This window comes from Pelmatolapia mariae, linkage group LG14 (assembly GCF_036321145.2).
Source record: "Pelmatolapia mariae isolate MD_Pm_ZW linkage group LG14, Pm_UMD_F_2, whole genome shotgun sequence".
In the NCBI taxonomy this organism is placed as follows: Eukaryota; Metazoa; Chordata; class Actinopteri; order Cichliformes; family Cichlidae; genus Pelmatolapia; species Pelmatolapia mariae.
The window spans coordinates 3,734,082-3,806,170 of record NC_086239.1 but is presented as its reverse complement, the minus strand read 5'-3'; the positions used below and the strand labels follow the sequence as shown (position 1 = coordinate 3,806,170).

Sequence of the window (72,089 nt, the reverse complement as noted above, 5' to 3'; positions counted from 1 at the left end):
TGCTATATACAACTGAGTAAAAATACAACGATGCCTATTTACAGAACAATCAGCTGTTCTGCATCAAATTTGATGCCACACAAATTATTTGTGCCACTCCAAAAAATAATTTCTGTCCACTATGAGATAAAGGAGAACAACAGCTCGAACAAAAACAAGCAGGTGAGATGTTAGAATGCTTTTATTTCTATTCTAGTGGACACTCAATACTATAGACAGCTGCTGGAGTTTCTTTAACCTGAGTAGTGAGAAGTCCGCGAGCAGGGGGGGGGGGGGGTGAAAACGATGTGCCGGGAGTCCGCTGTTGAGTTTTGGATGAAATGCATTCTGGGATATATAGCTGTCCCAAGTCCACACCGATGCATGCTCGATAAAACGGGTGGATCGAGAACACATCCGGGACTTTTTCGCGCTCTCGGCTTGATGCGTACTTCGAATTGGAACAGTACTTGGTCTCCGACTGATGACGTATCACGAGTACACGAGAACGCAAGTACGCACAAGTACGCATATTGAGAAACGCCCACAATGTCAATGCCAAGCATGATGAGACTCGACCCCGGAAATGTTTGTTATGCCATTTGTCAGTAATGGTTAGAGCGCCACCTAGTGGAATGACTATAATCATGATTGAACGAGATGAGATGTTAGTTGGTGGTTAAATGAATGAATTCCATCAATGTGACATCAGATCGTACGCACTGGTTTTAGGTGTTGGGCTTGGCTCGATGTGCTGGGGTGCGAGGGCCCTATTGTATCTGCTCCGTTTCTTCTTCTTCTTATTATTATTAGGGCCCGAGCACTGAGAGTGCGAAGGCCCTATTGTATCTGCTCCGTTTATCATTATTATTAGGGCCCGAGTACAAAAGTGCGAAGGCCCTATTGTATCTGCTCTGTTTATTATTAGGGCCCGAGCACAAAAGTGCGAAGGCCCTATTGTATCTGCTCCGTTTCTTCTTCTTCTTCTTATTATTATTATTATTATTAGGGCCCGAGCACCGAGAGTGCGAAGGCCCTATTGTATCTGCTCCGTTTCTTCTTCTTATTATTATTCAGGCAAAACAAGGGCCTTTTTGAGGGCCTAAACATGCTCAAAAACTCATGAAATTTTGCACACATGCCAGGTCTGGTGAAAAATTTTGTATTTTAATGGTTTTACACATGAGCACTGGGAAATGGCTCTGTAGCGCCACCTATGTGTTGTTAAATGCAGCCCTACGAACACATCGTTGGAGCTACATATATGAAATTTGGCACACATGTGTATCATGCCAAGACGAACAAAAAAGCCTGTGGGCCCATTGACGCAAACCCAACAGGAAGTCCGCCATTTTGGATTGAAGGTGACATTTTGGCTCTAAATTTGCCATTTCCATGCCTCGAACTTTTTGGAACTCCTCTTTGGGATTTGGTCGTATAAGCTTCATATTTGGTCAGTGTCAACTACACACCTCGGTCATGTTAAATTGCGGAGCTTTTGAGTTTTCGCGATACGGTGAGGCCGTGGCCCCACGGCGAATTTCGATGACTCGCCATGAAAATCTTATTGCCTCTCATTCTGTCATACATGGTCTGACGTGGACCAAAGAGCACACATATGATAAGGCTCCACCCCTGAACATATTTCAACTGCCACATTTGACCTCAGGGACAGCGCCACCTAGTGGGAAGAGGAAATGTCATGTTTTACACTTTGGGGTACAGTATTGTGATCGGTGACATCTGCAGCCTCAAATTTCTCCAGGAAAGCCTTAAGGAGTTGGTCTTGGGTTACAGTGAAAACTGTGAGTTTTTGCGAAAGGGGGTAACCCGAGCAGCATGGCGAACTTTGATGTCTCGGCATGAAGAAACAAATTAGTGTAACTCAATGAAATCCAATCTGATCAGAACCAGACTTTACAGGCATGATGTCAGACCCGCCCTGAACAGATTGATGTGCCCATTGTCAGGAATACGTAGAGCGCCACCTAGTGGCACCAGGAAATGTCATGTCTTTCATTTTGTTGTACTGATTTTCACAGGTTCATCGTGGCTACTTCAAAAGCGGTGAATATCACCATCAGCCCCTTGTGATGCTTCAGTGAGAAAATTGTGACTTTAAACTGAACGGCGCACCCTGGTGGCAACGCAGTTCACCATGAACAATGAAGTGGCTTTTGAGGGGCTTGGAAAGTTTAAAAAGTCCTGAAATTTGGCGTACACCTCCAATGTGATGAGCGCTTTCAGGTTCTCTCATCACGTTCATTTAATAGCGCAAAATGGCTCCACAGCGCCCCCTACAATATTTCAAAACATCAGCCCTCGCTCTGTGTTTCATCTATGAGTCTGAAACCTGGTAAGCTTATGGAAGATATCAAGATGTACAAAAAAGTCTCTTGGAGCAATATCCCAAATCCAACAGGAAGTCAGCCATTTTAAAATGAATGTGTAATTTTGGCGACATTTTCACCTCTTTTAAGGCACCGTTCTTTGACGAACTCCTCCAAGGGATTTCATCATATTGCCGCAATCTCAAGTGCGTGTAATCTAAAGACCTTTGTGATGTTAAATTGCGAAGCTTTTTACGTTCAGGGAAACGGTGTGGTCATGGCGGCACGTGGAGTTTCAATCACTTGCCAAAAAGCAGTAATCTGCTGTCACTCAAAAATACAATGTCCAATCTCTCCCATAGGTCGCAGGCATGATGAGACTCGAGCTCGGAAATGTTTGTTATACCATTTGTCATTAATGACTACCGCGCCACCTAGTGGGACGACTATAATCATGATTGAATGAGATGAAATGTTAGCTGGTGGTTAAATGCATGAATTCCATCAATGTGACATCAGATCGGACGTGCTGGTTTTAGGTGTTGGCCGTGGCTCGACGCGCTGGGGTGCGAGGGCCCTCATAACGCTGCTTGCAGCTTTAATTAGGGCCCGAGCACCGAGAGTGCGAAGGCCCTATTGTATCTGCTCCGTTTCTTCTTCTTCTTATTATTATTCAGGCAAAACAAGGGCCTTTTTGAGGGCCTAAACATGCTCAAAAACTCATGAAACTTTGCACACATGCCAGGTCTGGTGAAAAATTTTATATTTTAATGGTTTTACACATGAGCACTTGGAAATGGCTCTGTAGCGCCACCTATGCGTTGGTAAATGCAGCCCTACGAACACACGGTTTGAGCTACATGTATGAAATTTGGCACACATGTGTATCATGCCAAGACGAACAAAAAAGTCTGTGGGACCATTGACGCAAACCCAACAGGAAGTCCGCAATTTAGAGATGAAGGTGACATTTTGGCTCTAATTTTGCCATTTCCATGCCTCGAACTTTTTCGAACTCCTCCTTGGGATTTGGTTGTATAGGCTTCATATTTGGTCAGTGTCAACTACACACCTGGGCCATGTTAAATTGCGGAGCTTTTGAGTTTTCGCGATACGGTGAAGACGTGGCGCCACGGCGAATTTCGATGACTCGCCATGAAAATCTTATTGCCTCTCATTCTGTCATACATGGTCCGACCTGGACCAAAGAGCACACATATGATAAGGCTCCACCCCTGAACACATTTCAACTGCCATATTTGACACCAGGGACAGCGCCACCTAGTGGGAACAGGAAATGTCATGTTTTACACTTTGGTGTACAGTATTGTAATGGGTGACATCTGCGGCCTCAAATTTCTCCAGGAAAGCCTTAAGGAGTTGGTCTTGGGTTACAGTGAAAACTGTGAGTTTTCATCAGAGGGTGTGACCCCTGCACCATCGCGAACATTGATGTCTCGCCATGAAGAAACAAATTAGTGTAACTCAATGAAATCCAATCTGATCCGTACCAGACTTTAAAGGCATGATGTCAGACCCGCCCTGAACAGATTGATGTGCCCATTCTCAGGAATACGTAGAGCGCCACCTAGTGGGAACAGGAAATGTAATGTCTTATATTTTGTTGCACTGATTTTCACAGGTTCATCGTGGCCACTTCAAAAGCGGTGAATATCACCATCAGTCCCTCATGATGCTTCAGTGAGAAAATTGTGACTTTAAACTGAACGGCGCACCCTGGTGGCAACGCAGTTCACCATGAACAATGAAGTGCCTTTTGAGGGGCTTGGAAAGTTTAAAATGTCTTGAAATTTGGCGCACACCTCCAATGTGATGAGCGCTTTCTTGTTATTTTACCATTTTCATTGAATAGCGCAAAATGGCTCCACAGCGCCCCCTACAAAATTTCAAAACAACAGCCCCTGCTCTGTGTTTTATCTATGAGTCTGAAACCAGGTAGGCTTATGGAAGATATCAAGATGTACAAAAAAGTCTCTTGGAACAATATCCCAAATCCAACAGGAAGTCAGCCATTTTGAAATTAATGTGTAATTTTGGCGACAATTTCGCTACTTTTCAGGTACCGTTCTTTGACGAACTCCTCCAAGGGATTTCATCAGATTGATGCGATCTCCTGTGTGTGGAATCCAAAGACCTTTGTGATGTTAAATTGCGAAGCTTTTTACGTTCAGGGAAACGGGGTGGTCATGGCGGCACGTGGAGTTTCAATCCCTCGCCAAAAAGCAGTAATCTGCTGTCACTCCAAAACAAAATGTCCAATCTCTCCCAAAGATGGCAGGTGTGATGAGACTCGAGCTCGGAAATGTTTATTATGCCATTTGTCAGTAATGGTTAGAGCGCCACCTAGTGGGATGACTATAATAATAGTTGAATTAGATAAAATTTAAGCTGGTGGATAAATGCATGAAATCCATCAATGTGACATCAGATCTGAAGCGCTGGTTTTTAGATGTTGGGCTTGGCTCGACATGCTGGGGTGCGAGGGCCCTCATATCGCTGCTTGCAGCTTTAATTAGGGCCCGAGCACCGAGAGTGCGAAGGCCCTATTGTATCTGCTCCGTTTCTTATTATTATTAGGGCCCGAGCACCGAGAGTGCGAAGGCCCTATTGTATCTGCTCCGTTTCTTCTTCTTCTTCTTCTTATTATTATTATTACGGCAAATGAATCGGCCTTTTGAGGGCCTAAACATGCTCAAAAACTCATGAAATTTTGCACGCACGTCAGGTCTGGTGAAAATTTACGTATTTTAATGTCCTCAGAAATATCAAGGGAAAATTGGCTCAGTAGCGCCACCTAGAAAAATGAAAAACCCAAGCCCCCAATGTGGGTATGACCTACATGTATGAAACTCGGAACACATATCTAACGTTCGGAGACGCACAAAAAAGTCTGTTATGGCCATGTCCTAAACCCAACAGGAAGTCCGCCATTTTGACGTGAATGTGACATTTTGACCCTAATTTTGCCATTTCCATACCTCGAACTTTTGCGAACTCCTCCTTGGGATTTGGTCGTATAAGCTTCATATTTGGTCAGTGTCAACTACACACCTGGGCGATGTTAAATTGCGGAGCTTTTGAGTTTTCACAATTTCGTGAGGCCGTGGCGCCATGGCGAATTTCGATGACTCGCCATGAAAATCTTATTGTCACTCATTCTGTCATACATGGTCCGACGTGAACCAAAGAGCACACATATGATAAGGCTCCACCCCTGAACATATTTCAACTGCCATATTTGACACCAGGGAGAGCGCCACCTAGTGGGAACAGGAAATGTCATGTTTTACACTTTGGTGTACAGTATTGTTATGGGTGACATTTGCACCCTCAAATTTCTCCAGGAAAGCCTTAAGGAGTTGGTCTTGGGGTACAGTGAAAACTGTGAGTTTTCACGAGAGGGTGTGACCCCAGCAGCATGGCGAACATTGATGTCTCGCCATGAAGAAACAAATTAGTATAACTCAATGAAATCAAGTCTGATCAGTACCAGACATTACAGGGCCGATGTCAGACCCGCCCTGAACAGATTGATGTGCCCATTGTCAGGAATACGTAGAGCGCCACCTAGTGGGAACAGGAAATGTCATGTCTTATATTTTGTTGTACTGATTTTCACAGGTTCATCGTGGCCACTTCAAAAGCGGTGAATATCACCAACAGTCGCTCATGATGCTTCAGTGAGAAAATTGTGACTTTAAACTGAACGGCGCACCCTGGTGGCAACGCAGTTCACCATGAACAATGAAGTGCCTTTGAGGGGCTTGGAAAGTTTAAAATGTCTTGAAATTTGGCGCACACCTCCAATGTGATGAGCGCTTTCTTGTTATTTTACCATTTTCATTGAATAGCCCAAAATGGCTCCACAGCGCCCCCTACAAAATTTCAAAACAACAGCCCCTGCTCTGTGTTTTATCTATGAGTCTGAAACCTGGTAGGCTTATGGAAGATATCAAGATGTACAAAAAAGTCTCTTGGAGCAATATCCCAAATCCAACAGGAAGTCAGCCATTTTGAAATTAATGTGTAATTTTGGCGACAATTTCGCTACTTTTCAGGCACCGTTCTTTGACGAACTCCTCCAAGGGATTTCATCATATTGACCCAATCTCCAGTGTGTTGAATCTAAAGACCTTTGTGATGTTAAATTGCGAAGCTTTTTACGTTCAGGGAAACGGGGTGGTCATGGCGGCACGTGGAGTTTCAATCCCTCGCCAAAAAGCTGTATTCTGCTGTCACTCCAAAACAAAATGTCCAATCTCTCCCAAAGATGGCAGGTGTAATGAGACTCGAGCTCGGAAATGTTTATTATGCCATTTGTCAGTAATGGTTAGAGCGCCACCTAGTGGGATGACTATAATAATAGTTGAATGACATAAAATTTAAGCTGGTGGATAAATGCATGAATTCCATCAATGTGACATCAGATCTGAAGCGCTGGTTTTTAGATGTTGGGCTTGGCTCGACATGCTGGGGTGCGAGGGCCCTCATATCGCTGCTTGCAGCTTTAATTATTATTATTAGGGCCCGAGCACCGAGAGTGCGAAGGCCCTATTGTATCTGCTCTGTTTCTTATTATTATTATTATTATTATTATTATTATTATTAGGGCCCGAGCACCGAGAGTGCGAAGGCCCTATTGTATCTGCTCCGTTTCTTATTATTATTATTATTATTATTATTATTATTATTATTATTATTATTCAGGCAAAACAAGGGCCTTTTTGAGGGCCTAAACATGCTCAAAAACTCATGAAATTTTGCACACATGCCAGGTCTGGTGAAAAATTTTGTATTTTAATGGTTTTACACATGAGCACTGGGAAATGGCTCTGTAGCGCCACCTATGCCTTGTTAAATGCAGCCCTACGAACACATCGTTTGAGCTACATGTATGAAATTTGGCACACATGTGTATCATGCCAAGACGAGCAAAAAAGTCAGTGGGCCCATTGACGCAAACCCAACAGGAAGTCCGCAATTTAGAGATGAAGGTGACATTTTGACTCTAATTTTGCCATTTCCATGCCTCGATCTTTTTCGAACTCCTCCTTGGGATTTGGATGTATAAGCTTCATATTTGGTCAGTGTCAACTACACACCTGGGCCATGTTAAATTGCGGAGCTTTTGAGTTTTCGTGATACGGTGAGCCCGTGGCGCCATGGCGAATTTCGATGACTTGCCATGAAAATCTTATTGCCTCTCAAACTGTCATACATGGTCCGACCTGGACCAAAGAGCAGATATATGATAAGGCTCCACCCCTGAACATATTTTAACTGCCATATTTGACACCAGGGACAGCGCCACCTAGTGGCAACAGGAAATGTCATGTTTTACACTTTGGTGTACAGTATTGTTATGGGTGACATCTGAAGCCTGAAAATTCTCCAGGAAAGCCTTAAGGAGTTGGTCTTGGGTTACAGTGAAAACTGTGAGTTTTCGCGAAAGGGTATGACCCCAGCAGCATGGCGATTATTGATGTCTCGCCATGAAGAAACAAATTAGTGTAACTCAATGAAATCCAATCTGATCCGTACCAGACTTTACAGGCATGATGTCAGACCCGCCCTGAACAGATTGATGTGCGCATTGTCAGGAATACGTAGAGCGCCACCTAGTGGCAACAGGAAATGTCATGTCTTACATTTTGTTGTACTGATTGTCACAGGTTCATCGTGGCCACCTCAAAAGCGGTGAATATCACCATCAGTCCCTCGTGATGCTTCAGTGTGAAAATTGTGACTTTAAACTGAACGGCGCACCCTGGTGGCAACGCGGTTCACCATGAACAATGAAGTGCCTTTTGAGGGGCTTGGAAAGTTTAAAAAGTCTTGAAATTTGGCGCACACCTCCAATGTGATGAGGGCTATCTTGTTATGTGATCATTTTCACTGAATACCGCAAAATGGCTCCACAGCGCCCCCTACAAAATTTCAAAACAACAGCCCCTGCTCTGTGGTTTATGTATGAGTCTGAAACCTGGTAAGCTTATAGGAGATATCAAGATGTACAAAAAAGTCTCTTGGAGCAATATCCCAAATCCAACAGGAAGTCAGCGATTTTAAAATGAATGTGTAATTTTGGCGACATTTTCCCTTCTTTTCAGGCCCCGTTCTTTGACGAACTCCTCCAAGGGATTTCATCATATTGATCCAATCTCCAGTGTGTGGAATCCAAAGACCTTTGTGATGTTAAATTGCGAAGCTTTTTACGTTCAGGGAAACGGGGTGGTCATGGCGGCACGTGGAGTTTTAATCACTCGCCAAAAAGCAGTAATCTGCTGCCACTCAAAAACACAATGTCCAATCTCTCCCAAACGTTGCAGGCATGATGAGACTCAAGCTCGGAAATGTTTGATATGCCATTTGTCATTAATGGTTAGAGCGCCACCTAGTGGGACGACTATGATCACGATTGAATAAGATGAAATGTTAGCTGGTGGTTAAATTGTAGGAATTCCTTCAATGTGACATCAGATCGGACGTGCTGGTTTTAGGTGTTGGGCGTCGCTCGACCCGACGGGGGTGCGAGGGCCCTCATAACGCTGCTTGCAGCTTTAATTATTATTATTATTATTATTATTATTATTCAGGCAAAACAAGGGCCTTTTTGAGGGCCTAAACATGCTCAAAAACTCATGAAATTTTGCACACATGCCAGGTCTGGTGAAAAATTTTGTATTTTAATGGTTTTACACATGAGCACTTGGAAATGGCTCTGTAGCGCCACCTATGCCTTGTTAAATGCAGCACTACGAACACATCGTTGGAGCTACATGTATGAAATTTGGCACACATGTGTATCATGCCAAGACGAACAAAAAAGTCACTGGGCCCATTGACGCAAACCCAACAGGAAGTCCGCCATTTGCAAGTTAAGGTGACATTTTGACTCTAATTTTGCCATTTCCATGCCTCATACTTTTTCGAACTCCTCCTTGGGATTTGGTCGTATAAGCTTCATCTTTGGTCAGTGTCAACTACACACCTGGGCCATGTTAAATTGCGGAGCTTTTGAGTTTTCGTGATACGGTGAAGCGGTGGCGCCACGGCGAATTTCGATGATTCGCCATCGAAATCTTATTGCCTCTCATTCTGTCATACATGGTCTGACCTGGACCAAAGGGCACAGATATGATAAGGCTCCACCCCTGAACATATTTCAACTGCCATATTTGACACCAGGGAGAACGCCACCTAGTGGCAACAGGAAATGTCATGTTTTACACGTTGGTGTACAGTATTGTTATGGGTGACATCTGCATCCTCAAATTTCTCCAGGAAATCCTTAAGGAGTTGGTCTTGGGTTACAGTGAAAACTGTGAGTTTTCGCGGAAGGGTGTGACCCCTGCAGCATGGCGAACTTTGATGTCTCGCCATGAAGAAACAAATTAGTATAACTCAATGAAATCCAGTCTGATCAGTACCAGACTTTACAGGGATGATGTCAGACCCGTCCTGAACAAATTGATGTGCCCATTGTCAGGAATACGTAGAGCGCCACCTAGTGGCAACAGGAAATGTCATGTCTTACATTTTGTTGTACTGATTTTCACAGGTACTTCGTGGCCACCTCAAAAGCGGTGAATATCACGATCAGTCCCTCGTGATGCTTCACTGCTAAAATTGTGACTTTAAACTGAACGGCGCACCCTGGTGGCAACGCACTTCACCATTAAAGATGAAGCGGATTTTGAGGGGCTTGAAAAGTTTAAGAAGTCTTGAAATTTGGCGCACACCTCCAATGTGATGAGGGCTTTCTTGTTATGTGATTACTTTCTGTGAATAGCGCAAAATGCCTCCATAGCGCCCCCTACAATATTTCAAAACAACAGCCCCTGCTCTGTGTTTTATGTATGAGTCTGAAACTTGGAAAGGTTATGGGAGATATCAAGATGTACAAAAAAGTCTCTTGGAGCATTATTCCAAATCCAACAGGAAGTCAGCCATTTTGATATTAATGTGTAATTTTGGCGACATTTTCACCTCTTTTAAGGCACCGTTCTTTGACGAACTCCTCCAAGGGATTTCATCATATTGCCGCAATCTCCAGTATGTGGAATCTAAAGACCTTTGTGATGTTAAATTGCGAAGCTTTTTACGTTCAGGGAAACGGGGTGGTCATGGCGACACGTGGAGTTTTAATCACTCGCCAAAAAGTAGTCATCTGCTGTCACTCCAAAATATAATGTCAAATCTCTCCCAAAGGTCGCAGTTATCATGAGACACGAGTTAGGAAATGTTTGTTATGCCATTTGTCAGTGATGGTTAGAGCGCCACCTAGTGGGACGATTATAATCATGATTGAATGACATGAAATTTGAGCTGGTGGTTCTACGTATGAATTCCATCAATGTGACATCAGATCGGACGTGCTGGTTGTAGGTGTTGGGCGTGACTCGACGTGCTGGGGTGCGAGGGCCCTCATATCGCTGCTTGCAGCTTTAATTAGGGCCCGAGCACCGAGAGTGCGAAGGCCCTATTGTATCTGCTCCGTTTCTTATTATTATTATTATTATTATTATTATTATTATTATTATTATTATTCAGGCAAAACAAGGGCCTTTTTGAGGGCCTAAACATGCTCAAAAACTCATGAAATTTTGCACACATGCCAGGTCTGGTGAAAAATTTTGTATTTTAATGGTTTTACACATGAGCACTGGGAAATGGCTCTGTAGCGCCACCTATGCCTTGTTAAATGCAGCCCTACGAACACATCGTTTGAGCTACATGTATGAAATTTGGCACACATGTGTATCATGCCAAGACGAACAAAAAAGTCACTGGGCCCATTGACGCAAACCCAACAGGAAGTCCGCAATTTAGAGGTGAAGGTGACATTTTGGCTCTAATTTTGCCATTTCCATGCCTCGAACTTTTTCGAACTCCTCCTTGGGATTTGGACATATAAGCTTCATCTTTGGTCAGTGTCAACTACACACCTGGGCGATGTTAAATTGCGGAGCTTTTGAGTTTTCGCGATACGGTGAGGCCGTGGCGCCACGGCGAATTTCGATGACTCGCCATGAAAATCTTATTGTCTCTCATTTTGTCATACATGGTCCGATGTGGACCAAAGAGCACACATGTGATAAGGCTCCACCCCTGAACATATTTCAAGTGCCATATTTGACACCAGGGAGAGCGCCACCTAGTGGGAACAGGAATCGTCATGTTTTACACTTTGGTGTACAGTATTGTTATGGGTGACATTTGCAGCCTCAAATTCCTCCAGGAAAGCCTTAAGGAGTTGGTCTTGGGTTATAGTGAAAAGTGTGAGTTTTCGCGAAAGGCTGTGACCCCAGCAGCATGGCGAACATTGATGTCTCGCCATGAAGAAACAAATTAGTGTAACTCAATGAAATCCAATCTGATCCGTACTAGACTTTACAGGCATGATGTCAGACCCGCCCTGAACAGATTGATGTGCCCATTGTCAGGAATACGTAGAGCGCCACCTAGTGGCAACAGGAAATGTCATGTCTTTCATTTTGTTGTACTGATTGTCACAGGTTCATCGTGGCCACCTGAAAAGCGGTGAATATCACCATCAGTCCCTCGTGATGCTTCAGTGAGAAAATTGTGACTTTAAACTGAACGGCGCACCCTGGTGGCAACGCAGTTCACCATGACCATTGAAGTGGCTTTTGAGGGGCTTGGAAAGTTTAAAAAGTCTTGAAATTTGGCGCACACCTCCAATGTGATGAGGGCTATCTTGTTATGTGGTCATTTTCACTGAATACCGCAAAATGGCTCCACAGCGCCCCCTACAAAATTTCAAAACAACAGCCCCTGCTCTGTGGTTTATGTATGAGTCTGAAACCTGGTAAGCTTATAGGAGATATCAAGATGTACAAAAAAGTCTCTTGGAGCAATATCCCAAATCCAACAGGAAGTCAGCGATTTTAAAATGAATGTGTAATTTTGGCGACATTTTCCCTTCTTTTCAGGCCCCATACTTTGACGAACTCCTCCAAGGGATTTCATCATATTGAACCAATCTCCAGTGTGTGGAATCCAAAGACCTTTGTGATGCTAAATTGCGAAGCTTTTTACGTTCAGGGAAGCGGGGTGGTCATGGCGGCACGTGGAGTTTCAATCACTCGCCAAAAAGCAGTAACCGGCTGTCACTCAAAAACACAATGTCCAATCTCTCCCAAAGGTCGCAGGTATGATGAGACTCGAGCTCAGAAATGTTTGTTTTGCCATTTGTCAGTAATGGTTAGAGCACCACCTAGTGGGACTACTATAATAATGGTTGAATGAGATGAAATTTTAGAAGCTGGTTAAATGCATGAATTCCATCAATGTGACATCAGATCGGACGTGCTGGTTGTAGGTGTTGGGCGTGGCTCGACGCGCTGGGGGTGCGAGGGCCCTCACATCGCTGCTTGCAGCTTTAATTATTATTATTATTCAGGCAAAACAAGGGCCTTTTTGAGGGCCTAAACATGCTCAAAAACTCATGAAATTTTGCACATATGCCAGGTCTGGTGAAAAATTTTGTATTTTAATGGTTTTACACATGAGCACTTGGAAATGGCTCTGTAGCGCCACCTAGGTGTTGTTAAATGCAGCCCTACGAACACATCGTTGTAGCTGCATGTATGAAATTTGGCACACATGTGTATCATGTGAAGACGAGCAAAAAAGTCAGTGGGCCCATTGACGCAAACCCAACAGGAAGTCCGCCATTTTGGATTGAAGGTGACATTTTGGCTCTAATTTTGCCATTTCCATGCCTCGAACTTTTTCGAACTCCTCCTTGGGATTTGGTCGTATAAGCTTCATATTTGGTCAGTGTCAACTACACAGCTGGGCCATGTTAAATTGCGGAGCTTTTGAGTTTTCGCGACACGGTGTAGTGGTGGCGCCACGGCGAATTTCGATGACTCGCCATGAAAATCTTATTGCCTCTTATTCTGTCATACATGGTCCGACGTGGACCAAAGAGCACACATATGATAAGGCTCCACCCCTGAACATATTTCAACTGCCATATTTGACACCAGGGAGAGCGCCACCTAGTGGGAACAGGAAATGTCATGTTTTACACTTTGGTGTACAGTATTGTGAAGGATGACATCTGCAGCCTCAAATTTCTCCAGGAAAGCCTTAAGGAGTTGGTCTTGGGTTACAGTGAAAACTGTGAGTTTTCGCGAAAGGGTGTGACCCCAGCAGCATGGCGAACATTGATGTCTCGCCATGAAGAAACAAATTAGTATAACTCAATGAAATCCAGTCTGATCAGAATCAGACTTTACAGGGATGATGTCAGACCCGCCCTGAACAGATTGATGTGCCCATTGTCAGGAATACGCAGAGCGCCACCTAGTGGCAACAGGAAATGTCATGTCTTTCACTTTGTTGTACTGATTTTCACAGGTTCATCGTGGCCATTTCAAAAGTGGTGAATATCACCAGCAGCCCCTCTTGATGCTTCAGTGAGAAAATTGTGACTTTAAACTGAACGGCGCACCCTGGTGGCAACGCAGTTCACCATGATCATTGAAGTGGCTTTTGAGGGGCTTGGAAAGTCTGATAAGTCTTGAAATTGGGCGCACCCCTCCAATGTGATGAGCGCTGTCTTGTTATCTGATCATTTTCATTGAATAGTGCAAAATGGCTCCAGAGCGCCCCCTACAAATATTCAAAACAACAGCCCCTGCTCTGGGTTTTATGTATGAGTCTGAAACCTGGTAAGCTTATGAAAGATATCAAGATGTACAAAAAATTCTCTTGGAGCAATATCCCAAATCCAACAGGAAGTCAGCCATTTTAAAATGAATGTGTAATTTTGGCGACAATTTCCCCTCTTTTCAGGCCTCATACTTTGACGAACTCCTCCAAGGGATTTCATCATATTGAACCAATCTCCAGTGCGTAGAATCCAAAGACCTTTGTGATGTTAAATTGCGAAGCTTTTTACATTCAGGGAAACGGGGTGGTCGTGTCGGCACGTGGAGTTTCAATCACTCGCCAAAAAGCAGTAATCTGCTATCACTCAAAAACACAATGTCCAATCTCTCCCAAAGTTCGCAAGCGTGATGAGACTCGAGCTCGGAAATGTTTGTTATACCATTTGTCAGTAATGGTTAGAGCGCCACCTAGTGGGACGACTATAATCATGATTGAATGAGATGAAATTTTAGCTGGTGGTTAAATGCATGAATTCCATCAATGTGACATCGTAACGGAAGCGCTGGTTTTAGGTGTTGGGCTTGGCTCGACGTGCTGGGCTGCGAGGGCCCTCATATCGCTGCTTGCAGCTTTAATTATTATTATTATTATTACGGTAAATGAATCGGCCTTTTGAGGGCCTAAACATGCTCAAAAACTCATGAAATTTTGCACACGCGTCAGGCCTGGTGAAAGTTTACGTATTTTAATGTCCGTAGACATGTCCAGGGAAAATTGGCTCAGTAGCGCCACCTAGAAAAATGAAAAACGCGAGCCCCCGAGATGGGTATGACTTGCATGTATGAAAGTTGGCACACATATCTAACGTTAGGAGACGCACAAAAAAGTCTATTATGGCCATGTCCTAAACCCAACAGGAAGTCCGCCATTTGGAAGTGAACGTGACATTTTGGCTCTAATTTTGCCATTTCCATGCCTCGAACTTTTTCGAACTCCTCCTTGGGATTTGGTCGTATAAGCTTCATCTTTGGTCAGTTTCAACTACACACCTGGGCCATGGTAATTTGCGGAGCTTTTGAGTTTTCACGATACTGTGAGGCCGTGGCGCCACGGCGAATTTCGATGACTCGCCATGAAAATCTTATTGCCTCTCATTCTGTCATACATTGTCTGATCTGGACCAAAGAGCACACATATGATAAGGCTCCATCCCTGAACATATTTCAACTGCCATATTTGACACCAAGGAGAGCGCCACCTAGTGGGAACAGGAAATGTCATGTTTTACACTTTGGGGTACAGTATTGTGATGGGTGAGATTTGCAGCCTCAAATTTCTCCTAGAAAGCCTTAAGGAGTTGGTCTTGGGTTATGGTGAAAACTGTGACTTTTCGCGAAAGGGTGTGACCCCAGCAGCATGGCGAACATTGATGTCTCGCCATGAAGAAACAAATTAGTATAACTCAATGAAATCCAGTCTGATCAGAACCAGACTTTACAAGGATGATGTCAGACCCACCCTGAACAGATTGATGTGCCCATTGTCAGGAATACGTAGAGCGCCACCTAGTGGCAACAGGAAATGTCATGTCTTTCACTTTGTTGTACTGATTTTCACAGGCTCATCGTGGCCACTTCAAAAGCGGTGAATATCACCATCAGCCCCTCTTGATGCTTCAGCGAGAAAATTGTGACTTTAAACTGAACGGCGCACCCTGGTGGCAACGCGGTTCACCATGAACAATGAAGTGCCTTTTGAGGGGCTTGGAAAGTTTAAGAAGTCTTGAAATTTGGCATACCCCTCCAATGTGATGAGCGCTTTCTTGTTATTTTACCATTTTCATTGAATAGCGCAAAATGGCTCCACAGCGCCCCCTACAAAATTTCAAAACAACAGCCCCTGCTCTGTGTTTTATGTATGAGTCTGAAACCTGGTAAGCTTATAGGAGATGTCAAGATGTACAAAAAAGTCTCTTGGAGCAATATCCCAAATCCAACAGGAAGTCAGCCATTTTAAAATTAATGTGTAATTTTGGCAACATTTTCCCCTCTTTTCAGGCCTCATACTTTGACGAACTCCTCTAAGGAATTTCATCAGATTGACCCGATCTCAAGCACGTGTTATCTAAAGACCTTTGTGATGTTAAATTGCGAAGCTTTTTACGTTCAGGGAAACGGGGTGGTCATGGCGGCAGGTGGAGTTTCAATCACTCGCCAAAAAGCAGTAATCTGCTGTCACTCAAAAACACAATGTTCAATCTCTCCCAAAGGTCGCAGGCGTGATGAGACTCGAGCTCGGAAATGTTTGTTATGCCATTTTTCAGTAATAGCTAGAGCGCCACCTAGTGGGACGACTACAATAATGGTTGAATGAGATGAAATGTTAGCTGGTGGTTAAATGCATGAATTCCATCAATGTGACATCAGATCAGACGCACTGGTTTTAGGTGTTGGGCGTGGCTCGACACGATGGGGTGCGAGGGCCCTCGTATCGCTGCTTGCAGCTTTAATTATTATTATTATTCAGGCAAAACAAGGGCCTGTTTGAGGGCCTAAACATGCTCAAAAACTCATGAAATTTTGCACATATGCCAGGTCTGGTGAAAAATTTTGTATTTTAATGGTTTTACACATGAGCACTTGGAAATGGCTCTGTAGCGCCACCTATGCCTTGTTAAATGCAGCCCTACGAACACATCGTTGTAGCTGCATGTATGAAATTTGGCACACATGTGTATCATGCGAAGACGAACAAAAAAGCCTGTGGGCCCATTGACGCAAACCCAACAGGAAGTCCGCCATTTTGGATTGAAGGTGACATTTTGGCTCTAATTTTGCCATTTCCATGCCTCGAACTTTTTCGAACTCCTCCTTGGGATTTGGTCGTATAAGCTTCATATTTGGTCAGTGTCAACTACACAGCTGGGCCATGTTAAATTGCGGAGCTTTTGAGTTTTCGCGACACGGTGTAGCGGTGGCGCCACGGCGAATTTCAATGACTCGCCATGAAAATCTTATTGCATCTCATTCTGTCATACATGGTCCGACCTGGACCAAAGAGCACACATATGATAAGGCTCCACCCCTGAACATATTTCAACTGCCATATGTGAAAATAAGGACTGCGCCACCTAGTGGGAACAGGAAATGTCATGTTTTACACTTTGGGGTACAGTATTGTGATCGATGTCATCTGCGGCCTCAAATTTCTCCAGGAAAGCCTTAAGGAGTTGGTCTTGGGTTACCGTGAAAACTGTGACTTTTCATCAGAGGGTGTGACCCCTGCAGAATGGCGAACATTGATGTCTCGCCATGAAGAAACAAATTAGTATAACTCAATGAAATCCAGTCTGATCAGTACCAGACTTTACAGGCATGATGTCAGACCCGCCCTGAACAGATTGATGTGCCTATTGTCAGGAATACGTAGAGCGCCACCTAGTGGGAAGAGGAAATGTCATGTCTTACATTTTGTTGTACTGATTTTCACAGGTACATCGTAGCCACCTCAAAAGCGGTGAATATCACGATCAGTCCCTCGTGATGCTTCAGTGAGAAAATTGTGACTTTAAACTGAACGGCGCACCCTGGTGGCAACACAGTTCACCATGAAAGATGAAACGGATTTTGAGGGGCTTGGAAAGTTTAAAAAGTCTTGAAATTTGGTGTACACCTCCAATGTGATGAGGGCTATCTTGTTATGTGATCACTTTCCGTGAATAGCGCAAAATGGCTCCATAGCGCCCCCTACAAAATTTCAAAACAACAGCCCCTGCTCTGTGTTTTATGTATGAGTCTGAAACTTGGTAAGATTATGGAAGATATCATGATGTACAAAAAAGTCTCTTGGAGCAATATTCCAAATCCAACAGGAAGTCAGCCATTTTGAAATTAATGTGTAATTTTGGCGACATTTTCACCTCTTTTAAGGTACCGTTCTTTGACAAACTCCTCCAAGGGATTTCATCATATTGCCGTGATCTCCTGTGTGTGGAATCCAAAGACCTTTGTGATGTTAAATTGCGAAGCTTTTTACGTTCAGGGAAACGGGGTGGTCATGGCGGCACGTGGAGTTTCAATCACTCACCAAAAAGCAGTAATCTGCTGTCACTCAAAAACACAATGTCCAATCTCTCCCAAAGGTCGCAGGCGTTATGAGACTCGAGCTCTGAAATGTTTGTTATGCCATTTGTCAGTAATGGTTGAAGCACCACCTAGTGGGACGACTATAATCATGATTGAATGAGATGAAATGTTAGCTGGTGGTTAAATGCACGAATTCCATCAATTTGACATCAGATCGGACGTGCTGGTTTTAGGTGTTGGGCGTGGCTAGACGCGATGGGGTGCGAGGGCCCTCATAACGCTGCTTGCAGCTTTAATTGGTTTTGTTTTTGCTCACAGGTGGAGAGTGCTTTAGAGCGTTTTCCTTATAAAACGCCGTTTTTACCGTTTCTTCCCGCAGTAAATATAAACAACGATAGTATATTCAGGAAGAAAACCAAACATTGCATATATTTATCATAACGCTGGTTTTACGCGGCCTATCAACACAATTTAAAAACTGGTATAAAGTCCACACTTTTTCCATCAATTGTTCCGTTTGTCCTGCTCACATCTCCAATGGTTGTACACGTTGTCATTAACGTGGCTTCACTCCACATCAAAACACCGGTGTCGGCACATAAGGACGCTGTCATAGCCTGTCAACAACGTTGATTAGCTGCGTATATACGAATGTGAATCGCATTATTGGCTGGACTATGGGATAAGGTGGCATCGTTCTAATCCCATACTGGAGCAGCCAGTCACTTACTGACTAACACTGCAAAACAGAATTGTTAAAGTATTAATTTTAATTTTAATTCAGGTTTGATATTATTTGTTTTTTGTGCGGGACGCAGATTTTCTGTGCGCAGAGACCGTGCCAGCAGTGCGCAATTGCGCACGCGCGCAGCTTAGAGGGAACATTGCTGTGATGGCAGTCAGACACACACCAAGTCCTGAGTGTGACATGTAATGAATCATCTAATATTTTCATGTTTTTAACTGGTAGTATATTTGTTTGAAACATGTGTATACTTACTCCATTTTTGTATACTTACTATTTTAATGATATATAATGCATATTGCAGAATCTAACAGCCACATATGTGTTAAAAAAAAGACTTTGATTTTGCCACCTCATTTGATCTCCATGCCACCCTCATACCACCCTAAGATTTCTCTAGATCCACCCCTGAGTACTGAGTATGTAAAAGTTCTTCCAGAAGTAACAAAGGGAAATGAAGTGCAAGGGAAGTAAGTTCACACCACAGTGTGTGGCTGTCTTCTTTTGAGTAGGGTGTTGTTCAACTTTGCAACCACTAGAGTGCAGGATGCCTCAATCTGCTTATTACTGAATGAGACCGATAGTGTAACTGTGCTGCGACCCAGTGGTTTGGGAAAAGTACTTGATACGAGTTAGAGGGCTGAGGAAAACATGTAGGACTTTAATGATCAATTGAAGACCATGTCAAGTCTTACATTTAACATTAAGCTTCATTCAGCTTTAAATTTTCAGATTTTCTTTGTTCACAATGGCAGTCATCTCAAAACCTTATTTAACGAGTTAATGACCCTAAAGTACAGAGAGAGAACCCCCCAAATCAGACCATCCACTATGACCAGCACTTGGTGATGTAGGGGAGGATTGGAAATGGATCAGGATCTGAATCATACCTTAACTATACTTGCACAGGCTCATGCTCCTTGGGGACATCTCATGATGAACTAAGCAGCCCCTCTCTTTCACCATCCATGTATTTATATGCTACTGTGGCATGTCAGTTACCATATCTTCTTTGTTTGTGTTTGTTTCTTTTCTGTCTCTTTCACAATACCTTTCTGTAAATATCGCTGAGAAACACTACAAGCAAATATGTCATCAGTACAATCAATAAATAAATTACTGAATCTGATTAGGAAGCTAAAGAGTCATTAATACTGTGTGACTGATGTTGTTACTTTTGTTGTTTTCAGTAGAATGGCATTCGTAATGTGTTGCCATTTTCAGCTTGTTGCCATGGACCCAAATGTAACCATGGAAACCACAGAGGGAAACAACGCAGGAGCTGGTTTTACTGATGATACTGCTATCACATCTGAATGATAGCAGAGAGCACATGCCGCAGGAATGCACTGAATCAACATCTGGTTCAAAGTGTGATTGACTTTCATGGGCCAGCTCGCTTTTTACGCCGCTAGTTAGTAAAACATTCCAAATTAATCCCATTCAGCTGTTAACATTTTACCCATTTTATGATGTTAGTTGTCCAGCGTTTAGCTATGTAGGCAGCTCAGAGGCACCTGGAAGGGGTAACTTTTCAAAAAGAGGGCCCAGATGTTCCCTGACAGTGGCAAGTGACTAAAAACAGTTTTAACCCTTAGATACATACGTTTGGTTGGCCAGTGAGGTTGTTTTCTTGCAATATCTACTTAATGAAAAGTCTTCATCATTTCATGTTCAAGCTCTTCCTCAAAAACATGCTGTTGATATCATATAATTGAAAATTTCAACTTACGTTTTACACATTTTACAAAAATTGTAGTTTTTGTATTACTACCCCAAACTTTCATAGGTGGGTCAAAAACGACCTGCATTCATTTCCGCAGTAGATTCAGAAAAACAAGATGCACCATCACCACAGTTAACTTTTTCTCCAGTCTGCCCCTTTTCTGGGGACTCTACAACTGAACAAGGCAGACATCCTTCTTCTGATCAAGGCTCCCAAGTCCAGGGAGTTTTACAGCACAGTTTGGATTCAATGGCAGCCTTACCGTGGGCAGCAAGAAAAGAAACACTGATGTACTCCTGAGCATGATGTGATACCTCTGCAAGTGTATAACACAGCGGTGGCCCATGGTGCTGTGTTACAACTTGACATTACCACCCTTAATGACTTTTTAATGGTTCAACACCCTAAATTAAAGAATTGTATCAACAATGCATGACAGCTCTTCCTGACTGAGCACTCAAAGGAGCTAACCACACCGCACATGAGAAGTCGACTGGAATGTTGCCCCCAAACTCTGATCACTAAGGGTGGGAAGGTGTAGGGTGACATAAACCAGAACTCGACCACAGGGAAAAAAAACAGACAAGTTCCAACCTAAGTTAGCAAGAGTTCAGATCCAAGTAAGAAAGATGGTAAAGTCAGCAGGAAATGCAATGTACCTGTGTGCTGGGATTCCAGCCAGAAACAGGTGGTTTGTCACAACTCCGTACAGTGAGGAGACAATGTAAGAAAAGAGAGCCGACAGTTACAGACACATATTCTCTCTCAAACATGAACATACGCACAAAATGGATGTTGATATTGTTCTATTATGTGATTTTTTTCTTCAATTTTAAAAATGTATTAAAAATGTAAAAAAAGTGAAAAATATAAAATATTTCAAACATTAAATCACTCTTCTGGGGACCAAAATATAGTAAGAAATATAATGCAAATTATTATTCTAAACCAAAATGACAAAAGTAGCATAACAACACACAGATTCTAATGCAGGTCATTTTTGATCCACTCACTCATGCATCTAACGCAGGGGTTGGCAACCCTAGGCACACGTGCCACAGTTGGCACGCGAAGGGTTAACTGATGGCACGACCATAGCTGGACTGGCCATCGGGCATACCGGGCATTTGCTCGGCGGCCCGATCATTTTTTTTTTTTTTTTGTAACGGTATAAACAATGAAAGGTGGTGGATTGGCCAGATGCTGGCCGGTTTTTAAAAATAACTCAATTGTTTGGTGGTGGCTGTGGCGGAGCTTCCACAGATTCAGTAACATTAGCAAGTTGTGGAGGCCAGCAGGTGGATGAGGGAGAGGGGAGGCAGGAGAAGGAGAGACCCGAGGCAGCCACCGGTCCGAGTGTCAGGTGAACTGAACTTCAGGTATGACCTGCAGTCTATCTGGGTCAGATATAAACCAAGTTTAGGTGGAGTTTATTTTCGTTGTGCTGACTTTTTACAGTCAGTTACAATAACTCGTACTGCGTACTAGCTAGCATGACGGAGTTTCTATAGGGCTTTGGAGTTGACGTCACGCCGCAGTGCATTGTGGGATCGCGGCACCATGTCAGAAGGCCACAAATCAAAACAAACACACTGTGTTGGAAGCAGGACTGCCAGAACCACGCTTAAAATCAACGCAAAAGACAAAGGGCTGTATCGCGACCGACTGCGCCCAGACGCCAAGAAACGGTACATGGAAAAAAAATAGCGTGCATCGGTAATGTGGACCCGTATGAAATAAGGCAGTGGAGCGGAAACCCAGACAGCCTACCGCCGTTGTCCTATCCCGATATCGTCGCGTATCTTGTCTGTGGAGTCAGCGCATACACGGCGAATCATTTTCGGAATTATAAATTCCTGGAGGCGCACATCTAATTCACAAACGGTTGGGTACAAGATTTGGCCGTTTTTAAGCCTCCACGTTGTGAGTACGTTGACCATATGACCAAGATACAGCCAGAGGTTGCCATGTAAATAGTTTGCATTTCATGTGTATGTACTTGCTAAGTACATGTCAACAGATCTTGAATAAAAAAAATAAACATACTTTTCTTTTCTGTTTCATATTTCATATGCTGGTTTGCCTGCAATAATGCCAAATAATACGCTACTCCGTCACCATGACGTGGTTCTGCAGCATCACACATTAGGATGTTTTATCTAATTATCTATGACCTCAGCGCATTCAAAATAACACTAAAAGCCTATTAAGAGAGATATGAATTTATTTAGAACTCACCGGAAAGAAAATGCCGCGAGCAAACCAACAAAAAATTGGGGATGGCAGAGAACTCGATATCCGCTCGTCTGACCGCTGCAATCCAAGCCTGACATCTTCGTTTAGTAATATCGGATACATGAGATCCCTCCCGTTGCCTCCAGGAGGGGAAACGATGAAAACAGAGCCAATTTTCCAGCTTTTTGCCTTCCCTATCGTGTGATCTAACGTTACAACACAGCACGTACGAACCATAGCTGACACTTCCGTGTGCTTTCCTTGGCCTACTGTCATGGCGGGAGGGGGCGTGGCCCCGCTCCCTTGACATCACGCTCCAAAGCCCTATACAGCTGGGCGGGTGCTATGATGTTACTGATAGTGAACTTTATTTTATTCATAAGGGTAGTTAGTAGAGTTGCCAACCGTCCCTTAAAAAGACGGAATCATCCCGCATTCAGAGAAATTATTACGCGTTTCATGTTGAGCTGAGAAGGGACGCAGTTTGGCTAGGATGGAAAAAGACACAAAGGTGGATTTATTCTGTCATTACACTGCACAGCTGCCTCTTCTCTCCCCTCTCTCTCCTGTTGCCACTTTAATCATGAAACTGATCAATGATCAGCTGATCGGCCTTTCTCTCTTGTTTATTTATCGCCCACTTTGCGCCAGAAAGAGGAAACCGCCGGATGTCGCGCTAAACAACAGCAGCACTTTTAAGCTTGATCAGCTGTTGTTAGAATTTATTTAATATTACTTTCTAGTATCTGATGTTTGCTGGAGCCACAGCCGTAAAACCTGCTGGTCATGATATCGGTTTGTATATCTGGTGAGAGGGAAACATGAAGATGAAACCAGGAGATGTCCTTACTGAATCATCAGAGCTGAACAGGTGATGGAGAAACAGGTTTACCTTTTGGGTGACATGAATGAGTTAAAGGAAAGTTATGAACTGTTTCTGAGAGACAAATAACACCAGGATCCTTTTCTAAGTAGCTGACAGCTAGTAACTGTGCAGGGGCGGATCTAGCAAAGTTTTACCAGGGGGGCCAGGTGGGGCATTAACAGGGGAAGGGGGGCACAAAGAAATACTTTCTTATTCTCATTTAAAATGTCTGGCTTTTATTAAATAATTATCTGAAGCTTACAACCAAAGTTTTTATCTGATGTAAAATGTATAGAAATCATACATATACCAACAAGACAGTGTACATCACTGTCACAACAGCGTTTGTTTTCATTCAAAGGCTTTATGGCTTTAATACCTGGTGGGCCGGTCTTTAGTCAAAATGCTGGCTGAGTTAATGCCAGTTAATGCAACATCGAAGCAGCTGGAATCCACAGCTGTGCGTGTTCATGGAGCTTGCATTTTCACCTGCTGGACATCACTACCTGACAAGTTTAACTGTCTTCAGAACATTGCAGAGACCTTATTGACAGTATTTGGCTCTACATATCTGTGTGAGCAGATTTTCTCTCACATGAAGAGTGTCCTCAGGCAGCCGTCTGAATGCTGGACACTCGGAGACCTGTGTCTCTGAGTAGGAGACCAGTGATTACATTAACATGTGTGTCTCTGTATTAACAGACATGCCATATTGGCTTAATTTATTTTTCTTATCATTGTTGTGAGGAGACCATAAATAACATTTGTATTTTCTGTTGTACAGTTCATTTGCTGTTATGGAGTTCTTGTTATGGATAAAAAGTGTCTTTTTTTGTTTCAAAATAGCTGATAACTATTCGCGGATAGCTGCCAACATCTGCAAACAAATATAATTCTATAAAGTGGTTCTATATATTGTGTAACTGTTCATATAGAGCGTTATTAAATTTACTGCTAATGCAATCATATGGCACACTGACTTCTGAGGAAATTTTAAATGGCACTCGCCATCAGAAAGGTTGCCTACCCCTGATCTAACGGTTAAAGAGACAGAATCTAAGAAGCCTGTTTAGACATAGACTGAGGTCAGAGTTCACCATTATCACATAAATGAGTTGTTAGAACAATAGAACAGCTGAGTTACACTGTTATTGAGCAGTAATGCCAGTATATCAATTACTGAATGTGCTGCAGCCATAAACTGTATGTAAAAAATGTATGTAGTCATTGTGTGTCCCTCACTGGTTTAGGACGAGACAATTTGAAGACATTATTATTTGGCCAATGACTTTTTTATGGAGCCACAAGTATTTCAGCTGGAGTGCTCCATTATTAGCTAAAACCAGCAAGCTTGCTTCGTAAGCTGTGTTCATAAATATAAGGCACACAAAAACATACACCTGTTAATTACTGCAGTAACAGTCTAATAAAGAATTGGAATTTCCCTTGTGTGTCCCAGGGATCCCAGGGGCTATGTTGTCTGGGGGCATTTGCTCCCTGGTAGGGTCTCCCATGGCAAATTGGTCCTGGTGAGGGACCAGACAAAGAGCGATTCAGAAGACCCTTATGAGAAAAACATCGAGGGAACAGTTTACCCTGCCCGGGCTAGGGTTACCGGGGCCCTGCCCTGGAGCCAGGCCCGGGGAGGGTGCATTGTGTGCCGGGCGGCGGCCAGGAGCGGAGGCCCTGGCGGACTGATCCCCGGCTACCAAGACTGGCAATTGGGACATGGAATGTCACCTCTCTGGTGGGAAAGGAGCCTGAGTTTGTGCGTGAGGTTGAGAGGTACCGCCTAGATATAGTTGGGCTCACCTCTATGCATGGCTTGGGCTCTGGAACCAGTCTCCTGGAGAGGGGCTGGACTCTGTCTCAGTCTGGAGTTGCCCCTGGTGAGAGGCGGCGGGCTGGGGTGGGTATTCTAATATCCCCTCGGCTTGCTGCCGGTACGTTGGGGTTCTTCCCGGTGGAAGAGAGTGTTTGTTCCCTGCGCCTTAGGGTCGGGGAACGGGTCCTGACTGTCATCTGCGCTTATGCGCCGAGTGGCAGTTCAGGGTACCCAGCCTTCTTAGAGTCCCTGGGTGGGGTGCTGGAAGGTGCTCCACCTGGAGACTCTGTTATCCTACTGGGAGACTTCAGTGCTCATGTGGGTAACGACAGCGAGACCTGGAGGGGCGTGATTGGGAGGAATGGCCTCCTTGATCTGAACCCGAGCGGTGTTTTGTTTTTGGACTTCTGTGCAGATCACAGTTTGGCCATAACGAACACCTTGTTTGAATATAAGAGTGTCCATAAGTGCACATGGCACCAGGACGCTCTAGGCCGCAGGTCGATGATCGATTTTGTAATCTAATCACCATGTTCTGGACACTCGGGTAAAGAGAGGGGCTGAGCTGTCAACTGATCACCACCTGGTGGTGAGTTGGATCACGTGGCGGGGGAGGACGCTGGACAGACCCGGTGCACCTAAACGCGTAGTGAGGGTGTGCTGGGAACACCTAGCAGAGGCCCCAGTCCGCGAGATCTTCAACGCACACCTCCGGCAGAGCTTCAACAGCATTCCGAGGGAGACTGGGGACATTGAGTCCGAATGGACCATGTTCAGCATCTCCATTGCCGAAGCTGCTGCATTGAACTGCGGCCGCAAGGTGGTTGGTGCCTGTCATGGTGGTAATCCTCGAACCAAATGGTGGACACCAGAGGTGAAGGGAGCCACCAGGCTGAAGAAGGAGTCCTATCGGGCTTGGTTAGCCTGTGGGACTTCGGAGGCAGCTAACAGGTACCGACAGGCCAAGCGGAATGCGGCTCGGGCAGTGGCTGAAGCAAAAACTCGGGTGTGGGAGGAGTTCGGAGAGACCATGGAAAAAGACTTTCGGACTGCCTCGAAGAGATTCTGGCAAACCGTCAGGTGTCTCAGGAGGGGAAAGCGGTTCTCTACCTGCACTGTGTATAGTGCTGGCGGAGCGCTGCTGACTTCGACTCAGAAAATTGTCGGGTGGTGGAAGGAATACTTCGAGGACCTCCTTAATCCCACTGACACGTCTTCTGAGGAGGAAGCAGAGTCTGGGGATGAGGGGGATGACCCGCCAATTTCCGGGGGCGAGGTCACTGAGGCAGTTAAACAACTCCTTGGTGGGAGTCACGTGGGCGTTGCAAGCAAGATGGCAGCTGGCTAGGAGTGCTCTGTCACCGTCTGTATGGCAGACCGTGGGGGTGAGGGGAATGAGGACCCAAGATGCAGGACTTTGTGATGAAGGCAGTGCGTTTATTTACAGTGGTGTAAATAGTCACAGAATCAACCCCGTGTTTTCCCCTTGACTTCCGTGTCGTGTCTTCACCCACAAGTCCGTGCTCCGTGCTCTTCTGCTCCTGTGTGTCCCCGCACCCCGTGCCCGCTGCTCTTGTCTTCCCTACTCCTTCCTGGAGAAAATAACAAAGAGGCAACTTGTCAGGACACTCGATTACCGCAGGCATGCACTCACTGGACTATACATTAATCGACACTAACGTGGAGTTTCACACAATGATCCCACGTCGGTGGGAGCTCCAAGACTCTCTTAAGTAGCTCCCCCGACGAGGCCTGATCAGCAGCAGGTGCGTGGCTTCGGGTGTGGCCAGTCCCCTAGCAGGGCCACACCCACCAGGCCTGAAGGCGCCTATAAACGAGTGCTCAGACACACAGCCACCCACACACACACATATGTACAAGCATAGAGAAAAAGGGGGAGTAACACCAAAAATACATAAGTAGCATAAGTCTATAACTGCTCATGGACCCTGACAGTACTTCCCCTCTAAGGGTCGGCTCCCGACGACCCCAAAACAAAACAAACAAAAAAAACAGGAAAACCAACCCAGGGCGGGCGGCGGGGGGCAACAGGACGGAGGGCTGGAACCAACCCCAAATGACCAAACTGTCAATCTCAAAAGTCCCAGAGGCTCAACCGCGACTCCAGCGGAGGCACAAAATAGTTCAATAACCCCCCCCAATTACCGTGGCGGGAGCTGAACAGTTCAGGCGGCCAGTAACTATAACACCGGAGTTCAGGTGGCCTACCTCGGATGCCATGGCAGCGGCGCTGCAGCTCTGGTGGGCGGCCACGGATCCGGTGGCAGCATTGTGACAGCTCCGGTGGCCTGCCACAGGTGCCATGGTGGCGGCGTTGCAGCTCCGGCGGCCGGCCACGGGTCCGGTGGCAGCAGTGTGACAGCTCCGGTGGCCTGCCACGGGTCCAGTGGCGGCGGCGTTGCAGCTCCGGCGGCCTGCCACGGGTCCGGTGGCGGCGGCGCTGCCGCATCTCCGGTGGGCGCCAATGTAGCACAACACACAATCCACGATATGCTGGCTGTGCTGCTGGTCGCGGAGGACGTGGCGGCCGCGCTGCTGGTCGCGGAGGACGTGGTTGCCGTGCTGCTGGTCGCGGAGGACGTGGCGGCCATGCTGCTGGTCGCGGAGGACGTGGCGGCCGTGCTGCTGGTCGCGGAGGACGTGGCGGTCCCTTCGACCCACCGAAATCTTCCTCCGATGACAGTGCGGGCTCCTCCGGCTCGCCGCGCTCCTGCTCCGGCTCGCTGAGCTCCTGATCAGGCGGCGCAGGCTCTTCCGGCTCACTGAGCTCCTGATCAGGCGGCGCAGGCTCCTCCGGCTCACTGAGCTCCTGATCAGGCGGCGCAGGCGGCGCAGGCGGCGCAGGCTCCTCCGGCTCACTGAGCTCCTGATCAGGTGGCGCAGGCTCCTCCGGCGCTCTCTCCTGCTGCGGCTCGCCGAGCTCCGGCGCTCTCTCCTGCTGCGGCTCGCCGAGCTCCGGCGCTCTCTCCTGCTCGCTGAGCTGCTCCTCCGGCTGCGGCGCAGCTACAGATGGTTGATCTGGAGGTGAAGATGGTGATGCGGTAGCAGCAGGTGGTGAAGATGATGGTTGAGTTGGTGATGTGGATGGTGAAGCCGAGAGTGCTGCGGTCGCTGCAGTCTGATGAGACGCGGGTGGAGAAGTAGCTGCAGAGGGTGGGGGTGATGATGGTGTGGCAGCTACTCGTGGTAGACTGGACAGCGATGCACAAACAACAGGCGGGTGAAATGATGGCAGAGTAGGTCCAGCAGGCGTATCGACCTCCAACTGAGGACGAAGATGAGAGGCTGACTGGACTAAAGACTGAGTGACTAGCTGGGCAGCAGACTGAGTGACTAGCTGGGCAGCAGACTGAGTGACTAGCTGGGCAGCAGACTGAGTGACGTGCTGGGCAGCTGACTGAGTTACATGCTGGGCAGCTGACTGAGTTACGCGCTGGGCAGCCGACTGTGCTACGCGCTGGGCAGCCGACTGTGCTACGCGCTGGGCAGCCGACTGTGCTACGGCTACTGGCTGGGCAGCCGACTATGCTACGGCTACAGGCTGGGCAGCCGGCTGTGCTACGGCTACAGGCTGGGCAGCCGGCTGTGCTACGGCTACAGGCTGGGCAGCTGGCCGTGCTACGGCTACAGGCTGGGCAGCTGGCCGTGCTACGGCTACAGGCTGGGCAGCAGACTGTACTAGCGATAGATCAGGTGACGGCACTAGAGACTGAGCTACTGAGTGTAGTGATATTTGTTGAGGAAGTTGAGCAGGTGCTTGAGCGGCTAACTGAGCTGCAGGTGCTTGAGCGGCTAACTGAGCTGCAGGTGCTTGAGCGGCTAACTGAGCTGCAGGTGCTTGAGCGGCTGACTGAGCTGATGGTGGAGTGTAAGGTGGTACAGCAAAAGCAATCGGTTGAGCAGAGAGAGAAGTAGTCAGTAGGGTGGCAGCAGCAGACAGAGAGGCTGAGGGTGATGTGGAGACCTCAGGCAGAGGCGGTACTAATTGCAGGTGCACAGGGCGCACGGCCGGACCGGGATGCTGCGGCTTGGGCTGTGCAGTGCTGGCAGTCGGGTTGGGTAAAGGTAGCGAGATACCATCTTTAGCAACACTCTCTATCTCCTTAATCCTTTCTACCCTCTTCTTTCTTTCTTCATCCTCTATTTTCACCATCACAGGGAAAGACTTTAGCACACTAATGGAGTTCATTTTACTCCCAGCAGCATTCAGAGCTGCTGGAGCAGGTAGTGGAGTGGAGGCTGCTGTAGGTGGGGTAGATGATTGAACCGCAGACCGCTTAACTATAGACTGGATGGCTGCCTGAGTGACAGGCTTGGCGGTCTCACAGTTCCTAAGAAAACAAACAGATGGAGTGGAAAGTGAAAAATTGTCCTTATAACTCACCACAGCCGGCTGTTGTGAAGTTCGGGAATCCGGCTGCGGTGAGGAGTGCCGGCGGCGCGAGCGTTGTTTCTTTAACGATGCCGGGGCCGGCGTGTCAGGCTGCAGATCCTCAGGCTGGCCGAGTGTGGGGGCAGCCTGGATCGGAGAGTGGAGGTGAAGGGTGTTGAGCAGGAAATCCGCCACAATCGGAAAAAGATTGTCCAACACCCAGGGAAAACAAGTCAGTGTTTCCTGCAACCGCTTCTCCACAGCGCAACGTAAATCCTCCGCGTGCGCTTCCAGCCACAGGTCGCACAGACGATTTACTTTGTCTGTCACCTCCCTCCTGAACCTCTCCGAAAAGTCCGCTGGGTCCATCTGGTGGGATCATTCTGTCACGGTCTGTATGGCAGACCGTGGGGGTGAGGGGAATTAGGACCCAAGATGCAGGACTTTGTGATGAAGGCAGTGCGTTTATTTACAGTGGTGTAAATAGTCACAGAATCAACCCCGTGTTTTCCCCTTGACTTCCGTGTCGTGTCTTCACCCACAAGTCCGTGCTCCGTGCTCTTCTGCTCCTGTGTGTCCCCGCACCCCGTGCTCGCTGCTCTTGTCTTCCCTACTCCTTCCTGGAGAAAATAACAAAGAGGCAACTTGTCAGGACACTCGATTACCACAGGCATGCACTCACTGGACTATACATTAATCGACACTAACGTGGAGTTTCACACAACGATCCCACGTCGGTGGGAGCTCCAAGACTCTCTTAAGTAGCTCCCCCGACGAGGCCTGATCAGCAGCAGGTGCGTGGCTTCGGGTGTGGCCAGTCCCCTAGCAGGGCCACACCCACCAGGCCTGAAGGCGCCTATAAGCGAGTGCTCAGACACACAGCCACCCACACACACACATATGTACAAGCATAGAGAAAAAGGGGGAGTAACACCAAAAATACATAAGTAGCATAAGTCTGTAACTGCTCATGGATCCTGGGTCGCTCAGACCCAGGACCCTGACATGCTCCTTCCTCCGACATGATAATGTATTGAATATTGCAAATTCGTAGCTTATATTTTGGATCTTCTTTTTTCAACGCAAGCCGTGTAAGGTGCTGCTGTCATCTTTGTAAAGAGAAGTAGCTCGAGACAGCCATGGCTCCGAAGCAAAATAGGGAGAAACCCGGCACCCGCAGTGGCTTGCAAGATGGTGGTGAACAACAAGGCCAAGCGGAACAGCGAGGCCAGGAATCTCCATATGCAGACAATATGCTGACTGAAGTATTAAAAATTGGAAGTACGCTGCAGACTGTCGCAGCTGATATTACTTCGATTAAGACTAAACTGATGGAATTAACCACTGCAGTCACGGATGTGCAAGAACGGGTTACTGAGGCAGAGTCACGCATTTCCACTGTGGAAGATGTTACAGCACGGCTGCAGACGGAGGAAGCTAAAATGAGCAAACGGTGTGAGGTTATGTGGGATTGTATACAAGCCCTCGAAAACTATGGCAAAAGGAATAACGTAAGAATAATTGGACTAAGAGAAACTGTTGGTGCTGACGGGGTGTTGCTGAATAGCGTCCACAAGATGATGGCTGAGGGGCTTGGATTAAATATGGATGACCCCGAGTTCGAGATTGAGCGCACTCACCAGGCCCTGGCACCTATGCCGGACCTGGACAAGCCTCCGAGGCCAGTGCTCGTCCGGTTCATGCGTCAGTCAGCAAGAGATAAAGTTATTACAGCCACGAAAGTAAAATGCGGCTTTGAATGGGAAGGGAGCAGAGAATGATCACTCCAAAATGCAGGAGCACTGGTTCCAAATTATTGCTAATTTTCTCGCAAAATGACAGGAAAATTTATTAGAATAATGACATGGAATATAAATGGATGTGGTAGTCCTGCTAAAAGACGTAAAATATGGTCTTATTTAAAAACAACACAAGTGGACGTAGTATTTCTACAGGAGACACATTTAAACCATCCTCATCAGAAGAAATATTAACTTTGTACTGGTAAAGGAATTTAAAGATGCAGAGGGAAGAATAATATGTGTTCATGCACGGATTGAAGGTGTGATGATGATTCTTTGCAATATCTATGGTCCAAATAAGGGAGACCCACTTTTTTATCACAACGTTAATAAAATCGTGGCGGAGATGGAAGGACAAATAATTTTAGCTGGAGATTTTAATGAAGTTATGGATGGTGCCCTTGACAGGAGTAGTTTTGGGAGTTCTGTTGGTAATAAAACCAGAGAGGCAGTCCACATGTTAAAAGACGACATGGGGCTGACAGATGTATGGCGGTTAAGTAATCCAACTAAAAGGGAATACACCTGCTACTCTCATTCTCACAAATCGTTTTCTATATTGGATTTTTTTTCTGGTCTCAAATACTCTGCAATACAACTGTCTAACAAGTTGTGATATTAAGAGTATTGGATTAACTGATCATGTAGCAGTGGAATTGTGTATTAAATTAGGTACAGAGAACAGAGTAGGATATAGATGGAGAATGAATGTCTCCCTTTTATTGAATAAGTCTTTTCAGACCTTACTTGAGGAAGACCTCAAATATTTCTTCAAAATTAATATTGGAAGCACCAAACATATAGGAACAGTGTGGGAAGCTTCTAAGGCATACATTCGGGAGAAGCTAATAGCATATGCTTCTAAAAAGAAGAAAGAAAGTTTAAATAAAATCCAAATATTGGAAAAAGAAATCAAATATAAAGAAAACCTGCTTTCGGGGGTTTACACAGAGCAATTATATAGGGATATATGTGGATTAAAATTTCAATTGAATGAGATATACAACAAAAAAGTTGCACATTCTATGCTTTGCCTGAATACCACATTTTATGAAGGTGGTGAAAAGACAGGTAAAGTATTAGCAAGACAGGTTAAGAAACAGGATTTCTCAAACTTCATTCCAGCTATTAAACATGAAAATAATTTGGTTACATCAATTAGAGAAATAAATAGGATATTCATGAATTACTACAAACGTTTATATACATCTACTGTTTCAGGAAATCAAACAGATGAAGACCTTTTTCTGTCTAAACTGGACCTGCCCAAACTGCAAAGGGATCAAATGGAATGGCTCAAGGGTCCGATTACTGAGGCAGAAATCAGAAAGGCAATAACTTTGATGAAAACGGGGAAATCACCGGGTAGCGATGTCCTACCAGCTGAGTATTATAAAACATTTATTGACATTCTTGCTCCGGTCCTACAAAAAGTGTATAAAGAAGCTTTTGAAAATGGGCAAATCCCAGCTACATTTAATGAAGCACTGATATCACTAATAGCAAAAAAAGATAAAGACAATGCAGATCCATCAAATTACAGACCAATAAGCCTATTGAATTTGGACTGCAAAATACTTACAAAAGTTCTAGCCTTAAGGTTACAGCGGGTTCTGGGTGTCATCATACATCCAAATCAGACTGGATTTATAAAAACACGCTCTTCCTCAGATAACATTCGAATGCTACTCCATTTGATGTGGCTGAGCCAGTCTAAAGATACTCCAATAGCAGCTTTCTCCTTAGATGCGGAGAAGGCTTTTGACAAAGTTGAATGGAGCTTTCTTTTTTCAACCTTGTTGCGGTTCGGGTTTGGTCCACACTTTCTAAACTGGGTTAAAGTGCTATACAACGAACCAAAGGCTGCGGTAATACCACATGGTATTTTTTTTTTTTAGTTTGTCACGTGGAGCTCGTCAGGGCTGTTCTTTAAGCCCCCTTTTGTTCTTAATTTTTATAGAAACATTGGCAGTGAGTATCAGATCAAACAAGGAGATTAAAGGCGTCATAGGTGGGGAGCAGGAACACAAACTCCTCCTCTATGCTGATGATATTCTTGTCATTATAACAGACCCACTTTTATCAGTGCCACATTTAATGGACACCATAAAGGCGTTCTCTGAGGTGTCAGGTTATACTATTAACTGGGGAAAGTCTGAAGTAATGCCACTATCACCACTATGCTATCTGTACATGGTAGAAAAATTCAATTTTAAATGGGTACCTAGAGGAATGAAGTATCTTGGGATTAGGCTAAGCCAAGATATGGAGGACCTACCCCAACTTAATTTTGACCCAGTCCTTCTAAAAATAAAAACAAATATAGAAAAATGGGGCAAATTAAAAATCTCATTGTGGGGCAAAATAAATATTGTAAAAATGACTATAGCTCCCCAATATAACTATGTAGTAATGATGTTACCAATTGCGATACCGCCCGGTTTCTTTAAACAGTATGAAGACTTAATTAAGCAGTTTCTGTGGGATGGGAAAAGGGCAAGAATCAAGCTAAGTAAATTATATGCTCCTAGAGAGAAGGGTGGTTCAAGTTTACCCGATGCAAGATTATATTCAGTGTCATTCGAGATGGCAAAATTGGTTAATTACTGGGGAAAAAATCAAGCCGGACAGGAATGGCTAAGTATAGAGTCTGAGATTTATACTCCTTTTGATCCAAAAGGTATGTTGTCTCAAAGCTGCACTTCAACGAACCCAATTTTGTTTCATTCTAGCCAGGTTTGGCTCAATATACATAGAATTCTTAAAATATCACCTCATGTGCAGTTTTACTCATCTCTTTGGAACAATCCAGCTATTCGTATAGGGGAAAAAAAAAAGTGTTTTGGAAATTGTGGCAGTCTCATGGCATAAATGTTATTAGCGACTTATTTAAAGATGGGGAATTCATGTCCTATAGAGACCTTGTTCAAACATACAAATTGGAAGGGAAGGAAAATTTCTGGAGATATTTGCAAATTAGACATTGTGTGACGACGAAGTTCAGAAGGGGACATGAAAATCTTGTTCTAAATTTTATAAATATGCCTCAGGAGCATCACACAGCATCATGTTTTTATAGGTTGGTAAACGATAATAGAAGTGGGGAATGTTCGAACATTAAAACTTTGTGGCAGAAAGATTTAAATGCACCAATTTCAAACGAAAAATAGATGGGCATTTTGGCGGAAAATGGGATTTATGTTAAGGAGGCGAGGAGCAAATGCATACAATATAAAATTCTGCATAGATATTATCAAATCAAATCAAATCACTTTTATTGTCACATCACATGTGCAGGTACACTGGTACAGTACATGAGAGTGAAATTCTTGTGTGCGAGCTTCACAAGCAACAGAGTTGTGCAAAAAAATACAATAACGTAAACAAGCAAAATATAAGAATGACTAAATCTGAGAGTAATAAATATATGTACAATATATAAGAGTATACGCATTACTGGATGTGTATACTAAATATGTTTTTCTACGTGTGTGTGTGTGTGTGTGTATACATATTTTACAAATTAAATAGAGTAAACAATAAAATAAAATATATAAAATATACAGAGGTTGGTAGTTGACATGTGCAAAACAGTGGCATTAATGTACAGTATGGAGTGCATAATGTTGAAGCTCCAGTAGTGAGGGTGAGGTGTCTATGACGTGTTCAGCAGTCTGATGGCCTGATGGAAAAAGCTGTCTCTCAGTCTGCTGGTACGGGACCGGATGCTGCAGAACCTCCTTCCCGATGGAAGTAGTCTGAAGAGTTTATGGCTGGGGTGACTGGAGTCCTTGATGATCCTCCCCGCTTTCCTCAGGCACCGCTTCCTGTAGATGTCCTGGAGGGAGGGAAGCTCACCTCCAATTATCCTTTCAGAGCACCGCACTACTCTCTGGAGAGCTTTGTGGTTGTAAGTGGTGCTGTTGCCATACCAGGTGGTGATGCATCCAGTGAGGATGCTCTCAATGGCACAGCGATAGAAGGTCCTGAGGATGCGGGGGCTCATGCCGAATCTTTTCAGTCTCCTGAGAAAGAAGAGGCGCTGCTGCGCCTTCTTCACTGTTCTGTTTATGTGTACTGACCATGTACACCAAGGAAGCGGAAGCTGCTCACTCTCTCCACAGCAGCGCCGTTGATGGTGATGGGGGTGTGTACTTCTCTGCACCTCCGGAAGTCACTAGCAACTCCTTTGTCTTTGCGACGTTGAGGGTGAGATGGTTGTCTTGACACCAGTGGGTCAGGGCGCTGACCTCCTCCCTGTAGGCCGTCTCATCACCGTTGGTGATAAGACCCACCACTGTAGTGTCGTCCGCAAACTTCACAATGATGTTGGAGTTGTTAGTGGCCGTGCAGTCATAGGTGTAGAGTGAGTACAGGAGAGGGCTCAGTACACACCCCTGTGGAGCACCAGTGTTCAGTGTGATGGGGGATGAGGTGGTGTTGCCCAGTCTGACCACTTGGCGTCTCTCAGACAGGAAGTTAAGGATCCAGCTGCAGAGGGAGCTGCTCAGTCCTAGATCCTGCAGTTTCCTGTCCAGCTTCGAGGGAACGATGGTATTGAATGCTGAGCTGTAGTCTACAAACAGCATTCTCACATACGTGTCTCTCTTCTCCAGGTGTGACAGGGCAGTATGTAGTGTCAGGGCTATGGCATCATCAGTGGACCTGTTGTGGCGGTATGCGAACTGTAGAGGGTCCAGTGAGTCGGGTAGTGCAGAGCAGATGAAGTCCCTGACCAGCTTCTCGAAGCATTTGCTCACGATGGGGGTCAGGGCTACAGGTCGCCAGTCGTTCAATGAGGAGATGGTGGAGGATTTGGGTACAGGGACGATGGTGGCCATTTTGAAACAAGCTGGGACTACAGACAGAGAGAGGGAAAGGTTGAAGATGTGTGTAAAAACTCCAGCCAGCTGAGCCGCGCATGACTTGAGGACGCGGCCGGGAATCCCGTCCGGACCAGTAGCTTTGCGTGCGTTCACCTTCCTGAAGCACTTCCGCATATCCTCCTCAGACACAGTGTGCGCAATGACGTCATCTGTGGTATGCACACTGTCCGGTCTCATGGTGTTTGCTGTGTCGAATCTAGCGTAGAATACGTTTAGATCCTCACACAGAGAGGCCGTGGTCTGCGGTGTGCTGGTTTTCCCTCTAAAGTCTGCGATTGTGTTTAGTCCCTGCCACATACTCCGAGGGTTGTCAAACTGTTGCTCCACCTTGTTCCTGTACTCACGTTTGGCTGCTTTGATCGTCTTCCGGAGTTGGTAATGTGCGTGTTTGTAGTCCGATGTGTTCGCGGAGGCAAAAGCGGTGCTCCGTGCCGCCAGTGCCGTGCGAACATCTCCGTTAATCCAGGGTTTTTGATTTGGGAAGGATTTAACTGTTCTGGATGGGACGACATCTTCCACGCATTTTCTGATAAATCCGCAGACTCATACTCCAACAAGATTACACCGTATGAAGCTTATGCCTGACTATCTCTGTTGGAAATGTAAAATTGAGGCGGGGACTTTCCTACATTATTTTTGGGAATGTTCCCTTATAGCTCCTTTTTGGAAGGAAGTCGTCACACTCTTAAAAGGTTGGTCAATATTAGAAGTGCCCTTAACTCCTGAATTGTGCTTGTTAGGAGACCGTTCTCATATTCCAAGAATTCATAATAATATTTTTACGGTTGTTATGGTTGGACTGGTAATTGCATCGAGGATTATCCTTAGGCACTGGAAGACTACAGTATGTCCTGAACTGAAAGACTGGATCAGAGCAATGGCAGAGGCTGCTTCCTATGAGTCCATGCTGAATAAACTTAAAAATGATACAGAAGACAAAGATGAACATTGGGACTACTTTTGGAGCTATTTGAAGCAAACAGGAAATCATGACCATATTAATTTGAAGGACTATTAACTGTGACCATTGGTCCAAATGTTACTTAACCGTCAATTTTATTTGCCCATTTCTGTGTTTCTTCTCTTGGAACCCATTGTTAGTTAGTTTCTCTTTTCTTTCTTTTAGACTTGTAAGGGCAGGGGTGCACACCAGCAGTTTTCTTGTGGGTGTTTTTTTTTATTTTGTTTGTTTTTGTTTTGTTTTGCTTTTTTCCCTCTTATACAGGTTTAAGTATATGTTGCAAAATCAATAAAAAAAACTTAAATGTCAGAAAAAAACCCCAACTCCTTGGTGGCAGAGCCCCTGGTGTGGATGAGGTCCGCCCCGTGTTCCTGAAGGCTCTGGACGTTGTAGGGCTGTCCTGGTTGACACGCCTCTACAATGTTGCGTGGAGATCAGGGGCAGTACCCCTGGACTGGCAGACTGGGGTGGTGGTCCCCATCTTTAAGAAGGGGGACTGGAGGGTGTGTTCCAACTACAGGGGGATCACACTCCTCAGCCTCCCTGGGAAAGTCTATGCCAGGGTGCTGGAAAGGGGAGTTCGTCCGCTAGTCGAACCTCAGATACAGGAGGAACTATGCGGTTTTCGTCCTGGTCGCGGAACACTGGACCAGCTCTTTATCCTCTCAAGGATACTTGAGGGCGCATGGGAGTTTGCCCAACCAGTCTACATGTGTTTTGTGGACTTGGAGCAGGCATTCGACCGTGTCCCTCGGGGTGTCCTGTGGGAGGTGCTGCGGGAGTATGGGGTGTCTGGCCCATTGCTACGGGCCATTCGATCCCAATACAACAGTTGCAAGAGCTTGGTTCGCATTGCCGGCAATAAGTCGGACTCGTTCCCAGTGGGTGATGGGCTCCACCAGGGCTGCCCTTTGTCACCGATTCTGTTCATAATTTTTATGGACAGGATTTCTAGGCGCAGCCAAGTGGCGGAGGGCTTTCACTTGGGTGGCCTCAGAATCTCATCTCTACTTTTCGCAGATGATGTGGTTCTGTTTGCTTCATCGGGTGATGGCCTCCAGCTCGCACTGGAATGGTTCGCAGCGGGAATGAGGATCAGCACCTCCAAATCTGAGGCCATGGTTCTCAGCTGGAAAAGGGTGGAGTGCCCACTCCGGGTCGGGGATGAGTTCCTGCCCCAAGTGGAGGAGTTCAAGTATCTCAGGGTCTTGTTCGCGAGTGATGGGAGAAGGGAGCCGGAGATCGACAGATGGATTGGTGCACCGGTCCATCGTGGTGAAGAAGGAGCTGAGTGTAAAAGCGAAGCTCTCAATTTACCGGTTGATCTACGTCCCTACCCTCACCTATGGCCACGAGTTGTGGGTAGTGAACGAAAGAACGAGATCACGGATACAAGCAGCAGAAATGAGCTTCCTCCGAAGGGTGGCTGGCCTCTCCCTTAGAGATAAGGTGAGAAGTTCAGCCATCCGGGAGGCAGGGGGGGATCTAGAGAAATTTTCTTAGGGTGGCATGAGGGTGGCAAAGAAATCAAATGGGGTGGCAAAATCAAAGCCTTTTTCCCCCAATAAGTAGCCCAATAAGTATAAAATCCAGAAAGCTACATAACATGGGGCGGTTCATTTACAAACACAAGTCTAACTTAAGTTTCACACTGTTTTTTGTTAGAAAACAATCACATTGTTACATGCTTAAATTACACAAAATGTCAGAAATCTGCACTGTCATGAACAAAAATGTAAACCTAATTTTTCATGATTTGTTGGATTAACCCACTGAGGTCTGAAATAGAACAGGCCATTTTTGACTCCTTTTGAGTTTACGTTTGTATTTCACCCTCAGTTGTTTTTTTCACTGACATACTGCATTAGTACTACTATTACTATTAATAGTACTATTACTGATCTGAAATCATACAAAGAACTTAAAATCCTAGTAGTATTTTTTACTGTAAAAAAACCCCCACAGACATGTTGAGTAAATTTTTATAACTTGAAATGCAAATATAAATTGTACATTTTGTAAACATATACAACTATTTATCTAAAAATGCAGCCAATACACCTGCCGTTTTATTTTTCATTTTCTACAACCATTTAAAAATATTACTAAAACTAAAATGAGAGAACAATCAGGTTTCGCAGTAAGATGCCCCACAAATGATGTGTGCCAGTAAAAAAAAAAAAGTTTGTCCACCAAAAGACAGAGGAGAACAGCACAGGGATAAACCTGCAGGCCTGACAACAAGAGGTGTATCACTCCGCTGGTTTTCTACTTAGTGACAGTGTTTACGTTGCAAATGTGCCTTAGTGACATTCATTAGTGCCCTCACTGACACACAAAACAAAACAGAACAGCTACACAAGACAACACAATACACTAAGTATACACTCCACACTAAACGTCACAAATCTCCCACATCTAAAAACTCTCTCTCTCTCTCTCACTCGCTCGCTCTGTCTCACTGCCGTTACCGTCACTCCCAAAACTTTTTCCTCTTCCTAAACAACCAAATCCCACATGTTGACTTTTTTTTTTAATTGGTCGACATGGTATATTTTTCCACCGATAGGAAGAGGTGGCTTTTTTCCTTTCTTTACTGTTTTCGCGCTGTCCATAGAAAACGCTTAAAACCATCGACTGTAGAAAACATGGACGTCTCTATCGCCCCCTGGTGTCTGGCTGCAGTATAGGTCATAAACCCCGCCTCCTCCATGTTAGCGGATGGGACTGGGGTCAGACTAAAATAAATTAATTCTCCTTAGATAATTTTTTTCCAAAGATTCTTTCTTTTTATATCAATAGTTCTCATCATGCTGATTGATGTCCAAGGGGTCTCCTTTCCCATAAGTTTGATTCTAATTCCTACCGCGGTGATGTTAAATTGGGGTGAAACGTCATCATAACAGCTTTGACTGGCAGCTGCACTCACGGAGAAACTTGCGTATCTCTGTTCGGGAATAGCAGATAGAGCGTAGGCTCTGAGAGGAGGGCCAGCGTTTACGCTACGAAAACACGACCGAGTGTTTTAACCTGACAGCCTGAGGTGTTCTTCAGTAAACTGGACTACCCGACAGAAGGACCCGGGGCCCCGCTGCACTTTTTAGGTAAGTTAAACGTGTTTGTAAGCTAATCCGTAACTACCGTCCTTAGCTAGGTCCTGAGACCTAGCTAGCTAAAATGAGCACTTGGCTGTCAGGGTTCGTTTAGCTAATCTGTGCAGGTGAATTAATTTACTAAAGAAATCAAGAGAAACGCCCTGGGCTACTCAGTCACTAATTACTGTTACAGTACTTTTATTACAAGTGTTATACTGTAAAAGCAACAGGCTGCACCCTGCTGCAGCTCCTGTGCAGAGCTGAATATCAAATATATGCAAACAACAGCATGTTTTCAGTCTCTTGCCACATCTGTAAAGACAGTAACATCTTTTTTAAAAGCTTGTACTTCAGTAACTCCTCATTAATCAGGAACTATGGATTAAAGTACTGTAGTGTACTGTAATACTGAAAAAAATGTAAGAGAAGAACTTCAGATCCTGAGTGTGTGAGGACAGAAGAATCAGCTTTATTTCAATGTTGAGGGATAAACTTTACATTTGAGTTTGATGGTTCTGTTCTCTTTGTGATTACAGGAGCTGCCCTCAGATTCAGACCTCAGCCCCATCGAGTGACAGCAGACAGATCATCCAACATGTTCACATGTTAACTGCAAAATGAACTGATGAAAACAGTACAAAGGTTTAAGTACCACATGTGCTGTAGTGAAAGCTGCAGCTTTATTGATAAAGTTAAAGACAAAATAACAAAAGGATTGATCACTCATGTAACTGTGTCACTATATATCAGCATTAACAGGACCTCAGTTTGTATCTCAGACCTGCACAGCTTCCGTTTTAAACACTTGATGTACTCAGGTGCATGAAGAGCATATGAGATTTTCTCTAACACAATTAAATAAAACCTGATGAAGGTCAAAGGTCGTCACTTGTATGTTGAACTACAAACTTGTCATCTGGAATTCTTTCACAGTTTTTTGCGGATAGTGTGTTATTTACCATAAAGTGATTCAGAGTTATTCATACCAGAGTAACCAGAGAGGATCATATATTTTTAAATATATAACTTTCTACGTCCCGATAATGATATAAATCACAAAAATGTAACATTTTCTGTAAATTCTGTGAATCTCGGGAAGCTAGTCTTGCGGGAAGTGTTTCCAGCTGCGCGTCATGTAGCTGGAGTCGAGTGTTTTAACCGATGCATGAAACTATACATTTTTAGACATAAGTTGTAACAGCCGCCGTTTTCTTTGTGAGTATTTATTACACGGCGTGCTGCGGGGAAAAGCCTGTTTCTACGTTTTAGTCTAAGGTTTATTTTTTAGCACCTGGCGGCTCTTTTACACTTCTCATCCGTAAATAATCTGCTGTTTCACGTGATTCAGTTTATTTTGAAAAGTCTCAACAGGATCTTGAGCTTTATTGTGAAAGGTTTATGTGGAACATAAACAAGCGGACACGCGATGCTGTTACCGTCGTTGTTGCTAACCACAACGCATAAAAACAGGTGCTTGTCCGTCCGTAGTGTGGTTATATAAAATATAAGAGAAAGAGAGAACTTTAAGAAATTAATATAGCCACTACAGTGACCATCAAAACGATGAAAAAATTTTGCCGTAAACAGTTTATTTTGCGACACCACGAAACAAACGATAGCGTAAAATGAAATGATAGACGTTTTTATATCGTCATCCGATATATATCGTTATATTGAACAGCCCTAGGAGGGAGCTGCTGGTGAAGATCATGAGTCCTGCTTGATCAATGCGATGAGCTTCAGTGTTCCTGTTTTTTCTTAAATGATGCCTCTTTCAGTAGGTCAACAGAACTTCTGGCACAGGACAGCTGTGATGAAAGAACGGGAAGAAGTTTCTCCAAACCTCTGTACCCAGGAAACCCAGCTTGGTCCTGATGGTCTCCCTCACTAGTTTCTCTCCAGGGTGAATGTAGCTGTTGATATAATATGGACTCTATTATTAAATGAAAAGAACAAATTAGACTACACTACTGAAACCTTCTGCTGCCGTTTTTAAAGTTTCCATGTTACCAGGCTGTAGAGGGCTCTGAAGATTTAAACAGTTTTAGATCCATTACACTCACAGTCTTATGTTAAAATCTCAAAGGACAGCATTATATTTTTGATATTAACAGTAACTCTGGGCTTCTGTAGAGTGTGCAGATGATCTCATCGCTGTCTAAAAATGGATAAAAAAAAAAACATAAGAAGTGCTGAATCCTTCAATAACACAGACTATTAGAGTATTAGGTGTGTAGCATCGCTAACTAGCTAGCAACAAGCCTCCAACACAGTGCGTATGCTAGCGGCTAATCTAGCAAACGAATTGACAACAGAATGATTTTAGAACTATAAGATGATAAGCTGTGTGTCTTTTTTTTTTAACAGTGACATGGTTGTATTTACCTTAATTAAACGAGTCGTCAGTCGCGGTAAACCAGCAAAAAAACTCGAGCAGCCGGGCTACGTAAAAAGTGTAGGGGGGCGTGTTTGCAGTCACGTCCAGAGGGTGCGTGGGCGGGAGCGTTACACAGTCGCTCCACCTCAAGTCACTACTGCGCAGACTCTGGCTCCAAATTTGCAAGATGGCAGCCTCCACAAGCGGGATATTTTGGCTTCATTTTTGCACAATGGGAGGAGGCGGTGTCGCGTCGTCCATCTTTTATACAGTCAATGCTTAAAACACACACACACAAAAATGTGACGACAGTATTTAGTAAAAAGCGTGGCTTATATATATTATCATAACTCTGGATTTACTGGCCTGTAATTAAAATGTAAAAACTTTGAAGTCCGAACTTTCAATGTGGGCTGAAATAGAAACTCAGCGTGGCTGCAGCTTTTTGCTATGTCAGCTTAAAATAGTCATGTGATTTGGAGGTGCAGCGTCCGTGGACTACAGAGGGTTAATAACACTCACCTTCATTCCATTTCCAGAGTGTAACATCCAACCACCTGTGTAAAATTCGAAATTCCCATGGTGTTGTTCAAAATGTGTTCTGGCACAATCATAAGCATGCTTGCTACTGAAAACAAGAAAAAAGCCATCCCGCTATGGGCTGAACCATTTGTTAATGGTTCAGGTGGGGAACACTAACCAATATATTCAGTTTTAGCATTTATATTCACTGTTGACTGTAACTACGCTCAAACTGTTAATGCTATCTTATTTTAATAAACACCACTTTCATATGCAAAACTGGGGTGGCACTTGGGGTGGCAAGGGATCATTTTAGGGTGGCACTTGCCACCCCATGCCACCCTTCTAGATCCGCCCCTGCCGGGAGGGGCTCAGAGTAGGGCCACTGCTCCTCCACATCAAAAGTAGCCAGCTGAGGTGGTTCGGGCATCTGACAAGGATGCCTCCTGGGCGCCTCCTGGGTGAGGTGTTGCAGGTTATGTACGCAGCAAGCAATAGGACCACATATTTTAGAAGCCAATGGTTCAAATTAGTTGGGAGCACCTTCACTTAAGTATAACTGTGGTTTTGTTAGGAAAACAGTTCTGTATACCGGATACTGAATTGCGTTAACCTCAATAACAGCAAGCTACAATGACGAGTAACAAAAACAAAACAGTAAAAAGTTTTTAATGAAAATTTTTACCTTTTCCAACAGTCCCAGAATCCAGAGCTTCAAAGACCAGCAGATACTCAAGACTATTATCCGCTTCGCTGTTACCGTCTGTGAGAAAGTGTTTTTTCCCTTAAGTTCAAGGCCCGCCGGTCGCGCAATCTGTCTGCGCATGCGCATCCCAACGACTGCCCCCCCTCCTCCCTTTCGGGAGGTTGCCATAGTACGACGTGTTCTAACGTCACTCTCTCTCTCTCTCTCTCTCTCTCTCTCTCATATATTTGGCTCGAAACACATATTAACAAATTGCTCAGTGATAAACAAGTACTCAGATCATTTACCTAAGCAGTGTGCTTTGTCAAAACTAAGTAAGTGTGTCGGTGTGTTCATTACATTGACATTCTGTTGTGCAATTGTTATTTACTTGTATTTTATAATTTGACTTTACATACTGCTGGGTGGTTTGTAAAGTTTACAATAAATAGTATTATCATTATGCTATATTTTCTAATATGTATAATAATCTCAAAAGTAATGCCTTGAAGCAGAAAATAGTAATACTTTATTAAAATTTAAAACAGTACAGTATTTGTCTACTGTTTGTTAACTCACCATAATCATAAACCTCTTAATAATAAATTCCATATTCTATTACCACATTATTTGTGATCAGTGGGTTTGCGGGGTGTAGGGTCTTTAGGCTTTGGCCCCCACCACTGCCACCAGTATATTTTTAAGTATTTCTAACTTTTATTTGAATATTCAGTTTCCTACCATCTGCTCTTAAAGGGTAATTGCCAGGTAACCCGCCCTCCCCCTTCGCACACACATGCACACAAACAAAACACACAATATAATTCACAGCCTCATTATAGTGAACAAATATTTATGCCATTTTACACCATCAAACTTAGATAGCTAAGGATGAAGAACCTTTTGTTCTTTAAAGAACCATTTGTAATAGCTAAAGAACCATCTACAAAATAAAAAGGTTCTTTGACGTATGATGGTTCTCTAAAGAACCATGAAGACATCTGAAGAACCATTTAAGAACCATAATTTTTCTGAGAGTGGAGGAGGCCCCGGGGTAGACCCAGGACACGCTGGAGAGATATCTCTCGGCTGGCCTGTTCACCCGGATAAGCTGGAGGAGGTGGCTGGGTAGAGGGAGGTCTGGGCTTCTCTGATTAGGCTGCTGCCCCCGCGACCCGGCCCCGGATAAGAAGAAGAAGATGGATGGATGGATGGATGATAACAGTAGAGTGAACACCATAAAGTGCTTGTATGCAACCATAAGATAATATTTTCAGAAGATAGAAAGGGAGAGGACACCTTTTATGGAAATAAAGGAAAGAATGAAATTCTCCAAACACCTCACCAGTGCTTCTTTGGGGCTTAGTCCTTCCATTTTCCTCATATATAAAAAGAAAGACACTGAACAGGAAGTTAGATTAGAAACTAAAATGTAAGAATTTTAGTTTAGTAAAAGAAACACGTTAAGTTCCAGTGCAATAATAAATCAAACAAATACCTTGCAAATTTAATTAAGCAGAATAAAGAAAAGTTGTTAAGGACTCAGCAGGGAAGCCCTTTCATAACTCGGCAGATAAAACATTGTGTTTATGGATGTCTATACAAAACTTTATTAAAATTAAAAATTCATCCATCAGAACTTAAAAAACAGAATTCAATACAGCTGTCACTTATAAACATTGAACACTTTTTACCCAGTTTTAACTAGACATTTGGGGTTTGGAGAGTAATTTACTACTGGATTAAAGTACTCTATACTTAACTACAGCCATCAAGCTTTCATCAAACTTTAGTTTGGTACCAAACTCTCTCCATCGCTCTGTGTATTATTTATAGAGCCACTTGAAGCTGCAGGCTTTGTCACTCTCTGACCACAATTCACTGAACAAGCAGCAAAAGAAGATCAAAACTACGCTTTACGTTTGACAAACATCATCATTAATTCGCTCTTACTTTGGCTGTTTTGCGTCCACCACGATAAGATCACACTTCCTGCACAGCTCTCTCTCTCGGTGTACTTCAAGAACAGTTTCCCATCTCAAATCTCTGTTTTCTGCATTATTTGCTTGCTTATTACGCTCCAGTCTATCATTGTGTACAGCGCTGTTGGCCATTATTTTTTTTCTTTTTTACAAAAATGACCTCCAAAAAGAAAGCCTCATTTCTGCTGTTCAATACCAAAGAGATTTCAACTTTTTAAAATTATGCCAAATTGCAAAACGCTTTGCTGTGTCTCTAATAAACCTCTGTAACTTTGCTCTGCATAACTTCAGCAGCATCAGGTAATTTTCATGTGTTGACTGATGGTTTTCTTCTGTTTTTGATCTACCGCAGAATATTTTACGGTTATCTGCTATAAAAAGCCAGGCCAGGAAATTCTCCTTCATGTTTTTCTGTGTTTTATCCTCAGTTTCTTTGACACAAAGACATCTGCTGTGATGCTTAGACCTCTGATGAAGTCTCACAAGTGTCAGTACTGACAAATGATCAGAATATTTCTGACTGTCTGAGTCAAAATTAAATCGAATCAAATCAGGACCTTGTGAATCGGAATCGAAGTGATTTTAGAAATCAGTGACGATACCCTCCTATTACTCAACTAACTGCTCTTGCTGCCATGATATTACTTGGATATTAGGTGGTTATTACTTTGGTAATTGCATAGTAATAACTTAGAAATGACACATCATTACACTCTCGTTTCCCCCTTGTTATTCTGCTATTACCCCTTTATTACTGAGCTGTAATAGAAAATGCTACCACTCACCTGTTTCAATTCTGCTCCTCTTCTGCTATTAGTTAAGGTGGTGGTTTGCCTTCAGTCTTTGTTGGATTGTTGAGCTGACACTTGTTAGCGAAGCTGACTTGTAGTTTTGCTTTGGTTACCTGCTGTGAGTGACCTACCTTGTTTCTTTTGTACAGATTCAGAGACTTGGCTTTCTAGGTTCTTAGAGGAGAACAAACTGTGAAACTGCCTGTCTGTTTGGAATCTGGACTTCACTATTAGAAACCTTTGCCTGAACTGTTCCTTTTGTTCTATGAGCGTCACTCAGGCCCTCATTGAACTACTCGGCCTAAGAAATGGACTTGGATCCTGTATGTTGCACCCTCTCTGTTCATGAACATCAGCTTGGGATACATGAGCAAATGTATTATGAGCAATGCACGGTTATCAAAGAACTTGCTGATTTAAAAGTATTTAAAAAAAAACGTATTTGGATCAACTCCTGATTCTGAAAACTTTTCCTTCAGAAGAAAAATCTCTGGATAACTCTGGCACATCTTTGGTTTCTCCTCATGTTTTTCTTCAGTTCAAATTCAAATCAAGTATGAAACTAAAGAATCTTCTTTTTTAGGTAATGTATTAGTGTTTTATTAAGCTCTCGGTTATGTGAATATTTTGTCTGTGAAAATGATAACAGTAGCAAAGCCAATTGGAGGTTTAAAACCACAAAGATCTTTGGAAGAGGAAGCATTTTGAATAAAAATGTTAAATTTAAGGACAAAAACTGAAAAGTAGTCTTTTTTCCCTTTTAAGTCAAATCAGTTTTTGGAGTGTGCGTGTGTATGTGTGAGAGAAAGAGCGAGAGAGAAACAGAGAGCAAGCTTTGATTACAGCAAAAACCTATTCATGTTATCACTGTTCCATCATTTAACCGGACCTGTGCAAATAAATAATTAACTTCCAAATTAAAGTATTAAATAAACAGACATAATTCATTTTTTATGCAAAGCATTATTTATTGTTGTGTCTTAGAAATACCTACACATCACTCAGCTAGATTTTCACTGACCTTGCCTTTTTCTGAAATGAACTATGTTTACTTGACTCACAACATTGAAACATGTTTGCATTGGACAGAAAGGTCCAAGGATGGATTTGAACCCAGGGCCTGCTTGTTATCAGAGCTAACCACACCACTGGATTGCCCAGGATGACAGATATCAAAATTCAAAGCTAACAATAATTTTCATCACTCCATCCAGCTATCATGCGCTCCCGTGCTCTCCTAAGTGGTCTAACGATTTTTTAAATCTACTACAATAATGCTTCTATAAAACTCTGAAGCCAGACTTGAAGTTCAGATAGTGTCAATATTGATTTTAAAATCCCTGCACTTCATGGTCTTGCTCAAGTATTGTGCCTCGCATGCAGACAGCGTGTAAAGTATGGGTGCTTGTTTCGGAGGGTAAGGCAGAATCTTTTGGGTAGACAACTGGGAAACTAGAGCCATCTGCTGAGAACAATGACATTAAACATAAACTGAAAACCTCCTCCTTTCAGCCTGGCTTTTGGTTGAGTTTGCTTTACAAACATGACATAATTTATTTTAAAGATAAGATAAGATAAACCCTTATTAACCCCACACGTGGGAATTTTTTTGGTCACGGCAGAAATTACAAGTTTAAGAGCACTAAAAGTTAAGAAAAACGCAATAGAATAGGATAAGATAAAACAGAATAACATACTATACAACAAGAATAAAATGCTCTGTTAGTAAAGGAAAAAATTGCACTTGTTAAGTTTGTACATCAGGGAGATAGTTACAATCGCGTATGGAGTGTGTGTGTCTGTCTGCACGTGTGTGGTCATCTGCAGAAACCATGTTATAGAGTCTGACAGCAGCTGGAACGAAAGACCTCCATCCCACATCGTGGGTGCTGCAGCCTGCCACTGAAGGAGCTGCTCAGTGCTGTCAGAGTCTCCTGCATGGGGTGGGAGATGTTGTCCAACAGGGATGACAGCTTAGTCACCATTCTCCTGTCACTCACCACCTCCACTGGGTCCAGAGGGCATCCTAGAACAGAGCTGGCCCTCCAGATCAGCCTGTTCAGGCTCTTCCTGTCCCCAGCAGAGATGCTGCTGCCCCAGCAGACCACACCGTAAAAGATAGCTGAGGCCACCACAGAGTCATAGAAGATCTTCAGGGGTGGGCCCTTCAATCAAAAAGACCTGAGTCTCCGCAGCAGGTACAGCCTGCTCTGCCCTTTCCTGTAGAGGGCGTCTGAATTGTGAGTCCAGTCCAGTTTATTGTTCAAATGAACACCAAGGTACCTGTAGCTGTCCACAGCCTCAATGTCCATACCTTGGATGTTTAGTGGTTGCAGTGGAGGATGTTTGTGCCTGTGGAAGTCTACCCCCAGCTCCTTGGTTTTACTAGTGTTGATCTGGAGGTGGTTCTGCTGGCATCAGTCCACAAAGTCTCGGGTCAGTTCTCTGTACTCCTTGTCGTCCCCATCAGTGATGAGGCCGACTAGTGAAGAGTCATCAGAGAACTTCTGCAGGAAGCACTGGGTGGAGTTGTGGGAGAAGTCTGCAGTGTAGATGGTGAAGAGGAACGGAGCCAGAACCGTTTCCTGTGGGGCCCCCGTACTGCAGACGACCCTGTCCTGAGTTCTCACATACTGTGGTCGGTGAGGTAGTCCAGTATCCATGTTGTGAGGTTATGGTCCACTCCTGCGTTCTCCAGCTTGTCCTTCAGAACTTTGGGAAGAATGGTGTTAAAGGCACTGGAGAAATCAAAGCACTGCGGATTTCTTCATTCTAACTAATCTAAAGTTTTATTTTTTCCAGTTTTTTTTTTTTTTGGTCTTTTTAAGCCTTATATAAATATTATCCATCATTGTATTGTTTTATTTTGTTTTACTTATTTATTTGATATATTTTACTCAACATAGCAGTTTAATTTTTGTGTTTATCTTGACAATGACATTTTCTTTTTCTTCTTCCCTTTTAGCCTTTTAGTGAAATGCATCTGACTCTATGTGGTTTCTAAAATAGAACAGGAAGAGCAAGTAGACTGCACGATTATTATTAGGATTTATTACACCACCATCTTATCTGAGGCTGTGTTAAAAATGCAGGGCAGAGTTAAAACAGATTATTGTGTGAGGTTTAATCAAACATGCTGCGGCTTACATAACTGACCTTTGACTTGCCAACATGAGTCATGTGGTCTGTTTTGGGCCTTTGATGAATTCCACTTCTGTCCTGCTGTAACCTGATAACAAAGACACAGTCACGCCCATGCAAGAAATGGGTGTGTTTTGTTTAAATCTCAGAGCAAGTTACAGCCAGCTGAATTGATTAGACTTCCTGTGAGCAGGCAGTTTGCTGTGAGACTCTGAGGCAGGAACAATGTGCCTTCCGCTAGTCTTGGGTCTTGCTATAGCTGTTGCTTATTTTTACCGTGAGATTGTAGTGAAAGGAAAGAGATGCACAAGCAAAGCAAAGCTACATGGGAAAACTGTGATTGTGACTGGTAAGTAAAGGCTGTGTTTTGTGGCCACTGTGTTGCACCATGTCTCTCTGATGAGCAGAATAAAAGCTTTTTCACCTGCAGGCAGCAACACGGGTATTGGGAAGACCACAGCCCTAGATCTGGCTAAAAGAGGAGCTCGGGTGATTCTGGCCTGTCGCAGCAAGCAGCGAGGAGAGGCTGCACTTGAAGAAATCAAGAGGGTGAGTAGATATTTAACCAAGCAAAAGACCCATGTCTGTCCTAAATAACCTGCAATGTCATCTAGTATGTACATTATTGTACAGGTTATACCAGGCTCATTCATGACAGTAGATGGACATTGTAAAATAGTTATGTGCTCAATGAGTTTTCCATGTTTTCTGCAGGACAGCGGGAACAACCAGGTGGTGTTCATGCAGCTAGATCTGGGGAGTCTAAAGTCTGTTCGCAGTTTTGCTGAAAACTTCCTGAAATCTGAACCCCGACTGGACATCCTCATCAATAATGCAGGTTTGGCTGTCCATTGCAACTTCATGTCATATGAATAGAGAACTGTGTCAGTGCCTGTCGTCATTGGTTATTATATTTATATTATTATAAATATATTTATCTCTAGAGTATAAAGGATTTTATACATTTAATGGATAACATGGTGAGCTTTGGAAAGCAGTTAAAAATGTCTTCCAGTCACTTTAGCACACTATGTAAAGAATACAGAGAAAGAAGGCTACACAGTTATTACACAACATCCATCCCAGTTCACAGAACTGCTTCATATGTCAGCTTTGCAAGGTCATGATCCTCGTGCTGCCGATTTTGAACATTCAGGGTTGCAATGAAATACAGAAAGAAGTCAGTCAGTTCTGATACACTGAAACGTGCACTTCTAGAGAATCAGGATTCTGTTGACTATTCCTGTGGCCTGAACTTATCTGAAGATACACGTAATGGTTATAGTACTCTACTGTGATCAGATGTTTAAAAGTCTTGCTTGTTTAGATCTTAACACATCTTGAAACAAGATAAAAGTTTTCTCCATGTTTTGTCCAGGTGTGTATATGCAGGGTCGCACAGCGGATGGACTGGGCCTGATGTTTGGTGTCAACCACATTGGTCACTTCCTGTTAACGAATCTGCTGCTGGAACGGCTGAAGAAGTGTGGACCAAGTAGGGTGGTCAATGTGTCATCTCTGGCACATAACTTTGGAAAAATTGATTTTGACTGCCTTAACACTCACAAAGCTCTTGGACTGGGGACCTCATTCATGGAGGTCCTTCAGTACTATTCTGATAGCAAGTTGTGCAATAACCTCTTCACCCATGAGCTGGCCAAGAGACTGAAGGGTACCAATGTCACCTGCTACAGCCTCCATCCAGGTCAGTAGGCATGGCACCAATATTCCCCATCAGTTCATGCAAACAAACACCGAATTAATGTATAGTGCACACACTCGGTATACACTTTAAGTTCTGATACTACATGATTTAGAAACTGAAGCAGATCTAACCAGCTTTCCCTTCAAGTTAAAGTTGTTATTCTATTTTTGCAGGAGCCATCAACTCTGAACTGGCCAGGAATACAAACTCGACTTTGCAATTATTCCTGAGGCCCCTCACTGCTTATTTTTTCAAGAACACAGAGCAGGGATGCCAGACCACCCTGCACTGTGCCCTCCAGGAGGGGATTGAACCGTTCAGCGGACGTTACTTCTCCAACTGCACAGTGAGAGAAGTTTATGACAAAGCTAAGGATGATGCAGCATCAAAGAAGCTCTGGGAGCTCAGCGAGAGACTATGTGGCCTTGCATAAAAATAGTTAATAGTGTGAAGTTTTCACTGTTTCTGTGATACTTATAGAGGAAGTCTTTGCCTGATTTTGTTTCTCAACTAAACAAGAGCCAGAATGACTGGATCGATTTTCAGTAAACATAATTGACTTGTTTTTACAGTAATGTTCAGATATTCACATTGGTAATTATTCTTTGCACTGAGTGCATAAGATGCATACACTTAGATAAGGCTTTGTAATAAACCAGAGTGACTGTTTTATTTTTGCATTGCACACCACAGTAAACAATCTTCAATCTCAGCAAGTCCAGACTGTCTCGAAATCACTAAAAAAAGCAGGTTTCAAATAACCAGTTTGGTTAGCTGAATGATCCTGGTTTCACTGGTTGAGTAGGTGGAGTAGCAGAGTGGTGCTGTCATGACAGGTTTTACATAATAAACATCTACATGTGACTTCAGCAAGTTTTTTAATTTTTATTGCATTATTATACGACTAATAATCAGTTTATTCAAACGTTTACTCTTTCAGAAGATTAACTGGAAGCTTGAGCTGTTACGTTGTTTCTAATCTCAAATCTCCACCTTTATTTTGAATTGTCTGAAGACAAAAACAAAGAACACCTGTGTCCAATATCCCTTCCCCCTTTTTCATTTTTAATCCCCTGTATCGTTAAAAACAAACCAGCTCAAAACATTAAAAATTCAGGTAAACAAAACTGTTTCATGGTTTGTTAATTACAGTCACAGACACTTTTTCCCACACGGGGAAACTCACACAGCACGTGGGGTATGTGACGGCACGACACAACAGCAGACAGAGGAAAACACAAGACTCAAATACACAGAGGGATAACAAGGGAATGAGACACAGGAGGAGAACCTATGGGCAGAAATCTGTGCCATCAGAAACTGAATCTGAATAAGTTAAATTTGAATTTGAATTGTAACTTGAATAAAAGCTTTTGAAAACTGAATTTGAATTAGTCTAATTTGAAATTGAATTTATGGTTTGAAAATGATCATCACTAAATTGAAATTGAATTTTATATATTGAAAATGAATTCATTTGCTTTGAAACTGCATTTTATCCTTTACAAATTCAGCTCTCGAATAATTTCAGTTTCACTCTCACCATTCAGTTTCAGTTCTACAATTCAATTTCAGTTCCAAAATTCAGTTTTTTGGAACTTACTTCCGGTTCCGGTTCAAGAGTAAACGAGCGCAGATTAATAGAACTACGTTTTACCAGCGGACCGAAAGTGTTACTGACAGGAATCTACAGCGTCTTGAGCTGAATTAAGACTTCAGAAGTCATTCGTCATGTCGAATGACCAGCGGATAAACTCTCAGGTTGGTAATAAATGTATTACGTGTATAAGAACAAGCGTCATGTTAACAATTGATAGCCGTACAGTAACTTTTATGCTTATTGTAGCTGTTAGCTAAAAACGCTAATTTAGCCTAGTTTGCCCTGGATTTAGCTTTGACAAACAAATATGATCGACTGTTTCTAGTAGAAATCCAAAGTTGTCATCTTGTACCCTGTCAGAGCCCTGTATGCTTGCAGAGACCCCTACAGAAGGGAAACAAGCAAAACAGCGTCCAAACCTTTGTATTTTAGCTTTATTTATGTCTTACACAGCATCCCAACTCTTTAGCTAACTTAATAACTTTAGCTAAAGTGAATAGTTTATAGTGAATAGTCTAATTCATTAGTGCAGCATTACTGGATCACCTCCGTTTGAAGTGATATGATATGTGACTATCACTGTGTTTAACTACCATAATAATTCTTAGGGTACTGAGTGCATGCTTAGTTTTTTTTTTTTTTTAAACATACTGCTCCATTGCTATGTTTGACAGGCTGAAGTTGTCAGGTCACCTCCTAAATCGATCATCTTTTACAGGTGTTTTGTGCCAGAAATGGAGTGTCCACTGAAGACTGAAGATACTGAATCTCTACGCATTGCCATTGATCCCTCTTGTGCCTTCATCTAGACAAGAGACATCAACTTAACCACTCTCACATGCTCTGTACCTACATCACCTTCCCTGACAGTCGTAGCTTGGCTCATCTGAGGGTGAAATTATAAGAATGTGTTATTTTGCAAAGTGCTCTCTAGGGTTCCTAAATAAAATATGGCATTGAGGTCATTTCTTTTGAATTAATCCCTTCTTCTGAAATATAAGAACCTCTCCTGGTTTTAATGGCACTTTAGATTTCCTTACTTTCTGTTCCACTCCCAACCCCAAACAGATGCTGACACAGTAACATGGAAGAGGGAAAGAAGTTGGAAAGGACTACTATAAATAAACCTAATGCCTAACAATGAAAAATGTAAAATAAGAACAATAATAATAATAATAAAGATAAAAGATGAAGTAACAAGTTTTTTGTTTATTCCAAATGATCATCCAGATGTCTGTGACGTGATGACAAACACCATAATGGAAGGCCTTTGTCATCACATGCTTAAACTCATCATATATTTTTGCATATCCTGAACAGGCAGTCAGACATGCTGTAACTGTGGGGTAGAAAACAGCATGAACACCATACGGCAGGGGTCTCAAACTCCAGTCCTCGAGGGCCGCTGTCCTGCAACTTTTCCATGTGTCCCTGTTGCAACACACCTAGTAGGTCATTAGCAAGAGTATAGAACTTGACTGCATGCTGAGTTGGCAATTCAGCCATTTGATTCATGTTACAGCAGCTCATGAGTGAATGAACATGGTGCAATAAAAGTATTTTAGAAGTATATGTTTCCAAATACATATATTTACTTAAATTTACTTGAGTAGGTAGGGTTAGGGGTTGCCACCTCAGCATGCAGTCAAGTTCTATACTCTTGCTAATGACCTACTAATTGTATTCAGGTGTGTTGCACCAGGGACACATGGAAAAGTTGCATGCATCCCTCGAGGACTGGAGTTTGAGACCCCTGTCATATGGAATATGACAGGTGTGGTTGAACTGCATGAAGACTCTGAAGTTTCTCTTCTCTTCTGGCAGGACAGGAATGTAGCCTTGTCCTGTGAGCCACCGTAAGGATGTACTTAGAGTAGAACTGGACTGTCACCGGCCTCAGGCTCTTCACCTTTTCAAAGACAAAGCAGTCATTTAGATAAAATATTAGATATTGTTTACCTGTAAATGCACAAAGAGAATTTAGAAATGTAATTATTGTCAAGAGTGAAAAAGCACTGATAGTATAATCTACAGCTGTGGCCAAACGTTTAGAGAATGAGAAGTGTTGTTTATTTACAAAGTTTGCTGCTTCAGTGATAGTTGTATATCATATTATATCACTTCAAACAGGTGATCCAGTAATGCTGCACTAATGAATTAGACTAACTATTCACTTTAGCTAAAGTTATTAAGTTAGCTAAAGAGTTGGGATGCTGTGTAAGACATAAATAAAGCTAAAATACAAAGGTTTGGACGCTGTTTTGCATGTTTCCCTACTGTAGGGGTCTCTGCAAACATACAGGGCTCTGACAGGGTACAAGATGACAACTTTGGATTTCTACTAGAAACAGTCGATCATATTTGTTTGTCAAAGCTGAATCCAGGGCAAACTAGGCTAAATTAGCGTTTTTAGCTAACAGCTACAATAAGCATAAAAGTTACTGTACGGCTATGAATTGTTAACATGACGCTTGTTCTTATACATGTAATACATTTATTACCAACCTGAGAGTTTATCCGCTGGTCATTCGACATGACGAATGACTTCTGAAGTCTTAATTCAGCTCAAGACGCTGTAGATTCCCGTCAGTAACACTTTCGGTCCGCTGGCAAAACGTACTTCTATTAATCTGCGCTCGTTTACTCTTGAACCGGAACCGGAAGTAAGTTCCAAAAAACTGAATTTTGGAACTGAAATTGAATTGTAGAACTGAAACTGAATGGTGAGAGTGAAACTGAAATTATTCGAGAGCTGAATTTTTAAAGGATAAAATGCAGTTTCAAAGCAAATGAATTCATTTTCAATATATAAAATTCTATTTCAATTTAGTGATGATCATTTTCAAACCATAAATTCAATTTCAAATTAGACTAATTCAAATTCAGTTTTCAAAAGCTTTTATTCAAGTTACAATTCAGATTCAAATTTAACTTATTCAAATTCCATTTCTGATGGCACAGATTTCTGCACACAGGAAGCAAAACTGAATACACTGAACACAGATCAAGGAATGTCAAAATAAAACAGGAAACATGAGTCTGGAGTCATCTATGTGACAGTATTATATCATACTTGTAGCACCACTTACTATTCATCTTTCACTCTACATGAAATTTTATTTGGTGGTTCCACGTACGATATATATACATCACTGTGACATATGGGTAGAGGGTATTCTCCATCACCACCTACTGGGCATAGGAGGGATTCAGTAGTTAAAGGATGCAACACCCAATCAGCATTATGGGCTTAGAGCAAATGGTAAATGGACTGGTTCATACAAAGCACTTTTCTACTCTGAGCACTTGAAGTGAAGTGAAGATGACTGAACACAACTTACCTCATTCACCCATTCATACGGGCACTTTTTCTGTGGTTTTTTTTTTTTTTTTGGTCACTAGAATTTGGAGTGTTGTTGTCATGATTATACTGTATCATGGTTTAAGCATTTCAGCCACTGTAAGTGCTGAACAAGTCATGACACATATGTACAGCCATTGGGCCTACCCTCATCACACGTCTGAGTACGTGGCTCTTGTATGAATGATAATCTTTCAATCAAGGTATCAATTTAGGAAACTGAGCTAAGGATGTTTTTAAATGACACTGCACATAAAACAACACAGGGCACATGCTTACACTGTTATTCATACTTTCTACTTACTCTCATCCTCCTCACCAGGAGGACGAGGTCACAAATTCAACAAAAACAGGTCCTTAGTTCAGTTCAAGACTGCAAACCTTCCAAAGTGTTTTTCTTATGGTATGACAACAGTGAGTGTGAGAACAACTGAGAAGAACATAGAAACACACAGTTTATGACAAATGTGAACCACTAACCTATAATAAAATATTCAAATATAAATATGGAGAGAAGGAATTGTATCAACTGGTATCAATGATCATTTTGAAAGGTGCTGAAAGGTGTGCAGTAGGTCGAGGGATTAAGCATATTTTCCCTGAAAAGCCTTTAGCTAAACCAAAATGCTGCAGCAAGAATACTGACAGGGATTAGACAGAGAGATATTCCTCTTCTATTGGCTATATTCCTATATTCTTCTTCACTGGCTCCCTGTTAAATCCAGAATTGAATTTAAAATTCTTCTCCTCAAACACAAGGAGAAGGTCTTGAATATTCAGGCTCCATAATAATAATAATAATAATAATAATAATAATAATGCATTTTATTTGGGGCGCCTTTCAGAAACCCAAGGTCACCTTACAAAGAACAAAATGAATAAAAGTAACAATAGTCATAAAATACATAAAATAAGTTAAAATTGCAAAACAGAGCTTGACAACAGATAAAATCAGCACTAAAGCGACCATGTTATCTTAATGACCTTATAGTACCATATGACTCCATTAGAGCACTTCACTCTCAGACTGCAAGCTTACTTGTGGTTCCTAGAGTATTTAACAGTAAAATGGGAGGCAGAGCCTTCAGCTTTCAGGCCCTTCTTCTGTAGAACCAGCTCCCTGGTTGGATTTGGGAAACAGACACCCTCTCCATCTTTCCTTTTTGATCAAACATATAGTTAGGACTAGATCAGGTGACCTTGAGTCCTCCCTTAATTATGCTTAAAAATGCTATGCAGCTGGAGGCTTCCCATGATGCACTGAGTGTTTCTTTTTCACTCACCATGTGTTTATAAACCAGTCTGCATTTAACCAGTAGTTATTATTAATCACTGGCTCGCTTCCACAGTATGTCTTCATCCTGTCTTCCTCACCTGGTCGGGGCAGATAACCACCCCTCCTTCAGCCTGGTCTGAATTGAACTGAATAGATGATCTGCTGTGGCAGCACCTAAAGGGAGCAGCTGGAAGAAGAAGAAGAAGAAGAAGGGGAGGAAGAAGAAAAACACCAAAAACATGGAAAGAACTTCTTCTCTTTCAGCAAGTCCTCTTGGGGTCCTCTGCTTCCATCACACCAAATGCTTAGCAATCCAGTTTTAAAATCTGAATCTTTTCTGTAGTTCTGCTGCTTTGTGGTCTTTCATTTTCTCCTGCCTGCAGCTCCACCTTCAACATCCTTTGTCCAGTACATCCAATAACCCTCGTCTACACATCTCCAAACCATCTCAGCCATGCTTCTCTAACTTACCTCCCAATGATTTATTCATTTCAAATCCATCTATCCTGGTCACTCCCAGCTAAAATCTTCAGTTTCAGCATTCTGTCTTTTTGTCAGTGCTCCAAACCATACATAATTGCAGGTCTCATTATGCTCTTCTAAACCTTCCCTTTCACATTTGCTGTTATCTTTCTGTCCCAAATCCCCACTAACACTTGTCTCAACCTTAATGACTTGTGATGTTCCATCTATCTGAGGTCACTGTGGACCATCTGCTCAACCATCTCAGATTTCCCTAAAAGTTTTATGACAACATGTCATAAAAAATGTATGCCAACAGTGAAATGATTTTAAAATGGTATAAAAGTACAACAGTCAGCATGTCATGCATGTATGGAACACTTATAATAAACTGTATATTAATAAAGTACCAATTAATTAATTAATGAATAATAATTTACTTCTCAGGAGCTTTAAAGCAAAACTCCAACATGTTACAGGATGTTATTGTTGTTGGGCAACACCAACAGTATTTAGAAGTGAACTTAGCTTAAGGCTAATCAGTGGACCAAAGGTTATGGCAAATGTTCAGATCACACCCTTACTTTTACTGCTACCCAGTTATTCACCTAACCATATAAAAAACAAGTCTAACTTGATTTTAGTCAGGGTGACCTGACAACAGTGTGGCTGTGTTTGCAAACCTGTTTTATCTAATACATTCTGTTTACATAAGGTGCTACAACCATTGCCTGATCAAAATCTGTCTCATAAAATGACATAATATCCCACATATGTGTGGGATATTATGTCATTTTCAACCTGTTATCATTATTTCATTGTACAATAATGTGCTAACCTCTATTCAAATGCTCCTTCATGACTGAATTGCCTTAGGCTGATTTACAGGCTGAACCTTAGTCTTGTTTACATGATGGATGACAGGTTTCAAAGTAAAACAAAAGTCACTCTGTGAGCACAGCTTTTGTTCTCTGTGGAGAATATACTGCTGTGTCACTGTGACTACTCTACATGTTACTGAGGGGTGGTTTCACACAAAGGCGACCTTCTGCTCCTACTTTAATGAGAAGAGTGCAGTGGCATGGCAAAAAAGTGTTGTTTAGTATGAACGTTCCTTTTAGAGTCAGATAAACCAAACCACTTTTTGCTGTATTGTTATCTACCATCCACCTAAATCCTAAGATAATCCTGGTCTCAGCTATTGTCACATTTCTTGTCAGTTTGTTACCTTCACCTGAAGGAACTGTTAAGCAAGAATTAATTGATTAATAATGATAAGCACAAGCCAACGTTCTGTTTAAAATCATTAACAGACTCCTTAGTGCTGATCTAGCTTCTTTTCCTGCCAAATCTTCTGATGACTGTGAAAAATTCCTAAATTTCTTTGCTGGCAACATCAGTGATATCACATTACAGTTCGAGTTTAAATTAATCACTTTCATCTAACTCCAACCCAAATTACTTTAAATCATCCATTGTCTTGATCTGCCTAAAAAATCCTTTCATTTAAGAAATATTTAACAAAGTTGTCACTCCTCAAGCCCTTCAGGTGGAATGGTGAAACAATAATTTTGACAAATTCCAGTGTGGTTTCTGATGAAACCATAGCACTGAAACAGCATTATTAAAAATTTATTAATTTGAAAAAAAATTATAGTCCTTTTAGATTACCTGCATCCTTGCCACTCTTATCAGAAGATTACAAAATCGGGCTAGCATCACTGGCACTGCTCAAAAAATAGTTTTTATCAAACTTTTCTGACTGATAAAATTCATTTTAGCCATCTGTGCCCAGCATGCCCTTTAAGTCTCAAGGACAAAATGCAATATGCTCACTAGGGTGGTTAAGAATGACCAAGCTAAGATCCTGTGAGACCATATACAGATAGACAAACTGGTAATGACTAACCAACCAAACATATACAAGTGACAGCAACATCAGGGAGAAGGAAAACGAGAAGGTTGAGAAATACCAAGAGCTGAGAGAGGAGATCGAAAGATGTGGAGGGGGAAGGCAACAGTGGACACAGTGGTAATCCGGGGATTTGGGGCAGTGACCTCCAAACTATGCAAACCCAGGAAAGAAATCTGAGATCTCTGCCCAGAAAAGGGCAGTCCAAGGAGCAACAAAAATACTGCGCAGCCCTCAAGGCTCCAGACCTCTGGTAGAGGACTTTATCTTCAAGGATAAAGACTTTTCTTTTCTTTTCTTTTCTTTTCTTTTCTTTTCAAGAACTCCGGATCTGACGCTGGCGCTAAGTAAATCTGAATGAATAAGAATAGAAACGACAGAGGGCAGCAGAGCGCCTTTGCTGCTGCTGGTCTGCCGCAAATAGTGATAGAAGAAGAGACAGCCGCTTGGTTACGAAGAATTGAGCAGTGTTTGGAAGTGTCGTAATGTCGGCTTTACTATGCCTCATAGCGGGATTGGTATCGTTTTATGTGTTAGTTTATTACTGTGTGTTCAGATCCGCGAGATGCTCCAGTTCAGTGAAGCTTAAGGGCAAGACGGCCATTGTTACAGGTAACACGCCCCACTCTCTGCTCATATCAACTGTAAACACAGTCACTAACTCACGTAAGTTGCGCAATCATACCATTGTCCAGTCAGGTCCCAGCTTACTGCTGGTTTGAGTAAAAGTCAGCAGTGATACTTGAAAAACCGCAAAGTCCTTTTAGAATCAGCCGAAAGGGACATACTCCTTTTGAATGACAAAACTATATTTCTGAAACAACTGTTACCGACGGGCTGTGTCTCTGTTTCAAAATGAAAACAAAGATGGCTGTTCGCTGCCTGTTGTAAAAAGGACATAAATTAGTTAACGTCTTTGAAAATCTTTCATCATTAAGTAGAGGGATTTTTGCCATGCTGATTTTTAAAATAGTCTTCGGAATCGGAGTAAAAGTTGTGAAACTAGCTTCGTTTTTTTCCAGGTATTTCTTGTTTATTCTTTTATAGGAAAAATAAAACAAAAAACTAGTAGTTTTAAATGGTTAGCTCTGTGGGTGTTCTGAAAAGCAAAGTGAAACATTTCTGACTTCAAGATGATTAGCAGAGGACTCGGTGTGCCACCTGAGCCACAGCTACACTGGAATAGTTGGGGAAAAAAAATCCTCCCATGTCTTTTCTGATAGTTCTTAATGAACTCATAAGGTCATCATCATCATCATCATCATCATCACTACTGAGGTCAAGTAAAAGTGACAAGAAGAGTTCATAAGTAATTGTGGCTGGTGAAAATGTGGTCACTAGCCAAAAAGGGCTAATAGCTGGACAAAAACAGAATATCGGACCACAACCCATGGTGTTTATATTAACTACCTTATAATACAATACAATAGAATACAACTTTATTTATATAGCACATTTAAAAAACCAACAGTACACCAAAGTGCTTTACAATAGAAACAGGGAAATTAAGACATGATTAAATAAAAGACCATTAACAATGTACCACATATGTCAGCAGGTTGAAGGCACTAATTATACAGGAATAAAAGGGAATATAACAACAAACTTACTAAGAACAGATAGATATAACTAAAAGACAGGTACACAGATAAAAATGGAGCCAAATATAAAATAGAGGCACTAACTAGATGGAAAAGCTAGGTTAAATAAGTGAGTTTTTAAACGAGATTTAAAAGTTAGAATGGATAGCGATGGGAAGGTTGTTCCACAGGTTAGGTGCAACCAGGGCAAAAGCACGGTCACCCCTAGATTTAAGTCTAGATTTAGGCTGAACCAAGAGTAATTGGGCTGAAGACCTTATGAACCCACAGTGTCCTCTGAGTTTTTAGCGAGGTCCACCCCTCATGCTTGATGTCTCATTTTTAAATACAAAGGTCAACTGTAAAAACAGATATCTGTACATTTGCATTGTTTTCCACTTTTGATGTGTAATTCTATCACAAGACTGTGAATTTAACTGAACATGTAACAGGTAAAAACAGTCTTAGATTGAATTTTCATTAGATACCCAGAGGTAAATGCCACTGTATTCACAATGACACCTTTGCCAGTGGTTTGCTGAGATGTTTGAATTGCTTTTCTGAACAGGAAGCAACACTGGCATTGGTAAGTCCACAGCTTTGGAGCTGGCGAAACGAGGAGCCAGGGTGATCCTGGCCTGCCGTAACAAGGAGAGAGGAGAGGCTGCCGCTTACGACATCCGCAGAGTAAGAAGTCAGAGACTGACACACGGCAGGCACTATCCTGTGCCACAGTCAGTTGAGAGAACTAGTTGGTAGTTTCATTTTCTTTAATTTTAACTGAAAAACTTACAGGAGTGTTCACTCAATCACTAATAATGAGAAAGAGTAAGTTATTAAAAATCAATTTTAATATATATATATTGTGAAAGTTTATAGACCTTTGTCTTTATGCATGCTCAATCATCCAAGTAAACAAATCTCAGAAAGTTGTTTCGGTTCATCTGAACAGATGAACTTGGATGGCTAGTGTACACAGCTGAGTATCAGGAGCTTTGCTGTGATTTGGGGAAACCGAAAAACCTCTGAATAAGCATAGGCCCAACATAGAAGAGCTACCTCGACTGCACATTCTGTTTACACCTACAGGCCAGTGGCCACTCTTTCAACGATGAGACAGGGAGGCTGGTTTTAGTGGGGACTCAAGGTTGTGAAAAAGGAACGACCATGTCTAAACCTAAAATAGGGCAAGTCATTATGCAAATGTACTGTCAAGGTTGGGGAAACTTGCAGTGAGCTGAGACTGAAAAAGTTTAGATGAATGATGAAACATTTCTCCCACTGAAAACACTACATCCAGATGAACAGAATCAACTTCCACTGGTGTCTATGTAAATCTCTCACACTGGATGTCATGGTGAAAACTGAGCCATGAAGTCAAAGGAACTCTATGTAGAGCTCATCAATCAAATTGTGCTGAGGCAGAGGTCAGGCCAAAGCTACAAGTACTGGGAGGAGCACAGTGGCTTTAATAATTGTAATGCAGAAGAACTTGGAACCATTACGTTCTTTGTACAGTTGGCCACCATATATTGATAAAATGAGCTGAAAAACTGACCATCTCAGCAGCACTGTATCAATCTGGATAAAAACATTTTCTGGTTTGATGAAACAAATAGTGAACTATTGGGACAAACTACCAGCAGCGTCTACTGAGGTGGGCAATGCTTATCACATGCTGCTACCTGCCCAACAGTGAAGCATGGTGTTCGAGGTATTGTCCTGTGGTAGTGCTTGTCAGCAGCAGGAACATGAATACTGATCACAAATGAGGGAAGGATGAATCCATCCAAATACAGAAAGAAACGCACTCCTGAGAGCAGCGACCTGTAACTGAGGTTACGAGTAGAAGTAAACAGCAAGGGTAACACTGCAGTGGCCTCTAGCTGTGTTTTAGTGGTTTCAGCCAGAGCCCGTCTCTTTGGTGGAGATGTAAGAAAACAAATGATAAAAATAAACGGTACTTTATTTGTATTCGGTATCAGACGCATGGTTAGCATGTAATTCAACAAGCATCAAACAGACATTAGATCTATTTTTAGCACTTACATAAGGATGCGTTTTAGGTTTTATTTTCAAATGCACCATTATTGTTCAGTCCTGCCAGATGTGTGACAAATCTATCATAGCCTGTCTTACTCAGCAGTTCTGTCCTCTAGGAGAGCGGCAACAACCAGGTGGTGTTTATGCATCTGGATCTGGCGAGTCTGAAATCTGTTCAGAGCTTTGCTGAAACCTTCCTGAAGACCGAGCCCAGACTGGACATCCTCATTAACAATGCAGGTGGGAATGTTGCCATACAGAGAAATGTCCCTGTCTGTACTATTGATAGTGACTGAAACTTTGTGTTGCAGGTGTGATGGGCCTGGGATGTACAGAGGAGGGTTTTGGTATGGCGTTTGGTGTGAACCATCTGGGCCACTTCCTGCTCACCAATCTCCTCCTGGAGCGGCTAAAGCAGTGTGGTCCCAGTAGAGTGGTCACAGTGGCTGCACTGCTGCACCGCCTTGGAACCATTGACTTCTCTTTGCTTACTTCCCAGAAAGATTTGGTGTCAGGTCAGTCTACCTGGGACAGCTTTCAGGCCTACTGTAACAGCAAACTGTGTAATGTGCTTTTTACCAGGGAGTTGTCCAACAAACTGGAGGGCACCAGTGTCTCCTGCTACTGCCTGCACCCAGGTCAGTGTCTGCTTCAATTTTTGGTGTGAGGCTGCGTGTACCACAAGCAAAAGCTACTACAACACTACATGTCCAAATGAGTACCTCCGAGTTAAGATCACCTCTGTTCTTCCCAGGAGTCATCTACACAGAGCTGGGTCGCAGTATGAGCCTGTGGCTGCAGCTTCTCATGATGCCCTTTGCAAAGCTGTTCTTCCTCAGCCCTGAGGGGGGGTCACAGACCACCCTTTACTGCGCTCTACAAGAGGGCATTGAGCCCCTCAGTGGACGCTACTTCTCCAATTGTGCGCTGCAACAAGTAGGAGTCAAAGCTCGAGATGATGCCCTGGCAAAGAAGCTGTGGGAAGTGAGTGAGAGGTTATCTGGCTTATCATAAAAGAATCCAGAAAAATTCAAGGACTCTGAATACTTTGTAACATAGAGACGATACCACACCTTTGGTTTTATTATGTGCTATTGCTGGGCTGATGGAATGTCAGGTCTTAAGGTTCTCTGGCATTGTGCTATAATTTCAACATGGGGACCATTTTAGATTCTCAAGTGAATAATATGTTCTTACATGTTTTTTAACTGTTGTGTAGAAAGAATATTCTACAGTATGTGTATGTGTCATGTTGTTTTGTATTAATGAAGTAGATATGTTTTATCATTAAAAATCATCTCTGCGTCTCAGCACTACAGTGAATTGGGCATTTTGTTTTCACATGACAGTTACATTTTTTTGGACCAGTTAAGCCAGTGGCAACGCCTTGATAAAAGCAACAAAGGAAGAAGGTGACAGTTTGGACAAACTGCTATAGCTTTATGGAGTGGTGCATTTGTTAGCTCCCTTGCCTCGCAGCAAGATGGTTCCCGGCTCAAACTTGACAGCCAGCTGGGTCCTTTCTGCTCGTCCAGTGCCTGTGTGAGTTCTTTTCCAGGTATTCCAGTTTGCTCACACAGTCCCCAGACATGCCTGTTACTTTACTGAAATGGAGACCTGTGTAGCCAGGCTCTCACTCAGTGACTCTGAATTGAATAAACAGGTAAAATGCATAAAGATTGGTTCTTATATAGCATTTTAACCAACATTCACATTTTTTTCTATGTCTAAGTGCTTTCTCTAACATTCACACTCAGTTGAATGCATCAGGAATGACTCAGCATCTTGTCCAAGAATACTTTCAGAATAGAGCAGCCAGGAATAGAACCACAAACCCTTTTAATTAGGAGATGTCCACAGCACCCCTAATATGAATAGTGAGCTGTATGTGGTCAGTCCATACCACAGTGGCACAGTACTGTTGTCCAGGAACACCCACAGGTTTTGTCACCTAGACAGTCATCTGGCCACTATGATTTGACATTGCTCATTGGTAATTGTCCATTTCTCCTAACACGCTGACCAAAAGTATTGAATATTTACTAGTGATATAATATATTTCATATGTTGATGAGCTCTCCACCCTTTCTGCCAAACTGATCGAGGCTGATGTCCGTCTGTCCTTGAGACCTTCAGATGACTTACTGTGAACTGGCCCTACTAAAACTCAACAAAACTGAACTCAATAATTAAAAAAATAATTCAGTGGTGTTCTCTACATGAGTTAATTTATTTTGGCCCACTGGCACATTTACTGTATTTGCCATAAGTAGTGAAGCCTCACAGAAACTGGTGGACCAAAATGTATCTTCTTGCTAGTCACATACAACACAACTGTCTGCGGTCCATGTCAAAACCTTCATGGTTAAGTAGGGGCATGGCATGTCATGAAAAGTTCAGTTTGTGCTTTGTTCGGTTGTGTTCACTCTTATGCTGAGAATTAGGAGGATTAGAATTTACACACTTTCATGACTCAGGGTTATGTTGAAGCATGTCCTGTAAGGTGTATAAAGGTGAAACAGCCACATTTTTCTGGTTCTGTTATTGGAGACGCTCATACTTGAGTATTGTTGCGCCATTTGTGTTGCACTAACACACACACACACACACACACACACACACATTGGTTCTTTTGCCATCAGAATTATTGTCTAAAGGCAAAGAAAGATGCCCAACGGATTTACTTTACCAAATGGACCATCTCAGCCTTGCCGTATTGGTCTATTTGATTCACCTTTTATTGTTTATTTTATTTTATTTTCACTTGATAAACACGGGACAGACTTGACTGGGGAAAAGAAAAGGTAGAAAGAAAGAGGGAAAGAAAAACAGCGGGGAAGAGGAACGGTGATAAAGGGCAAAAAACAAAAGCCAACAAAACAAACAGACAAAAAATACATATATCAATCACCTGGATCACCTGTTGAGAAAGAAAAAAGAGAAAACAAGCAAAAAAAACCCCAGAGCAATATAATAAACAACATCATCGCGATGATCTATGTGAATATAACAGTAAATACTAAATAATGAATATTATTGTGCAGCCGTGCCCGTGAGCTCCGCCGGCAGCCAGCTGTGCCAGAGTGACCGAGCCCCAGGCTGAGAGGACGAGGGCACCCCCCTCCGAAGGGGCCCGAGCGAGCCCCAGGCTCCAGGCCCCGACAAGCAGCCACCAGGAGTGAGCCGGTGCGTACCTGGACACCCAACCCCGGACACAAAGAACCACCAATGCACTGATGTCTGAGGGCGTCTGACCCAGGTAGTGTTACCCTTTTCCCTGGGGTGGAGAGAAGCAGACCACCACGACTCCGCAGCACCAGGGAGGCCCCACATTCCAGACCCCAATTGGATGGCCAACTCCTCCTCCCAGCCTCCCCGCCCCACCAGGCAACAGAGAACGGTGGTGTGGGAAGACTCCAAACCTCCCTCCGCCCGCTCATATGTAGTGTTGATGCATGTGTGTTCTAAGGTGCATTTAAAACCCAGGAGGGCATGGAGCTACCTGCCAGAGAGCAGCAGGTAAGCGCATAGCCCCTCCTGATAGCCCTCAATGTCTACATGTATTTAAAATTGAGAGGTGCGCAACGACGTACACCCTGATGGTCATCTGGATGCCGTGTAGCGTGCCCACCCCCAAGGTCCTATATGTATGTGTTATGAGAGTGTGAGTAATGTGAATGTCTAAGTTGTGGGATAAAATTGAGGCACAGGCAGCCAGAAGGGGACAGAGGGGGGGGGGGGGGGATGCCTCCCCTGCATCACTTTAAGAACCCTGTCATCTGAGTCAAATACTCGTCAGAATGGCAAAAGAAAACAATGAATGAGTAACTCTCCAAAAGTTGATTCTGTTCATCTGGACGTAGCATTTTGTGGGAGAAACGTTTCGTCACTCATCCAAGTGACTTCTTCAGTCTGATGAATGAGTAACTGTTAATGACAGGAAAAAATCTAAAGAATGGAAAGGTGTTAAATTTAAAAACAGTTATTAACATCACAAATTTATGTCTTCTAACAATATTTCATGTAAGCAACACTGGATTGAAGCATAGTATTCTGCATACTTTGGAAACAATGATTTTAATGAATGATTTACATCAAGCAGTTATTCTGTCTGACTTCCTGTAAAACTCAACCTCTTCAAAAACAGCCCTTCAGTATCTATAGCTACAAAAATTAAGGCAAAACTTGAAGAGTTTTAATTTTGGTTTGGTTTTGAATCCAGGCTTCACAGAGCTGATGATTTTAGTTTCCACTGACCATTGCTCCGTCATTTTGTTCTCAGCACATTACACAACATACCTCGCATACATAGCTGGAATATTTTGTTTACAAAGCACTAATGTGTAATTCGGAGAGTGTTCTCTTAATTTTACCGACCAGTTCTAATGAAGGCTTTGACCTAATTTGTCTTATCCAGTGTTTAGCATTTAGTTTCTGATTTGTTGGTTTTCAGCGTATTTGACGGAGCTTAGAAGCGACTGGACTTTCTTTTAAAAGGAACTTAAAGAAGTCCAGTCGCTTTTCTTTCCAAGCTCCTTAGATTACCACGATCTGGATGACTGACTGTGAAACCTACACAAACACATTTTCATCATGTTAGCTTTTTGCCATTAAAAATGTCAAAGGAAGCGTGTTTATGGTGTTTCTGTGGACATTTGAAGAAAGATATAGCCTGGTCAAATACTGAAGGACAATTTTCATTTTCATTATTATATTGCTTGACTCAGGTTAGGATGTCAGATAGAGTTGCTATAGCATTTCTCACATAACAGTCTCTTTGGACAATTAACACATCATGCAGGGATAACTTAGGTTTCTTTAGTGAAAATTTTAATTGCAAGTAGCAAAATTAAATAAATGTAACTGATGCGCATCAGTTACATTTATTTAATTTTGTACTATCAAATATTCTTTCATCTAAACATAGAAATTTCCTATTTCTCATATTTTTTTCTCAGTTACTGGTATTTTTTCTTTAAATTTATGTAATTCCAGTGGTTTATGTGAAGCTGAACTCAGCGGCACCCATTTGAACGTGTCAGAATCAAAATATCCACAGGGGGGCAGTAGCGTAGCACAGGTACGCCAACAGCAAGCACAACATCGTTTCACGCTGCTTCTCGGCTGTTGTTGCTTGGAGCAAGGTTGTTGAGGACCTTAACCCAGCAGACCTATGGATTCTGTTCATTATGAGTGCTGATTATTAACACAGGCTGGCTTGAAAGCCGGGTCAGTTGTGTGTAAGAGAGGAGCTTTTGCAATTATTCGGCAGGACATTTCTCTTTGCAGACTTCTCCTTTAACCTCGGCAATGGTGGGGAGAAACACATGTCCACGATCGATTCCTGTCTCCTCCTGCCTTCAGCCATCACTCTGTCCTGTTCCTTTATCCCCACCCACCTCTACTGTCTCTGCTGCATGCTGAAAAGATCTGTGGTAAATTTGAGTAGCAGTTTCAATGACAGTCTCACTTATTGAGGTGTAGTTGTATCTCATCTACTCCAACAGATACTGCTGGAGAAACACTTTAAGATTAAGTTCCACATGAACATAAAGCTTAAGAAAGAAGCAGCCTATGTGAAAACACACAGCAAAGTGAGTGACATACAGAATCTGGAACTCCTCTCACTGAACTCTGATGATGTCAAATCATTTACAGTTGGCTGGGAAGCTGAAAGTATAAGAGTTCAAATAAACAGTGAAACACACAGAAACAGGAAAGATTTTTATAAAAGTGGTCTGCACAGTGGTCAACTGGTTAGCACTGTCACCTCACCCTGCTGGGTCCTTTCTATGTGGAGTCTGCAAGTTTTCCTTGTGCCTGTGTGGGTTCTGCAGAGGTGCTCTGGCTTTTTCTCACAGTCCAGAGGCATATGCGTTCAGTTGACTAGTGATTGTGAAATGGTTGCAGTGTGATTGTGCACTTGTAGGGCCTCCAAAGGTAGAGCAAGCCAACTACAAATTGGAAAATTGGTGATTCAATCCCTGGCTGCCCCAGTTTGCCTGACAAACTTTCTTGGGCACCAAGTTGCTCTCTGGTGGATCCATCAATGTGTAAAGGTTTGCTAGAAAGCACTCATGTAGAACAAGTTGCTTGTATGAATGGATGAATAAGGCAATAAAGTGCAGTCTGTTTACTAGCAAACCACCCAGCTTTTACTTTGCTTTATCACAGCTGGAATAGCGTTTTTCACTAATGATAGAGTGTCCTCCATACTGTTTGGGACAGAGACACAATTTTTGTAGTTTGCCTCTCTACATCACCACGGTGCATTGCAAATCAAACATCCATTGTCTGATTGAAATGCAGACTTTCGGTTTTTCTCTATTTGTCCAGGACAGGCATTTTTATATACAGTTCCCATTTTCAGAGGTTTAAAATTTTTGGGACTAACATCAATTTAAATTTAACGACTCATTTTAATACTTGGATTAAAAAACTTTGAAGCCAACGTTTGCCTGAAGTCTAGAACCCATGGACATCAACAAACGTTGCGTTTCCATCCTTGGAGCTTTACTTCAGGTACCCTCTTTTTAACAGTCCAATAGATTTTTGATTTGACCACTTCCAAAGTTTTTGCTGTTTCTCTGATAGGCTTATTTGGGTTTTTCAATTTTAAGAAAATTAAAGTGGACAACTATACAATGCAAAATGAATAATAAAACTTCAGATATTATGTCAGACATAGAATCCCATGTCACGATGCTCCCAGCACACTGTTTTTGTGCTGATTTTAATACCAGAGGAGGTCAGGAACTCTGCAGTTATTGAGTCAGTAGCATGGCAACTTTTATATTTCAATTTACTCCTCGTCAAAAGACGAGGTAAACTTTGTAAACCCCCTTAAACAGCTGTAGCTCAGGAGTTGGAGCAGGCCATCTCCTAATTGGAAGGTTGGCTGCTCCAGTCGGCATGAGAAATTATCCTTGAGCAAGATACTGAACCCCAAGTTGCCCTCTAGTGCAATCATCAGAGTATGACTGTGTGTGAATTTTAGAAAGAATGCGTGGAAGCAGAGGAGAAAACAAAAGGGCTTGTATGTTATGGGTGAATGAGGCATGTTTTACAAAGCGCTTTGAGTTCTTAAGCAGAGTAGAAAATCTCTGCCACTATGTGCCTCAACACTTGGTGACCCCAGTCAGTAGCTTAATGTGGTCTGCTACTTTGTGGCTGAGTTGTTGTAGTTTCACTTTGGAATAATACCACTTACAGTTAACCGAGGAACGAACCTTCACAAACATTTTGCGACTTGTTGCAAGAGTGTCATCCAATTTTAGCACCACACACTTAAATTCAACGAGCTCTTTAGAATGACGCATTTTTTCACAAATGTTTGTATAGGCAAAATAGGTGCTTGATTTTATACACCTGTGGCAATGAGACTGGAAAAAATCTGATTAGATTAAGAAGGGTGGTCCAATACTTTTGTCCAAAGTAGTGTATTGTAGGTTTACCAGCTGAGCTATGGGGATGCCCCTAAATAAAGATATTATTTAAGGAGTTGACTGATCATTCAAGCCTATAGTCTAATGTCATACTATTGAACTTGAGTCCTGTTGGTAACAAAGTGGTTAATAATAACAGTATCAGAAGCCACAATGGGCTCAACACACAATGATAGATGCTCTTTTAAGGAAAATTTGCTTGTAGTATGTAGTTGTTGATCTCCAAGAAAAGGGTATGTGTTGTTGCTTCTATGTTCAGAAGACTCACTGATTGAGAAAACAGTGCTGTTTGAGGCCAGAGGTCAGCAGCTCACCGTTTTTATGCCTCTTGCCTGATCTATAGTTCATAGATGTTCTGTCAGTCCTGCTCCACTCTCTTGTTTGAGGGGCAGCTCATTGATGACTTGTGTGTGTTTTGTTTGCTTTGGGCCAGCTCCACAGTGCTGCAGTACTTAGTGACTGGATTAGTGCATCAATTAGGCAGCTATTGGATGCAGAGAGCCATGTAGATTGATTTAGATGCTGGTTTGAGCTGTGTGCAAGTCTGAACATCAACACATCTTAGTGGAATGCAACTGATCTTCTGCTCATTATAGTATCATTTACACAGATG

General features: G+C 43.0%; 2 protein-coding genes and 1 long non-coding RNA gene across 5 annotated transcripts; 2 read left to right on the top strand and 1 right to left on the bottom strand.

Annotated features, from left to right (window-relative positions):
- Window positions 1–41,066: 41,066 nt before the first annotated feature.
- Window positions 41,067–44,289, bottom strand: LOC134641386 (uncharacterized). Of its 3 annotated transcripts, none has more exons than XR_010095524.1 (4): window positions 44,179–44,281; window positions 43,494–43,528; window positions 42,980–43,249; window positions 41,067–42,527 (listed from the first exon to the last, which is right to left on the bottom strand). It is a non-coding gene; the product is annotated as an uncharacterized LOC134641386 (long non-coding RNA). The 3 variants fall into 3 exon arrangements; XR_010095523.1 differs by having other exon boundaries at window positions 41,067–42,507; XR_010095525.1 differs by lacking the exon at window positions 43,494–43,528 and having other exon boundaries at window positions 44,179–44,289.
- A 5,988-nt stretch (window positions 44,290–50,277) lies between these two features.
- LOC134641016 (dehydrogenase/reductase SDR family member 13-like) lies at window positions 50,278–53,113 on the top strand. Its single transcript, XM_063493190.1, has 5 exons — window positions 50,278–50,441; window positions 50,523–50,641; window positions 50,807–50,930; window positions 51,471–51,797; window positions 51,971–53,113. The coding sequence occupies exons 1-5, from the start codon at window positions 50,318–50,320 to the stop codon at window positions 52,228–52,230; spliced, it is 954 nt and encodes a 317-aa protein (XP_063349260.1). The 5' UTR covers window positions 50,278–50,317; the 3' UTR covers window positions 52,231–53,113.
- Window positions 53,114–60,829: 7,716 nt separating this feature from the next.
- Window positions 60,830–65,341, top strand: dhrs13a.3 (dehydrogenase/reductase (SDR family) member 13a, duplicate 3). The gene is made up of 5 exons (XM_063492906.1): window positions 60,830–61,020; window positions 62,557–62,675; window positions 64,148–64,271; window positions 64,343–64,669; window positions 64,786–65,341. The coding sequence occupies exons 1-5, from the start codon at window positions 60,894–60,896 to the stop codon at window positions 65,043–65,045; spliced, it is 957 nt and encodes a 318-aa protein (XP_063348976.1). The 5' UTR covers window positions 60,830–60,893; the 3' UTR covers window positions 65,046–65,341.
- The last annotated feature ends 6,748 nt before the right edge of the window (window positions 65,342–72,089 follow it).

Bases quoted from the DNA above. Each gene is read 5' to 3' on its own strand.
- LOC134641016 (XM_063493190.1), top strand. From the start codon at position 50,318: ATGTGCCTTCCGCTAGTCTTGGGTCTTGCTATAGCTGTTGCTTATTTT. The intron at 50,442-50,522 runs GTAAGTAAAGGC...TTTCACCTGCAG, and splicing joins GAAAACTGTGATTGTGACTG to GCAGCAACACGGGTATTGGG. The intron at 51,798-51,970 runs GTCAGTAGGCAT...CTATTTTTGCAG, and splicing joins CTGCTACAGCCTCCATCCAG to GAGCCATCAACTCTGAACTG.
- dhrs13a.3 (XM_063492906.1), top strand. From the start codon at position 60,894: ATGTCGGCTTTACTATGCCTCATAGCGGGATTGGTATCGTTTTATGTG. The intron at 61,021-62,556 runs GTAACACGCCCC...TTTTCTGAACAG, and splicing joins CAAGACGGCCATTGTTACAG to GAAGCAACACTGGCATTGGT. The intron at 62,676-64,147 runs GTAAGAAGTCAG...TCTGTCCTCTAG, and splicing joins CCGCTTACGACATCCGCAGA to GAGAGCGGCAACAACCAGGT.